Source organism: Cenococcum geophilum, assembly GCF_001692895.1.
Source record: "Cenococcum geophilum 1.58 unplaced genomic scaffold K441scaffold_29, whole genome shotgun sequence".
NCBI lineage: Eukaryota > Fungi > Ascomycota > Dothideomycetes > Gloniales > Gloniaceae > Cenococcum > Cenococcum geophilum.
The window spans coordinates 2048751-2120839 of NW_027137587.1; the positions used below are offsets into that span (position 1 = coordinate 2048751).

A 72089-nucleotide genomic window follows, 5' to 3' on the forward strand; every position below is an offset into this window, starting at 1 on the left:
GAAATAATATTACTATTAATTATAACGAATAAAACTAAATCACTGGCGAAATCCGCTACCCTATCTTCCTATATTGCTATCCTAGTAGTAATAAAGTTATAGCTAAGTCGGGTAGATAGAGGGGCTATAGGTTTTTAAGGCTTTTACTTTAGTGGTGTAATATTTATAAGAGCGCCCTTATACCAGTCTTTAATAAGGATAATTATATATCCGATAATACTATTACATTCGGCAGCCTATCTAAATCGCTGCAGTATTATATTTAGGCTTTTATTAGGATAATAACTATATATAATAGAATAGATAATATCTAGAATATCCGTACTATAGGCTAGGGCATCTAATATAATAAGAATATAGGTAAGTAAGTCTTCTATATAGAAATTTTAATGCTCCTTACTCTTATTATATTTAGATAATATCGCATAATAACTCCGCACTGCTATTTTAGCCTACTTAATAGTATAGCCCTTAGTTATAGGCCACGAATAGATAGTATTTATATACTTATAGATATAGATTTTAGTATAAAGAAAGATAATTATTTAGGAATTAATTTAGGACTTAGAACCTTTCGTCCCTCTAGCTATATAGTACCTCCTACTAGATTTTAGATCTACCCAGCTAATTAATAAATAGAGGTAGTAGATATTTAACTAAAAGATATAAATATCCTATTAGGCGCTATAGGCGTTTAGCTAAATAATATAGATATTTTACTAAACCTTATAAATATCTAATTAAGGATTACGGATGTATAATCCTCCTCTATTACTACCTCCTTAAATACCTCTTTAATAATAAAGAATAGTGCCTTGTAATCGTTCTTATCCCTCCTCTTAATATAGTCCCTAATAATAAATAGGTTAGGCCAATTAATATTTATTTATTTAAGATCCGTTATACTTTAAGAAAACCCTACTAGCTTTATTACCTTTATATACGTCTCCTTATTAAGTATTACAGTATATATAAACTATAGTACTATTAGACTAAGTAGTAACTAGACCTTAAAGAGCTATATATAATAGGGCCGGAAGCTTTTACCCTAGTTAGCAACTAGATAATACTTACTAATTATAACTAAGAAAATATATAAGCGAAAAAAGGGCTAAATAAGGATATAATAATAATAATTCATTGCTTAACGTCCGATTCGGATCCCTACTAGGCCCACGCGGACTACTCCTTATTTACATATGGGGAGAAAACTCTATTTAAGAAAAATAAGAAAACCCCGTAATCTATCTCCCCGCCTTTTAGGACTCGCCTACTTAGCGCCTACGAGTCGCCTATGGTGCTTTACTACCTTACTGTTTAACCTCCTTAGGAACCACTGCTGCCGTAACAAGCCTACGGACGCGCTAGTATTATAAACTTTTACTCTACTACTGTAGAGTTACTAGGGGGCACCTACTGCTCGCCCCCTTGCCTTCTATTACTATTTCCCTTATAACCCGGAACTGATTTAGCATATTTTAACTAATAAGCCACTGGGTAACCGCCTTAAGGCCTTTTTATATTAAGAGCAGTGTATTATAGTTCTCTATGCCAGCTGCTGAGAGCATTATTTCTTAATTGGTGCGTAGGGGGCATAGCAGTATTACGTGTTTTGGTGTCTGTCTTAGCTAGCCATATTCGCATCTTAGGCTACCTACTGGGACACCTACCCAGTAAAGCCAATTTTTTAGTCCTATTATTCCTATTCTTAAGAGTGTTGCTATTATATTTTCTGCCTTTGTTAGGCCTTCTTAGAGCCCTTAGGTATTTACCCCCTATAGCGTTAACTATGCTATAGCTTGGGTTTGTCTTGCCTAAGTTAGCCTCTGTACCTTTAACTCCTATTCGCCTCTTTAGCGTTGGTCCAACCAGTATTGTATTGCGGTAGATGGTTTCCTAGCGTTCTTACATGTTCTACTTTGGCTCCTTTCTCTGTCTTACTATTGTCTTTGCTGACCTCTTACACGTCTCCCTTCCTCCTCTATATAGGCCTGGGCCCTAAAGCGGCACTATTCTTCTTCTGCTTTCTTTACCTGTTTCTCTAATATCTCTTCCCTACTTTGGGGTTATTAGTTTGTTCTCCTATAGGGCACCCTAGGGTCCCTCTATAGTTTACTTAGGCGTGTCTTAATATACTTTATGACATTAGAGTTGCGTTTATTTTGCGTTCTTTATATTACAGCGGCTTTAATATGTAACTGTAGGGGGGGAATATTGGATTCCTTCTTAAGCAGTACTATGGCCGTTCGCTTGTACCCGCCTGTGATACTCTAAAGGCAGGCTGTTTGGACCTTTTGAAGTGGTTTAAGGAGTGATTTTAGGGGGCCCTTCTTAGTTTCTCCAATGGCCTAGATACTGGATCTATATATTATAGTTGGCCGGATAACTGCTGTATATAGTAGGCGTAACCTCTAGAAGCATAGACCCTATATAGAATTGACAATCCTAGATAAAGCGATGAACTATACTTGGCCTTTATAGGCCGCTTACGCCGCATATGCGCTTTACCGGAGCTTGCTGTCTACCCATACTCCTAATACCCTTAGGCCCTAAACTGGTTAACCCCTAAAGCCTTAGATGCGAATTATATGCTAGAGATCTGCAGATTAGTTGCGTTTTCTTATAAAATAGATTAGCTGGTATTTCTCTAGTGAGAATTAGACTCTATAACGTTTTGCCTACTCTATATAAGTGTTATAGGCTTTCTCTAGTGTTCTGCAGTTCTCTGCGGCTATTGGCCCATATATAATTAGGTTTATATTATTAACAAAGCCTATCTCTTAGGTCGCCCCTTCCTTAAAGGAGTTAAGCAGGTTGCTTATAAAGAAAAGGAAGAGTATAGGCGAGAGGGGTGATTCTTATGGTATTCCTATTATAACTGTAATAGGGGGGCTCTGGTATCCGCTAAAGACTAGTAATATTTCTTTCTGGCCTATAAACCCTTGGATAAATTATATAATCTATTCTAGGAAGCCCTTTGCCCTAAAGATATGTAGGAGACGCTTATAGGGTATATTGTTATAGGCACCACTAATATCTAGGCTAAGCATTAATACTACGAAGTCCTTTTGCATCGCCTATGCAGATTTAATAGTGGTAGCGAGTAGCGTAAGTGCTAATAGTGTTAAGCGGTTCTTTCTTACCCCCATTTGGCTTTATAGTAGTAGGGCGTATTCCTCTACCGTATCTGCTATATGTTCCGCTATTACCCTTTCTAAGATCTTACTAAGGGTGTTTTTTAAGGCAATAGGGCGGTAGCTTCCTAGGATTAAGTAATCTGCTTTGCCTTTTTTTCATAAAACAACCATTGTTATAGATCTTCCGAGTCGCGGGTAGTAGCCTATAGTAAAGCATGCTCTAGCTATATCTGCAAGCTAAGGTGCTATAAGTGGCCCATAGATTTTTAGGGCCTTATTTAGAATCCTATCTGGTCCTAGTACTATATTATTTAAAAGGCGGCTAATGGTTCTAGCCATTTCCTCTATTATTATGTCGCTGTTAACCCGCAGGCGAGTCACTAGTGTTTCGCCTATGATATTACTAAGGTCTGCTAGAGCTGGTTAGGGGAAGAACCTTTCTATAAGGATCTTTGCCTTCTTATTATTGTTATTTATGGCCTATAATTCTCCTACTCTTCGTAGGGGTAGTAGGTGTAGGTCTTCTACTAGGCGCCCTGCCTTTTTCTTTACCCATTTCGCTATATCCCAAAGGCCCTTATTATGGGGGAGGCTCGGGTTAGAAGTATACTTATTTATAAACCGTCTCTAGTTATTCCTTACTTCTTTTTTTAGGGTATTCTTTAGCTGGTTTCTTGTATCTTTATATCGTCTCTTATCTTTAGGGTTATAGCTGCTTATATATTTCCTTTTTGCTCATTATTAGCTAGTAACTAGAACTGCGCATTATATAGACTATGCGTATCGCGTATAGGGGCCCGGTTTTAAGATCGGGTAGTACTCTTCCAGCCCATTTTTAATTGCTGCCTAGATCCTTTCTAGTCTTCGGTCGATTTCCTCGGGGGTAGTTAATAGGCCTCGCTTATTTGGTATTGGGTGGATTTCTTCTAGGTCTTAGAGTTGTTGTTTAACTGCATTAAGGAAACTGTCTGTCTTAAGCTTCCTTATTACGTATCTTTTTCTATTTAGTTGCGCTTTAGTATCTAGGTCTAGCTGTATCTAGATAGGGATATAGTCTAGGGTAAGTGCCTATTCTTCTTTAGGGTTGCACCTTTTAAGTCTCTAGTATAGGCCTTCGTCTATAAATGTGAGGTTAATTATACTTCTAGCGGTGCCTTATTGCCATGTAATTGCTCCTAGGGGGGTAGCTAGCTTAAGGCCCCAGATATCTATAGCTCTTAGTAGGCACTCTGACTGTTGGTCTGCAGTAATATAGATACCCCCCCACCGCGGGTGGTAGAGGTTTATATCTCCTAATAGGATAGACTCTATACCTTCGGTTTCTAGTAAGCTTATTACCAATATAATATTCTCTATTTATAGGACCCCTTCGACCCTAGGGTTATATATATTAATAATTTATACCGGTCCCCTATATGTTTGGATTGTTATAACTATAATGTCTAGGTTAACTGCCTGCTATAACTATAAGGATAGGCTAATAGCCTTACTAATTATAAAGCACATATATATGGCTGCTTTTAGTTTATATAGGAGCTGGAATCCTTGGGGGCAGTATATTAATTATATAAAGGTATTATAATACGGCTCTTGTATAGTAAGGATATAATATTTCTCTAGGTCTAGACTATCTAGTAGGGGCCTTACGAGGTAGTGGTTTGTATTGCCGTAGTTATACTGTATAATGGATAGGTGGCGGACCCCTAGCGAGGGTCCTTCGACTCTCCTTTATTCCTTGCTTCTTCTATTTCCACTTTTTTTAGGATATTTAGAGCTTCTGTCTCTTATATCTACACCCTAGTTACTACTTATTTTGTATAGAGCTTTCTATTTCCGTGTCTTGTGTTCCTGTTAGCGCTTCTATATTTAAATCTATTATTATTACCGGTTTTTCCCCTGTTCTTACTGGTCGGCTATATACCCTTTATGGGTCGGCTGCGAATATTATATTTGCCGTATTAAGTCTAATTCTTAATTATCCTGGTCTTAAGCCTGCTGTTGCTGTCTATAGGGGTCTTCCTACGGGGCGTCCTCTCCCTTGTGTCCCCTGTGACCCTTATATTTCTAATTAGTCTGGTAATATTGCGCGGCATCGCTTCTGGCCCGTTAAGGCTTAGGATGGCTAGCCTAGCCCTCTAGTGTTAAAGGTAGGAAACGCTAGGAAAGCACCTGCGTCCCCCTAGCTTATCGCCTGTTATTTCTATTTATATAACCTAGCGTGTAGTTATTCCCGTAGCTGTTAAGCCCTTACCTTCCGTCTCCTGTATTTAATGCAGTCTTCTCTCTCCTACGCCTTATATATGCTTTGGTGGCAGTTCGCGCATTTTGTTTAGTCTTAATTTAAGCAATATCTCGTATTATAGGGGCCTGCACAGTGGCCGTAGCACACCTGTGCTGCGCATATAGATTGGGTGTGTCCCCATTGTATATAGCGATAGCATCGTTCTAGGCGTAGTCTGTGGTTGTAGAGCCTTGTGTTGTATATAAGGCCATTTATAATTATTCCTTTTTAGATAAGGAGTTTTTGCATTTCTGGTGTATGTGTGCTGACAATAAGGGAGCTATACGTTCGTCTAGCATCTCCCTAGCGAGTCTCCGGCAACCCTTGTGTCCTCTTATTGTTCTTATTATATACTTAGTTTGCATTTTCCTATTAAAGCCATTAGATTTAGGTGATTTTGAGTCCTAGTATAAGGCGTTCCGTTTGTCTTACTATCTCCTATATAATTGCTGTGTTATCCACCTAGCGTCCCTTTTCTACCCTAAGGCTTATAGGAACCGCTGGGACTTCAACTAGGTAATCCTCGCGGAGTACTTTTATACTAATACGTTCTCTTAGCCTATCCCCTACCCTTACGGCTTGTTCCTTTACCTGTTAGTCCTTTAGGGTGACTCTAATATCTCCGCTCTTAAGGTGTCGGACTATAACAGCGTCGTGGACCTCTTTACGTATCTCTATAAGGACTTCTATTTTTAATTATCCCCTAAGCCCCTCTGCTTATTCTATATTTGGTTATATTATAATTATATACCCGGTTATTAACTTAAGAGAAGTAGGTTCCCTATGCTATAAAAGCGCAGCTACGGCGGCCTAGGTGCGGTTCGCTGGTAAGGGGGAGTTATGCTTATTTTTAATTTTGCTTAGCCGTTAGAGGATTTAATTAAGGGTTTACTGGAGGGGCGCCTAAGGTTTGCTGGACTGGCGGAGCCATTCTACTAGCTGCATTAATTTATTATAGCTAACGGTTACTCCCCCGCAATTCTGGATACTAAACGCGTCTAATAGGCTTTATATTTTATTAGATGCCTTCTTAATAGAGGTATTTCCGCTTTATGGTGTGGTATTCGCCCGTCTTTGTTGTGGAGGGCCATTGCTAGGCGTAGTTCTAGCGGTCGCGCGCAAGTGCGAGCCACCGTCGTTTGACGTGTGCCTCCCCTGTAATGCATGCATCTCAGGGGGATTCTCTAGGTGTTTTTTAGGGTTCTTTTAGTTAGTTTTAGTCTTTTTAGGCCGGGTGCAGCAAGAGCTCCAGTTCCGTTTAAATAAGGATATAGTAGAACCGTTTACTTAATAGTAACTCTAGTAATACTAAAATATGCGTAAACTAACCCGCCTTAATATATTTTAGGATATCTATATACGCTTTTATTACCTCTATATATATAAATACGGGATTTACTTCTAAAATTACCTATATCTTTAATAGCTGCTCCTCTCTAATTATGTTTAAAGATAATATAATAATAATAATAATAATAAAAGCTTAAATTAGTAATGGAATTGCCTATATTATTATACTCTTATTCTATAATGTCTTTACTACTAGGAATAAGTCCCTCTACCTATATATTACCCGTCTTAATACTTTAATTTAACTGGGTTGTCTGCTATATAGATATAGAAGCTTAATAGCTCTATCTATTAATGTTCGTACTAATTTAATAGCACGAGTGAGTTAGATCTAGGGGCATGAAATATATATAGTATCGTATGCTCTTTTAGATAATGGTAACTATTAATTATATAAAGCAGACTACGTAGTCTATATACTAATACACCTCCCCCCTAATTAGTTAGTGCTTTATAAGTGCACTAGACATGTAAGTAAGTGGTTAGTATACTAAACGCGTAAACGCGTACCTGGTGTACCGAATGTATAAGCACGCAGTTAGTATAACAGGTGCTATAATTATACACTAGCAGTACTTAAAAAATGAAACTACCTATATACAGCCTCCGTAATTGCTTTAATAAAACTATAAAATACAAAGGAAAATATATAGAAAATCTCCCCTAAGGTGCCGTTTAGGCTACCTTTTAAACGGTGCCCTAAGCTAGCCGTAAGTTCTACTTACGGTCTATAAAATAAACCGTATAGCCTTTTAATAGGCAGTAAATAAGCTATAAGTCAGATCTTAAGGGCTGCTAAGGCGCTAGTGCTAAGCAAGCTAATAGCAATTTTCTGTACCTGGCATAGAAAATTATAATTAGTGGATTTAACTACCGTGGCAGAATATAGCAGAATTTAGTAGGTTATGTAAGTCCACTAAGTTCTATTATAGCTCTCCACCATTTTTTACCTAATAGCTTACGGTCTGTAGAATAGGCCGTATAATAAGCTATACGGCCTTTTAATAGGCTATAGGCGTACTATAGGTACTCTATTAGTCCCATTCTACCCATTTTATAACTTTTAGGTTAAGCCTATTTATATTAATTAGGGTTTTAAGGGCTTAACACGGCTTTGCCTTAGTTATAGCGTCTACTAAATTATTTCCGCCGCTAATTTATTTAACCTTTATAATTTCACGTTATTTATAGGCCTAATATAAGCATATTAGGTTAATTATAAGCCTCTTCTCTTATATTATACCTAGTTTAACTAGGCAGTTATAGAGGGACTTTAAATTAATATATAAAACTAGGGGTAACTACTTTAATTATAGAATCTTCTAGACCGTTAATTTAATTGCGGCTGCTATATTAAAGCTATAAGCTAGTATATATAGTTTGGAAGCTAGCACGCTGCGGGTTACTTATTTGCATTTAATTAAGGACTAATATAGTATATTTACGTCCTAATTATAGTCCGTAAGTACAATTATAAAGCTAATTTATAATAATAGGTCTTTATTATTAGCAAAGAAGGCGTCCGTAAATGCTAGTAAGCTAAGAGAACTTAGGTCTAGTGGTACAAAAGTAAGTCCCCTTGCTGTATTATCAATTTGCCACTAAATACGCTTATTAAGCTGCTTAATATTTTCTTCTTATAGATCTACTGCCTAGGCCGTAAAGGATAAATTATAGGTAGATTTAGGTTAACAGACTATAGCAATATAGGCACCTCTTACACGCTATGCAACGTATTAGTCCTTTATATTTATAGTTTTATAGGTCTCTTCGCGGGAGCTAGTAAGGTCCGTAAGCTTTGCTATAATAGGCTTTAGGTTTTAAGCTTAGCGTTCCTAAGTCAGCTTAATTAGGTTGCCCTTTTATTAAACTTAATTAGATTCTACTTAGTTAACTACTCTTACGGCTTTACTAAGAACTTAGCCTTTTATAGTTTAGTTTCTTTAGCGTCTATAAAGGTCTAGTCTATTAGGAATAGGGTATTATCTATTTAAAGTCTAATAATACTAAAGCCGTTTAATGGGCTATATAGGAGGTAGGGGTTATAGGTCAACTGTTCTATTTTAAGTTTACTAATATAGTGCTAGTGGTATATCTTAAACCAATAGTTTTTAGCTTTTAGTACTCTATAAAGAGGTTTTATAACCTATAAAATTATTCCTAGTTATAAGTTAAGCTCGTAGAGTAGTTATATAAAAATATCTCTGCTTAGGTAGGTATTAGACTATATATAGGCTTACGAGATATCCCGTAAGTAGAGGGCTATAGGCTTAGTTTACTACAGTTTAGGCGTAAGTATAAGTATAATCCGTTAACTAACCCGTTAAGTTATAGGTAATTATATAAGGACTAAGTCCTTTCCCTTATTATTATAAGCTTATACAACAAGCCTTAATTTCTTAAAGGCTTTGTTAGTACTAGGATGCTTAATTTCGTTAATAAAGCGTAAGTTAAATATACGGACGCCTTACGGAACGTCTCTCTCCGTTATAACCGTAAAGACGCCCTTCTTAAGTAGTCTGTTAATCTCTTTACGTTATAAGTCCGTAAAAGGGGTTTCCTATCCTAAAACTACACCCATTATAATGCAATCGCCCGCTAAAGAAACTTGTAATACAAGCCCAATAGAGCTCCCACGAGCTCCAGAGGACTATAGAAACCCTTTCTATTAAAACCATACACCCTAATTCGGCGTTAGTGGAGGTATATGTGGTGTTTTCTAATATATAGCCCCTAAAACCGGATTATAATAAACAAATAAACCCCCAACCCTAACCCTAACCACCCTAACCACCCTAATTAAATAGCGCGCCTTTTAAGAACGCGTTCTATAGACTATATAAACCGTAGAACAAACCTAGTAGGCACTATAGAAACGATCTCTTAATGCAGACGAGGAGCGCTCCACTATGCTCTCCTTCCTTACCACCGCGATCACAACCCTCCGGATAGCCTTCGCCACGTTAGCGGAGCTTATCTGGACCCAAGGAACCCAGGAGCAATATGCCTAAGATATAAAGGCAATCCGGACAGATATTGGCGCCCTTAGGAAGGCCGTAACGATGGCTACAAAGAGCGGACCGACGTTTATAGGCCCGCTATTATACGCACACATTGCTACTACCACACCTATAATGCCCTAAGCTATAAGATAAATTACCTATAAACCTATAGAAGTATATAAGATCACAATCCGCATAGGCGACGCCGCCAATTATAAGGAAACCTTAAAGTAGAATAGCTAAGCCCTAGTATATAAACTCTAGGCCGTAGGACCCCTAGACACCCATAGAATATAGGCCGTAAAGAAGTTACAAAGCGGTAACGTTAGGGCGTATGTTACGGATAAAGACGTAAAAGATAGGTTGCTATAAGAAATAGAGTGGATAAAGGTCCTTGGACGCTCTGCTATACTAGCTGTTCCGCTAGTACTAGTAGAGGTTTATACAGTATTTACGAGCCTCGTTATCTAAGGCCTGGAGGCTAAGTAGACAATAGAAGATATAATAAAGTAGAACTATACTATAGCGGGGCTTACAGTAGAAAGGCTGGCGTGGAAAAGATTAGGAAAAGTCCAAACGGGACAAAAGGTTAAATTGTTACTTATTATAGGCATATAGTTAAAAGAGTTAGTAAATACGCTATTTAATTGGGGCCTCTTTTTAGAAGGAGACTACTACCTAGTTATAAGGCATAAGACAACGTTTCTAGTAACGTAGTGCTTTAAATGCTAAGGTTTTAACTATATAGCTAAGAGTTATAGGAGAGAAGCTAGATGTGGACGCTGCGCTAGGTAATATAATACTAGCGAATGTATAGGAGACCTATCTAAAAAGTGTATTAACTATAAAGTAGACTATAAGGTATGGAACGGGGCGTGTAGTATTAAGCGGATACAGTAGGAGAAGGCTGCAGCAATTAGGGCCTATATGCTAATATACTATATAGGCACCTATAAGGCACCTATAAGCGGACAGCAATTATAATTATAGTACGAGATTACTATTAAGGAGGTCTTATAACGAGCTAAGAAAAGGAAGCTAAAGGAGATAGTTATGTAAGAGAGCTCTATATAGGCAGAGGAAGCCCCCTAGAAGGTTAGCCGGCCGCAAACTTTTAACTATTTTAGGAAGGAAATGGGCTAGAGGACCCTTTAATTAACACTCTAAATAGCACTATATAGTAGTATACACGCCCTAATTTAAATCCTAGTAACCTAAGAGCCTCTACTAAATATAGAGTTTAATATAGAGGTGGAAGCAAAAGCCTAGATCCGGAGAGAGGCATCTAGAGGCTCTAAAACTACGTTATAAGGAAGTAAACGGACGCTAAAGGGTACTGACTTAGCTAACTTAGAGGCCAGTATAGACCTCTTATATTAGGACACTGGAAAACACTTATAATTATATAGTATAATACTAATAATAGTAGGAACGGTGTACTACTCTATTTTCTACAAGAGGTAGAGTAGGCGGACCCCTAGCTAGATATATTAGCCATCTAAGAGCTATGGCAGAGGGATTAAGGAAATACAATATATACTATAAAATCCTACTACCTGGTATACGCGGGAGTAGGCAATATAAGGGTCTGCTTTTATATAAATAAGGCTATTAATATAAATAAGTAGGCGCCTATATACCACTTAGCGGACGTATATATAACTAAGCTAGAGGGCTGTGAGAGGACTATCTAGATTTATAATATTTATAACCCCTAATAGATAAATAATAGTATCTATATGCTACTGGAGCTGCTAAGGGCCGAAGGAGAATATATACTGTTAGGTGATTTTAATCTACACCACCCCTTCTAGGGGGGTATAACAGTAATATGCGTAGACAACGTAATGGACAACCTTATCCGCGCTATAGAGGTAGCCGGCCTAAGTCTAGCTATTAAGGCGGGCATAAAGATATAGGTAAAGGGCATATTAAGGAGCACGCTAGACCTAGTGTTTACCTCCCCCTAAATTACTAATAGGCTGCTATAGAGTTAAAGACAAGACCGCTGGTATATAGGGTCTAACCACTTTCCTATTATTACGGAGGTAGACGTAGAGATGTTAGAGGGGCCCTTTTTACCTAGGAGACCGCTATAGAAGAAGGCTAATTAGAAGGTAGTGTAGAACGAGCTAGAGGGTCGACTTTAGCCCCTATATAGACTCCCGTGCGATATAAGAGATAAACTAGATATATTAGTAGAGGCTATATACTAAGCGATTAAGAACACTATAGCAAAAATAGTACCTAACGCGTGGCCCTCGCCGTAAGCCTCTAAAGTATAGTTAGAGGAATATATAGAAGTGGTAAAGGAAACCCAACAGGCCTTCTAGGCGTGGAAAGTCTCTTAGTTAATACCTAACTAGATTAACTATAGAGTTGTATAGAATAAGAAGAAAAGGGCAATCTAATAAGAGGCTAATAAGCTATAGAGGTAGACTGTTAAAAAGCTAATAAATAACCCTAAAGGGATATAGAGGATAGTAAAATAGGCGCGTATAGCGGACGGGAAGCCTAAGGCCCTACTATAGTTTCCTCCTATTAGCAGACTAGGAGAGGAGACCCTATACTATAATAATAAGGAAAAGGCCACTATCCTTATAGAGTAGTTCTTCTTACTGCTGGTAGAGGTGGACCTTAATAATATACTAGGGTTTATATACCTGGAGCCGCGAATAGTAAAGGAAGTAGTTAAGAAGGAGGATATTATTACGGCCCTAAAGGGGCTTGCCCCTAATAAGGCTTTAGGTCTAAAGAAGATTACTAACTAATTCCTTAAGATGTGCGGAGAGTAGCTAGCCCTAGTGCTGGCTAAACTCTTTAGCAGCTATATAGTAATTAGATATTACCTAAAACCGTTTAAAGACTTTATTATAGTAGTCCTTTAGAAACTATAAAAGCTATCCTATACCACGGCAAAGGCCTACCGGCCGATCGCGCTGCTTAATACCATTGGGAAGCTACTTAAGAGAATAGTAGCCAGCTAATTATCTAAAATTATAGAGGAGACGGGTATACTACTAGCTAGTTAAATAGGAGCAAGGCCGGGGCGCTTAATGTAAATAGCACTAGAGCTACTAATCTAATAGGTATATATAGTGTGGAGGAGTAACCTAAACCTAGTAGCCTTATTACTTAGCCTTAATATTTCCAGGGCCTTCGACCAAGTCTTCTATAAAAGAATAATCTATAATATAAAGGCCTAAGCCATACCCTACTGGATAGTACAGTTTATAAAGTCCTTCCTTAAGGATTAAATAATAAGGCTCTTAATTAGAGGATATATAGTATAAATAATATAAACGAACACCGGTATACCCTAAGGCTTAGCGCTATCGCCAATCCTATTCCTCTTTTTTGCCTATATACTCCTACTAGAGCTATAAGGGGGAACCACTATAGTATTTAGATTTGTTAATAACTCTAATATACTAATATATAGCAAGACTACGGAGGAAAACTATAGAACTATAGAAAGGGCGTATAAGGTATATATGGCATAGGCACGCCGGTATAGGGTAGTGTTTACCCCTAAAAAGTACCACCTTATTTATTTTATAAGGAGCCATAAGAAGTTTAATATAAAGGCTATAGCTAACATATATGGCTTTATAGAAGGCCTAGTTAGTAACCTATATATATTAGGGGTATAAGTTAACTTAAAGCTTAAATAGGGACCATACGTTAATATCGTTAAGACGAAGGCGATTACCTAAATAGCTATACTAACCCGGCTTACGGCCTCTATATAGGGCGCTTCTTTCTAAAAGGCACAGATAATATACTCCGCCGTAATCCGGCTGGTAATTTTATATATATATAGTATCTAGTACTTGCTACCAGAGTGGATAAAGCCTAAAAAGATAAGTAAAACTAAGCTGTGCTAGCTAGGCGTAGTATAGAACCTATACCTTTATACTATTACGGGGGCGTATAAATTAACGCTAATAGTAGTACTAGAGTATAAGACGGGGTTTCCGCCGCTTTAGATATACCTTAAAGAGCTAGCTATAGCCTACGCAAAAAGGACACGGGAAGGACTGGTAAGAGAGTATATTAAGAGGGAGTGCAATACTATATAGGCCACGATAGCCTACTAACTCTAGCCTAGAATAAAGCTACTAATACGGCCCACTAGATGGGATAAGCTTAAGAGGATAGCGGTTGCTATTTTAGGGATAGATATACGGCTAATAAACCTATCTAAAGCGCAGTATAAGAGAAGTAGAAGGGCTAGGGTATAAGAGGCGTTTAAAAAGCGGTAAAAAAGGGAATAGGAAAAGTATTAGAGTATATTTACCTACTATATAACGGCCTAGGCCGAGCTATAAAACAAGGAAGTTTTTAAACGCCACGTAAGGCTTATAAAGGTAAAGAGTATAATTAATATGCTGCTTAGAACTAAGTATATAGGGCTTAATAGATACCTCTATTACTAAAAAGTACTAGGGCACCTAACCCTAACCTACCTATGCGGCTACAAAAGCTTCACCACACATGCAACCTTACCAAAAGGTAGCGCCACACTCCAAAACTTACGCATACCCATCTTACCATCAAAAACAATCGATTTTCTAACTTTTAAGACCTAATTCCTACTGCCTAGCGAGCTAGAGGTGGATTTATTTGTCGTTTTACCCCCTTTCTCCTAACAAAAAAATTTCTTTAAAGGTGGCCCTAGCTTATAAGCGAGGTACGGACAGGAACACCAAAACTACTACCACTACTACCAATACTACTAATACCAAAACTACAAAATAGGGGCTAGTTTCCCTACTACCTCTTAGCCTAATCTCCTCAGAAATCTTCTAGTAGGATTAGTAAGGAGAAAGGGTATAAGGATAGTAAAAACTAGGAAAACCCCCCTATAAGAGACACAATGCCAAGGCCCGGTAGGCCTAAAAAGAAACCTCCTATAGAAATAAGTNATAATNAGTNTATATCTANATTNACNTTTTCTNGCCCTTCTCCTTCTCCTNGCCTATTTNGGACAGGAGAAAAAAGNGGACATCCTCAGTCTTCTACTAAAAAAGAAAACTAAAAACCTGCAAAAAAGACAACCAAACTNATNACTTTNACGGCTGGTATACCTAGTATATCTTTCTCTCCCCTTTCTCCAAAACAACACCTATAAAAGGCTCTAGATAGCCTAATCCAGGCCTATAAAGGGCTAGAAGAAGAAGAAGAAGAAGACAAAAAGGAACAAGTTAAACAGCTAGAGGACTATACACGTAGTATCCTAGTAGGAGAAAATCCCTTTATAAAAGGAAAAGAAAAGACAAAAGATGTCCTAAAAGGACTAGTTGAAGAAGTAAGAGCTCTCCGTAAGGAGGTAGCCCCTACTAAAGAAACCTACGCAGAGAGAGGCTAAAAAAGGACCTCCCTACTTCGTCCTCTCTACCCTCCTCGTTACTACTCCATTTCCTACTCCTTCTACTTCTACTAGAAGTAAGAAAAAGCAGCTATAAGAAAGAAAGCTAGTCCTAATTATAGACCAAAAGGACCAACCTCTAGATACCTTCTCTATACGAAACAAAGTCAATTAACTATTTGCATTAAAACTGCAAGTAGAAAAACCGGTTTTAGCATCTATAGCCAGAACTAAAGGAAAACAAAATATTCTCCTTACGACTACGGAAGAGTATAATGCAGATTTCCTAGTCAAATATAAGGAAATCTGGCATAACTGCTTTACCTTTCAAAGAGAACAAAAATTAGAACCATGGGTTCAAATTATAGCCCATAGGGTTCCTACCCTACCTTTCTTAGGAGAAGGAGGCTCTAAGCTTCTAAAAGAAGAAATAGAGACTTTTAATCCTATAAGGATATAAGGACTACCTAGATGGATCTCATCTAGTGTAAAAAGACACGATCTATAGACTAGATTTGGCTCTATAGTTTTTACTATAGAGAACGAAGAAAAAAGACAAGAAATCCTCAAGCAAAAAGAGATATCAATTGCAGGTACAGCTACTAAGGTAGTAAAATACCTCNAAGTCTCTCCTACTACGCAGTGTAATAGCTGCCAAAAATTTGGCNATATAGGAGACAGATGCTCTACTAGGGCCTGTAGATATTATGCGGCTGCATATCTATCTAAAGACCACTGCTNTNCTACCTGCTTAATAAGCGGNAGGCCTTNCAAGCATACCACCCCTCTTTGCATTAATTGTAAAGAAAAACACTTTGCTAATAGNANAGACTGNGAGAATCTTAGAGCNGCTAAACTAGTANATAGTACTNGNGTAGAAGATTCTATGGAAGAATAAAATTAATAGGAGTTTAGAAGGAGGTAACTCCTACTAGGCTTTTAGGTTAAAAGATAGTAGAGAGCAAAAGTAGTGATGGCAATAACTATATAACCATAATCAGCCCCATGATTCCGATTATTATATAATCAAAGAAAGTGATTCTGATTTGGTTATATAGTTACATTGATTACATCTTTTAGGCACGGGCTTCCACGTGATATTATCTACACGTGAAAACTCACGTGTAGATAACACACTTGCCTAGAGCTTACCTAGAGCTCTCCCCCAAAGCTCTACCTCTCCCTCTTTTTATTTCCGCTATTTCCGCGGTTGATTATATAGTTATATCTACGTAATATAATCAGCAGGTGCGATTATGATTAGGTTAGTTATGTTCCTATATAATATAACATAATCGTAACTAACTAACTAATTATTGCCATCACTGAGCAAAAGGACAGGGACGGGGGTTAGGATTTCTTACAGTTTTTCTCACCATTTTCTCATTCCCTAGTAGTTGTAGTATTTTAGTATTTTTACTAAGAAACTATAAACTCCTAATTTAGGGGTTTATAAACTACTAGGACATAGCTACTAGTACATATTAAGCTGCCTAGAAAGGATTTATGTATATAGAACTATAGCGCCATAGCCCAGAGGCTGCATGCGCAGTATTGTACGTAGTATAATACAACGGATATAAAAAAAAATAAAAAAATAAAAAAAACCTATGCGGCTATAGCTAATAATTAATAATGTATATAGTGGTATTCTGCCCTAGATACGCTACTAGCTAGACGGAAATATATTACTATACTAGAATATCCTTATATAAAGAGCTCCTAACTAAGCTAAAGGCTACTAAAGTAGTTATGGACTGGTTTATGCAAACAAACCTCTTACTACACCTTTTATTTGCTAGAGAGCTAGCTAGGGTAAAAAAAAGAGGCTAGGAAGTGCTTTAAGAGGCGGAGGATAAATACTATAGGGATAGTAAAATATAGTAGAATTTTGCAAATAGCAACCTAGTAGAAGTTGGCAGAACTCTAGTAACCTAGTAGAATTTGGTAAAACTTATTAACCTAGCAGAATTTAGTAGAATTTGGCAACCTAATAGAAGTTAGCAGAATTTTAGCAACCTAATAGAATTTAGCAGAGTTCTAGCAACCTAATAGAATTTGGTAGAATCTTAGCAACCTAGCAGAATCTAATAACCTAATAGAAGTTAGTAGAACTTTAGCAACCTAATAAAATTTAATAGAATCTAGTAACCTGGTAGAATTTAGTAGAGGTTAATATCTTAATAGAACCTAATAAAACTTAGTAAGGTATAGAGCTGCGTATATTAATGCAGATATAAATAACGGAACCTTCTATACTACTACTAGCCTTATAGGCTACCGGTTTATACCTTACCTAGATAACTAGAGTAGCTAGGAACGGAACCTAGGCCCTAGCTATATACCCCACTAGATAAACCTAGGAGTACGTATTAAGATGGCTTTTCTATAGCGCCTTAAAGAGACGTTTACTTGTACTTAGTAGTTACTAATTAGAAGAGAGGCTATATAGGCCATATAATAAGCCATATAGGCCGTATAACAAGAGAAGGAGAGGTTTTATCCGGCCCTAGCGGTACGGTTCCCCTCTTATATATATATATATATATACCTATATAGACCCGCTGCATGGACCTTAACGGGAGCCGCAATAGCGTAATTAAATATTATAATTATAATTATATACTAAAACTAATATATTTATAGGCGGAGATTGCTTTATAGATATGCCTATAGAGGTTAAGTAATTCTCTATTACGGGGTTCTTACGGGGGCGTCCTTAGCCACGCTTTATGGTAGGTTTAGTAGGTTTAGTAGGTTTTTAGAGAACCTCTAGGGTAGGCAAGGGTGCTTTTAGTTTATTTAATTCGGCAGGTACTTCTAGTTTATCTAGCTCGACATTATAAGTGTTTTTAGATTAAAAGTAGGGTTTTATAAACGTACTTCTAAAGCTAGTTAGCCTACTAAAAAGCTATATATAGCATATCTCGTTTTCTACGGCTAGTAGACAATAAGGTCCAGTCTAGTTGCCGCTCTTACGCTATATAAGGACTTTAGAATTAAGTAGGAGGTTATAAACTAAGGTTGTGTTAGGTCCGTTACGGTAGTATAGGGCGTTATTAGTAGTTTGTTTGGGCCGTAATTTAACTATTTCGGCTATTACCTTCTATATTATAGCTGCTCGGTCTATAATAAACGGGGTAAGAGGGTTTAGTTTACTTATTCTTAGATAGGCTTTATAAACCAAGAGGGTAGGTACTAATCCGTTAAGGCTAGCGGTATTATTAACGGCTTTTACGGCCATCTGTAAAGCTAGTTCCTTTTAGATATCCTTATACTTATCTATAATAATCTAGTAAGCTCTCCATAGAGCTAGGTAAGCTTACTTAATAAGCCTAATAAACTAGTACGCCTTAACTAGAATAGCTTTTGTTAAAATAGCTATGGCCATAGCATACTATTAGAATTCCTTACTAATAAAGTTCCTACTAGCATTATAGGTAATATACTTAGGAGGTCTAAGGTATATATTAATCTAGTAGGTCCGTAAAATATCCTAAGTATATTTTATAGATATATTTTACAACTAATAGGCGGCTTAGTAGCGGGTTACCTTATTAATTATATATAATACTAGGCTGCCGTTAATATATATAATATCTACGTATACTAAGTGGTTAAAATTAAGATCCTTATAAAGGGTAAACTTAAATCGGCCTAGGGAACGTCCGTATTTCTAGTAAAAGGAGCAGTATTTAGTTAGGTGGTTAATTATTTTCCTATTAACGTCATTATATCTAGAGTGTTTAAGGACTCTCTATATTTTTTTAGCTAACAGGTGGCCGAAACAGCGGTATAGGTAGTAGATTTCCGTACTAGTAAGGTAGTATAGGTTATAGTCAAAAGATTCCTAAATATAGGTCTATAAAGTCTCTCCCTATATAAGGAACGGGTATCTAAATTGTTATATAATTAGTAAGGTAATATACTTGCTTCCTAGGGTAGTTATAGGGCTAATTAGGGTGTCCGTAACATTATTATAATATACCTATAACCTATCCATATCTATAAGATAGAGTAGGAAGGGGGTGTCCGCTTTTACTACGTAGAAGTTAACTAGGCTAATTAGAGTTTTAACTTTAACTAATCTAATTAATACGGTTAAGCTGATGCCGAATTAGACGTTTACGGCCCTAGTTTACGTAATATTAATATCCGTATTGTTATTTATAGTGGTCCTATATATAAGGTATTATCTATAGCCTATAGTAGACTTCTTAAAGGCACCTATATCGATTATAACACTGTAAAATTCCTTAGGGGTATAGCGTTTTATAGTAATATATATAAATAGGTCCTACTTATAATCTATAACGTCTATAATAGGGGTACTTACAAAATAGTTTTTAGGCGTAATTAAGTGTATAAAGGAACAGTTAGCTAATATAGTCGTAATATTAAAGGCTTAGCTGTCCGTAAAAGGTCCAAAAGTAGTTAAAAATATCTTTAAGGTCTCTTATTCCTAAGCGTTTAAGTTAAAGTCAATTATAAGGGCTTCTATTAACTTATTAGGGGGCTCTTCTACTTCCTTTCCTTTATATTCTAAAATAAACTAGTTAATATAGCTATTAAGTCTTTTCCTAAACTTATTACGTTTTTTCTAGGTATGCCTTATAGACCAATATCCTTCTTTACCGCATATAAAGCACTTCTGGCTAGTTTGTCTATAGGGGTATATTTTCATATAGGGGTTGCTATAGGGGTTACAGGTAGGACTTAGTTGGTATAGGTGCTACTAGCGGTAGCGGCGGTCTATAAAGTAGACGTCTAAGTCTATTTACGGATATTAAATATCCATAATAAAGGCTTAAGTACTGCCTAGTGGGTTTAAGACTTTATACATTATAATAGAGGAGCGTAGATTATTAATAAGGCTAGCTAAGATATCTATAGGCTTATAGTAGGCGTACTTATAGGGCTCTACTTCTTAGTAGGCCATAATAAGTTTATTATACAGAAAGTCGTCTATTTAAAGCTTAGCGTTAAGGCCGTACTATAGGTGCCGGAGGTCTTTAATAAGAATTTACAGGCACTCTATAGTCGATTTTTTAATATTCTTATTAATTATAGTCCATAGCTTAGTCGCATTCTATTAGGTAAGGATATTACGCTTATATTTTAGTTCTTTAAAGTAGTTACGGGTAGCTTCGCATAGCTTATTAAAGGGAACACTAAGGGGGTTACTCTTAAGGTTAGTGTAGTAGTAGTTAAGTACTAGGCCGCGTAGTATAGTAGAGTAGGCTTAGCTAAACTCCTATTTAGGAATATTAGCCTTCTAACAGAGGTCTATAAAGATGGTTAGTTTAAAGTTAAAGTTATTATTTTTACCACTATACTTAGATTTATTAGTATAGAACTTAGCTAGGTTAGCTAGCTCCTTACTATAGGTCTTTACTTAGGTGGGTTGCAGATCTATAACTTATAGATCTATAGCTTGCGGATATATAGCTTATAGATATATAGTTTGCGGATATATGGCTTGCGGATCTATAACTTAAATAATAGAAGTAATTTGGTCCGTATTTTGGTTTACGGGGGTATTATAGTCCGTAACTTAAGTACTAGGTATACTTTAGCCTATAAGATTAATTCTAAAACTACTTAGGTTTATAGGACGAATTTAGTTAAGTAGGTTAGGTATAAGGCTAGCAATTATATTAAGTTTAGAAGAAGTAAAGAGTTCCTTAGTTTCTTAGAACTGGTCTAGGATTTCCTCTTTAGTCTATTCCGTTTAGTCCTTTTTATATATTATGTTATATAAGGATTATATAACAGTAACTTATTTATTCCTTTTAACCTATANACCTTAGTTACGTAAGAGGGTCCGTAGGTTACGGATAGTAGTAGGGTTATATACTTTAAAGATAGCTTCCGTAAAGTCCGCGAAGTCTTCCTAGTATTACTCCTATAGGTTAACATTTATAAGCTTAAAATATTTATATTTAAGAACTTTAAATTTAATATAGTTATTAACGTTAGGTATAGACATAAGGTTAACTCCCTACCTCTACTTTTCCTAACCTTTATTAACTTGCTTTCTTAGGTCTACTATACTATATTATATAGTATAATACATAGTAGGTAAAAGAGGTCTTATAGTAGTCTATAAAGGCGGTTAGTAAGTCCATAATAGTTCGCAGAAGAGTAAAAGGTTTTATAACAGTCTATAAAGGTAATTAACGGGTCCGTAACGGTTTATAAAAGGGTAAAGGGTCTCTATAAGGGGTCTAAAAAGAGGTTAAGAGAGGTATAGTAGGAATAGGGGTTTAAGGTTTAAGGGTAGGGGTTCTATATAGGTCTATATTCGCGTTTATTATACTTTTAGTAAACTATATTAAGACTTAAATAAGTATATAGAGTTAGAGATAAGTCTATAATCCCTAACTTCTAACCTTCTAGTAAGTCGTACTAGGAGTCTAAACGGGTGGTCGCTATTAAGTATCGCTTAGGGGGAGGTATTAAGTAATTACTAATCTATACGCGCTTACTAATCAGTATTCGTACTAATTTAATAGCATAAGTGAGTTAAATCTAGGGGCACGAAATACGTATAGTATCGTATACTCTTTTAGATAATAGTAACTGTCGATTATATAAAGCAGACTACGTAGTCTATATACTAATACACCTCCCCCCTAATTAGTTAGTGCTTTATAAGTGCACTAGACGCGTAAGCGAGTAGTTAGTACACTAAACGCGTAAACGCGTACCTGGTATACCAAACGCGTAAGCACGCGGTTAGTATAATAGGTGCTATAATTATACAATTAAGCTTAACTGTTTATTTTTACTTGCCTCCTATAAGGCTAGAAGCTTATTTTATATATCCTATAACTACCTCTCTACTAGGGATATAAAATTCTCCTATATACAATTATCTAGCTTCTATAAACTCTATAAGACCTACTAGTATTCCTATTTAACTATAGTCTTCTAATTTTAATAACTAGTGCTTTTCTTCTAAGCTATAGTAGGTTTTTTATATAGATATAGCGTCAAGTAGTAGTAGAGGCACTTTAGGCTAAGAAAGGATATTTTTAAGGAAGGACCTAACTATAGTATTTACTAGGTATTGCAATAACTTTAAGTAGTAGATATTTATAGATCTATATAGTTTTATCTATATTAGTAGACTATTTAATAAAATATAATATATGCTTATAATTTTAATAATGCGTTTTTTAACTTTAACGAAATTAATATTAGGACTAAGTAATAGCCGTATAATAACATTTATACTATTTCAAAGCCCTAAGTCTTAAAAAAAAAAATAACTACGTGTGGTAATAATAACGCGTTACATAAATTAATGAATTAGATATCCGCAATATCCGCTTACATCACTATAGCAGGAAAGGGTGTATAGTAAAATATCTTTAGTACGATACCGTTTGTTCGGCCGAGCGTATCGTAATACTAATGGTATTGTTATATCAGGAGTTACGTGTTGGGTAAATAAGCAGGAAAAAGAAGAGCTTAATGCCTAAAAAGGCTTAGGATGTCTACCTCGCGGGCTAAATAGGGCCCCTTCCCATACAAATTCTCTACTGATTATACCGATATTGGTGGTAGGTGCCTAACGATATTGTCAAAAGTCAGATTATCGTAACATTACACCAAAAAAGGCTTGATTAAGGGGTGCAGGTCGTAATACAGAAGATATCGTTATATACCCCATATCGTACTAAGGAGGTTTTACTGTAGTACGTGGTTAGGTCTTGAATCACGGCCTACCTCGAATTCGGAGCTCTAAGCTCAATTCGAAGCTATTCTAAACTCCTCTCCCTTACCAAAAGTCGTAGTATTATAAAGCCTCTTTCTCCTATCAATATAAGCTTCAAACGCGGGCACATACACTCATACTGGCGCCGGCTATAAGAAGGATTTTAAATAAAGGCGTACTGCTAGTCACCCAGATTTGGAGCCATATTAAGGAAGGCAACGGGGTAAAACACCAAGATCCAGAGGTGATATTACAATTTGGTAGGGGAGAGGAGTTCAGAATAGCTTCAAAATCGAGCTCAGAGCTCCGAATTCGAGGTGGGCCGTGGTTCAAGCCCTAACCACGTACTACACCCCTTCCTGAGAGCTCTACATACTAATTTAGGCGAAGCTCAAGCGAAATTGGATGCCACCGCTGCTGCGCGCCCCAGGGGGGGACACCGAACCTCCCGGACCCTGTAGACAATTCAATCGTACAGGCTTGTATGCGTCCTTCCTGCCGTGCTCGTGCCTCGATTGACTGAGTTGCTAACACACCATCCGCGTACACGAGCCGGTCCAGACCTTTATACATTAATCAATCATGCCTTCTAATCCTCCATCCAATGATATAGATTTTGTCCCATCGACTTTGAGTGCTCACCAAATACGGCTCGTAAAGCTCGTAGTAGTAAGAGTTAGAGGAGGCGACATAGAGCTCCAAGAACTCTATTTGGCTGCCCCGTCTACCACATACCGTTCTATAGAAAAGATGAGTGTTGGCTTCCTTATTTGGAGCAACTTAACTCCAAAGATTAAGTGTATATAGCAATTATACATGGAAATTGACAGCTTCTTCGACCTGATATTTTTCATCACGGAGCCTTGATCCAATTGATTCTATTAGCCAACTCTTATCGATAACGGTAGGACCAAAAGTGCCAAATATCTCAACTAATGTACGGTCCATCGAGACTTCAAATGTTCGATTGAAAGTACCGAGAAGAAACCCAGCGTCTACTCAATCTGTAAGCAGTGTCTCATCAGTAGTCATTATTCACAAGGAAACGTAATATTCATGATAATTAGGTACAGAGCCAAATTCGATTGGTATTAAGTTCTCTGTATCTTAGAGGCTAGACTTCGTATGCTTGAAGGGAAATCGGCATCGAGACAGGTAATGGTCAATGGGTGTTCGCGCTTGATAAGAAAGAGGCAATTATGCTCATCGTGATCTTGTGTCTTTCTAGAAAACCATGTGAGGTTGTTTATACGAATTAGTGCGCCAATAAGGGGGTGATGCCTCACTCGTCCAACATGTGTTTTCAATATGGCGAATACCAAAAAGGCCGCGTAAAATATCATGTGAAAATATGAGTTTGTTAACGAAACTGCAGGACAGCATGTTTTTGGTCTCGTGGATTTTAGCCATTAACGACCTTTCACAATGGCGTGGTTCAATTTTACAAAAGTAAGCTAAGCCGGTATTTACAATCCCTTCCTTTGTTGATTTCCAAGCCCCATGTTATCCCTCCTCCTTTGACCTACTTTGTCCTAATAATCTTCAGCTTCTTCGGGCTGTGCACGAAGTTATTCGCATAGACCTTAGGGATAAACTTTCTTTCATTCGGCTCCTGCACGAAATACTCGTATCCCTGCTTGTTGGCGAAGTTGATTGCGTCTTCCTTTGATTTGAAGTTCAAGTTATAGCCTTGCATGAAATCAGCCGAAGACTGCCAGCCCATGAGCGGGTTTTCCCATCGATGTCCTTTGGGGAGAGGGTCCCAGTCCATGACCCAATGGTGCGAGTGCCAGTCTCCGGATTGTGTGGCTGTTTTAGTAGGGCGGTAGATTCTATAAGGTTATTAGAATCAGACTCCTCAAGACTTCGTTACAAAGTGAGAGAGAGTAGTATCGGCTGTGATTCGAGTGCAATGCTAGGGTTCCATTTAGGTGGCTCACCTGACGGTTCGTGCCTGGAGGTCCACCGGCGCACCTGAGAGCACTGCTGCAGCAACAGAATCACCAGGTTCACTGCCGTCCATAACGCGTTTTGGGATAGGGGAGAAGTTCCTTAATAGTATGTATTAGCGCTGTCATTACATGCTTAAGGTTGGCCATGTTTTCCAGTCCACTCACGATGTCCGGTAGTCGATAGCAACATTATAATCCGGCTGATGTCTTGGCTGACCCCCTGCTACGCCCTTCTGTCGAATCATCGCTGAGTCGCCTGGTTTTGCTACAGGAGCATCCTTGGGGCTGGCTTTTAGTGAGGGTTCATTGGCGTAATACCGATGTTTGGGGACAGCTGCCAACCTCGCTGTTGGTCGTGATGCAGTTAGGAGTAGCCGGGAGCGAATTGATCTCTGAAACATTGTGGATGAAGTTGAGAGGTGTAGACGCTGCGGTAACCTAAGTCTGACGATGGGCGTCGCCGGGTGGTATTTCGGGAGGCCTAACCGCATTTGCCGGCCTCTGAAGAACCTCTGCACTCCAACCTTGCATCTATTCATCCTCATTTAATCACCAATCGAAGCCCCCTCTCTTCCCAGCCCAGGTATTTCCCACTCGTTTTAGTTTACGTATGAGATGAAGGTTCTGTGGCTAATTGGACGCAGTAGTCGCAATGAGCTACTTACAAAAGCGCGGTCTCTCGACCCTCATTCCGCCCAAGGTATTTAGAACAAATTTCATCTTACCTGTTCAGAAAGGTACTAAAGCGAGCCTCTAGATTGCTTCCCCGAGTGTGAGTGCCGACAATAGTGCTATTTGATAGTCTCTGAACCTGAATTCTCGTACCATCCGGTTGAGCGCAAACCCTCCGCGGAGCTACAGCCTCCCATCCGTTACACCATGCATGCCTCAGCACAGAATATATCAAAAGCTAACTCGGATTTGAAGGCCATAGGAGCTGCTCAGGATGCCGTCCGTATGCAACGAGTTGTGGGCTTTTATGAGAAGCTTCCCCGAGGTCCTGCCCCGGAGCCGAAGCCAAGAGGCCTTCTTCAAAGATACCAGGCGCGATACATGGGCAAAAATGCGTCGGCAATGCGTAAGGCTTCAATACCAGTCCAATTTACTGAAAAAAAGTGTTTAAAATGGGGTGCAAAAACTTTTGACTAATAACTACGGTTCACAGCACTCGTTCATGTCATCGGCGCTCTCATGATTATTGGCTATGCGCAGAATTACTACTTCCATTTGCGTACGCCATCAAAGCGAGATTGGAGAGATTGAACACTGGCTAATTACTAATAGGTCACCACAAGAACAACGCTCACTAGATATTAAGCAAAGGCGACTTGGTGGCTAGAAGTTAGGAGGCAGGATGTGGGTGTACATATGCTTGTGAACAGCATTCAATGGAGAGCCTAACTTATTGAAACCGGCCATTTTTCATTAATATGCTGCTCATCGTCGCGGCGGTCTGTTTGATAGTATCTGCTTCTTTGAGGTTTAGTGTGTGATCTTTGACATTTGTGACTCATAACACAAAAGATTTCATCCAATTGTATAGCCGCTGGCTTCAATTCGTCGCGAAGAGACTTGTGACCGGATTTGTTGGTCATTTGGAGAGTGACCTCAGCCTTCTTTGAGGCGTTCCCGGGCTTGGCGGATCCAACCAGCGTGCCCGAAACATCAACTTCAAAGCAGCGAGGTGTCACGTCCGCATCTCCTAATCATCATCACCACAACTGGCCATTAGGTGTCGGCCCTTTTCTCCCTTCATCCCTCCTCCGACAGAGGTCCATTAGCCCTTTCACCTCATCACCACCTTTTCGAGCCGCTTCCAACACCTTAGGAACACCCCCGAGCCACTTTTCTCCCGCATCTCCACATACGCCGCGCGAGCTTTCCAGGCCAGCAGTCGACGTTTCTGCGGAAGCGCCAACTACTCCCTCGTGGCGACTTGTAGGCTCTGACGATAGGTAGATATATTCATTTTTGCTTGCCTTTCCACTACATAGACCCTTGGCCTCCTCAGGCCGACTCCTTGACTTGCTATGTTCATCAACCTAGATAAATACGAAGATTCTGACAAAGACCGTTCGACTGCCCGCACAGTTACGCAAATTGTTATGGCAGAGCAGATCATCCAAGATGTGGTAAAGGAAGCACAGTCGATGGGTGACGCTTCTCCCATCGACGCTACTGCGACAACTACCAACAACTCCGCCGGCGACGGCGAGGCGCTATCGGAATCTATGACCGCCATTCTAAAACCCTCAAAAGTTCTTTTAAGTTCGTCCCTAAACAATTCGAGCACGAGCGAACCTGAAATTGGCGTTACACCCTCATCTACTAACAAGGCGAACGATGCCTTGACTGTGAGTGGTTGCAAAGATACTCACCTACTATCAGGAAACTGACCGTGGACAGTCTGCAATTACAGATGCTGAAGAACTGCGAGATAACGCATCACGACCGAAGATTCTTGAGGAGCCGCTTGCCAACGGCGACACTGGAGAGCGTTCCGCTGCAGAGGATGTGGTTGGGCAAGCAGCACTTGCGGAGATTAGTGGTGGCTCAGATACAGATATTAGTAGACCTGGAAGTGTAGACCAGGCAAAGGAAAGACCAGGGCGACATATACGATCGAATTCGGTCAAGAAACCGGCGTCTTTCAAAGCCGTGTCGGTAACAAAAAATTTCCTGGCCAAATCCGCAGTGTCGACTCCCTCTGTGCGGCCAGGAGATAAAGGTAATGAACTCCATAAATTAAACTATTCCTTTTGCTAACTGCCTCTTGTATGTATAGCGTCTCCCTCCGGGCAAACGAACATTTTTGCGCAGCCAACAGCCAAACCCCGACTTGTGGCTAAATCAGGGAGTGGACTAGGAACCGTTCCTCGCTCTTCATTATCAAAACTTAATGGGGCTGGCTCTGGTCCTGATGCAAGCAAGGTTTGGAATAAGAATCAACGTGAGCATTCCTTTGACAAAAATAAACCACTTTATTCTAGCGCTTGTGCTAATCTTCCTGTGATAGCCATTCCACCGCCTCCGCCAAAGCAGTTCACGGATGAAGAACTCAAACAACAATATGGAATTCACCTGGCGACGCGGTTACAGGCAGACGAGTCTGGAAAGGAAGCAAAATGGGCGGATATAGATGACGATGAGGACGATTGGGCGCCTGAGACGGTGGAATGGATGGATGGTACAAAGTCTACAGTCGCCACAGCAGAAAACCAACAACTTCCTGATGAACCCAAACCTACCGTTGAAAAGGAGACACCTTCAGAGACAGGTAAACCGGTACTGGCATCATCCTCGAGCGTGCAGAGACCAAACTCTACTAGCGGAACGAAGACAATCCTTAAGCCTGGTATTCATACTCTGACAGGCTCATTAAAGACCGGTTTAGTATTGAAGGGCGCGATGGAGAAGCCGACCTTGGTAGCCAAGCCTTCGGCCCCTGCGCCTATCAAATCTCCATGGGCTCCGCTTCCACCTGTGGACAAAGTGTCTCCAGTGCAAATAAATCCCCCTACCCAACCATCTCCACAAACTCGGTTTTCTCAAAGGGATCCCCATGGTTTCGATGCACCGCCAACAGCACCTACTGCTAAGGAATTTGCTCCAGATGACTTCAACAGGTCTTGGCGAGACGATCGTGGAAACAAAGAATTGTTCAATTCACACAATGGCCGATATGAGCCTGTCAACGACATGCGTCGCGGATCTTTTCGGGATAACAGCTTCCGGCAACCGTCAGTCCTTCAGCGGCCATCACAACAAGGCGGGCCTGCAGAACCGTCTGCGGCTTTTCAAACTTCTCGCTCAAGTGCAGCTGAGGGTCCTTCATGGGGTAGACGGCGCAATTCGTCGAACGTTAGTGGTGGTAGTGGTCGGAGAATGTCTTTCGGGCGGCTGCCAGATATACCACCTATGCCACTTGACATGCAGCACCGACGTGGATCGCAGTCTCTCGCTAGCTCCGAGATCGCGACACCAACCGAAACCCCTCGACCAGGACTTCAGCAAAATCGTACCCATTTCCCTGAGCGTGGAATTTCACCAGCTGAGCAGCATCACTCTTGGACACAGAAGTCATCGCCCAATGCTAGTTACGTACAACCAGCTTCCCCCTACGGCTCTGTAGGTTCGTCTGGGGCTGGGGATATAGCTCAAGGAGCGGCAGTTCCAATGGAGGATGCTGTGGAACGCCAGAAGCGGCTTATGCGTGAGAAACTGGAGCGTGCAAAACTTGAGAAACAACGCCAGCAAGAAGAAGAGGCAAGGGAGGAAGCTGCTAAAAAGGAACGCCTTAGGCTGAAGTTGGAAGCGATGGGTCTGGGTGGTGATCACAAGGACAAAGCAAAAGATTCCTCATCACCACTCCCCCTAGAAAAATCTCCCCAAAAGGACAAAGCCATTCCAGCTCCAGTCCAGTCCCTTCCAAAGCCGCCAGTACCAACATCGGAGGGGGAAGTCGCGCAATATGGGCTGATCAAAGTCCATCAACCTCATCCAGCCAGAAAGCTGGGAAATCTTGCGGAGATTCCTTTTTCAGAGACTAAGTTGTCACCGAAGCCCGCAAAAGCTACTCAGGAAGTTGTGCCTAAGCCGATCTCTTCCCCAACCAAGTCAGCAAGTGCCGGAGTACAGCCGAAACCGAGCCCGCTTATTGAGAACCATTCACATATTGTGGACCAGCCACCTCAATTGGACCAATCAAAATTACAACAATCGGAGGCGGAGGTCCGTGCTTCATATAAGTCACTCGACCACTCCTCACAAGCATGGAAGCCTTCTCTCCCACAACAAGAATCATATCCTGCCTGGAGCAGCTCTATTTCCAACAATCAGCCTACTGGCAACGTCTGGGGCCCACCTCAATATAAAGACCGAGCACTTGGAAACGGTACATTTGACGCAAACTACAACAGAGGCCCTACTCGACCAGCCTCACACCAACCTCAACAATCACACACAAGCCAACCTGGTCCAATTGCTCCACCATCTGCGATGAAACTTTCGCCTGCTCAGACTCAAGCTATTCCTAACCATACGCCAGCATTCAGCCACACGCAAATGTTCATGCCATCAGCTGATGTGCGTCAACAGCAATCTGCAGCTCTTGGTGAAATGTCACAGAACACTCTGAACGCTGCAACTGCACCCGACCCGGGCCCCATAGCTCCGCCTGTGAAAGCTGCGAACTCTACCTCAAAAGGTGAATGGGGCAACTTTGGCAATGCCATCCAACGCGATGATGCAATGCGCGCAGCCAAATGGAGAGAGGAGTTAGAGAAGAGCGGCGCTGCAGCGTACATGCCTCAGATCAAAGAGACATTCAGACTGACCAAGCCTGCTGAGGATGGTGTTAGCCGTCGCAAGGTTCTCAAGACTAACAGTGTCGTTCACGTCGCTCAAGGTGGCAATGCCACAGAAGTCAAGTCGAATCATCCGTCCGAAGCTGCGTCACATGTTGATTCCGCTGAATCTCTTCCAAAAGTAGAGGCACCGGCAGCGACTCAGCTAGACTCTCATTCTTCACAGCCGGCGATCCATGGAGACAATCTTGCGCCTCAACAACCGGTTGGTGCGACTGCGAATCTCAATGTTCCCCACCCCCAGGGTGGTCGCTCGTCTCGATTCTTTCCACGCGCTCCCGAAGCTTCCTCTTCACAGGCTTCGACGACGTCACAACAGTCAGATTCACCTCCGCCGCCTGAAACTTATTCGCATCCTGTCTTCGATGGAGATGCGAACCATCCGGTAGTGAATTTGCCGGTGCCGAAAGCTCGTGTCAAGCTTCCTCCAGTTCCGCCATCTCCGCCAGCGCCTGTCATTATGCCTGTTCGGCCTGAGCCATTTATTCGCATCGGCTCGCAGCCTCTTGTTACTCAAAAAGACTGGCAGGCAAGATTCAACGGCCTTTTTGGCAGAACAACACAGCCGCAACAGCAACAGCAACCTCAATCTCAAAATGCCCATTCCGCAGCATCGCCGCCAGCACCGCTTTCGCTAGCTGTTACGTCAGCATCTAAGGCGCCTTTGGATGTGACTACCCAACGCAGCTCGGCTACAGTTTCACTACCAATCACTCCAACGAAGAGAGCTTTTGCAAACTTTAGCATTGATGACAGTGATGATGTTGTGTCTAAGGTTACAGCTGAGGAGGCTCTCCTCGAAGATCGTGAGTTTGGATCATTGCCCACGATTAACTTGCCAAAAAAACCACATCTCGCGGCGAATGAGCTGTCGGTTCCATCTCCATCTAGCCGTCCAAACTCAAAGTTTCAGCGACTCGTTGAAGCCATCAGCGCGACGCCATTTCCCATGACTCCCGTCGATGGTGAAGTCAACATACGTCTTCCAGGTGCAAAAGAGACAATTACGAAGACCATGCCCAAGCCGCGTGCTCGCAAAACGACACCATACAACAACAGCAATAGCAAGAAGCGCAGCTTCAACCCTCGAGAGGGAAACATTAACTCTCCCAACCCCCGATCGAGGAAGCCATCGAGCAACTACCAAGCCCAAGCGGGACCGTCTCAAAACGCCACGCCTCGGCCATCTACAAGTGGAACCGGATCCGGATGGAACAATAACAATGCTAGGACGAATCCACAGCAGAACAACGCATGGAACAAGCGCGCTGCACCTGGTGTCGTGCACTGAGCACCGCACCTCACATGCGATCATCTTTGACCGACACCTTTCCGCTTCCCTTCCCAATTGCTCACGTTTCTTTCGGTCTGTCAGAAGCATTCGCTCAATTGTTCACGAAGCATTTATGGCGTTTGATCGATCGTTATCGGGCATCACTTTACACTTGGATGTCGAGTGAGTTGAATAATCGGATTGTGAGGTTTGATTGTCTCCCGCTCATCCAAATCTGAGGGTTTTCTTTCTTTTCGTGCATCGATCATCTTCTCGTTCCTCTTTGTCGGATGGAGTTGCTGATCGCGATCACGAATTGGCCTTGGTTAGTTACACTTGCCACTCACACTGCATCTTTTCACCTTCCAAATTTTCCTGTACCCAATTAGTACCGATACACATTTTCACTGCTATTGACTTGCTGGGGGAATAGCAAGTCCGGATACGGCATGCATGTCTTGAAGGAAAGTTCGTTGGAGTTTTGGCTAGCCTGATTCTCACTGCTACTGCCACTGCTAGTTAGATAGCACGGACGAATCGATAGGACGGAGGCTTTTAGCCAGCTTTGATTGAATGCTAAGAGTTTAATTGTTCAATTTGCTACCTTCTTATCTAAGTGACTTGCTTATTATTTACTGCATGGTGTACACGGCGATCTAACAAACTCAATGCTGTGATGCAAACAGGATGGACTGCACTATTCTCAAATTGGAGGAAACAGCAATGGATGCGACTAACTATTCTGAACTAGGATACCTTAAGGGTCGCTACGATCATTGAGTAAATGCGAAAGTCAAGGCTGGAACTGACTGGCGTTACTTTTACTAATTATCATGTGACTGTATTATCCTTCATTGGAAAGTCTAAGCGTTGATGACTCCCTAGCGCTAGCTAACAGGACGAAGAGTTAAGCTTTTCTTCTACTTGGTCAAAAGATGGTAGCTGACCCACTGTCACGAACTCTGTCGCTAGACATATGGAGCTCCTCAAGGTTTCAGAGCGGACATCACGCAGCAAGTGACACGCAGGTGATCTTCTTGCCCAAGAGTATCCTGTCGCTTTTTTTATTCAGAGTCCGAAACATGATCTGCTCACCATGAAGCTATCATTTCATGCCTTGTCGTAAACTCGTTGGCAAATCCCGGGGAAACGCTCGGATAGGAAGGTAGGATGATGGCGCGTGCCGCGGTGCCTCGTGTGGTGTCCTTAATCTAACCACCAGCCACTTTGCACATCGGTCCCCGACAAATCTTCGATCACACTCGGCAGCCTCTATCACAATCGGACCATATGGTATTCGTCCATGACCTGATTAGTTTCTTGGTGTCTGGGTTTTGTTATTGGTCTTGTCTTCACTATCACGACACTGTAGTCTTTTGATTCCTTCGACTAATCTCCTCGCATTGCCATCATGTGATTCGTCGAAGAAGTTGAAACCATAGGTAGGATTTTTGAGTATGGAATAAAATGATAAGGGTAGTGTAATCACGCTCAGCTACTGTGACGCTTCCGACACCTTCTGACTCCTGAGCTACTGCCACTGAGCTCTCCCATCAGTGAAATACAGCAGAAGGGATATGAAGATCATCTCCATATTTTGCTGGTATTCCGTCCCCGGCACCTCCAAATCTAAGGTGCTAAGAGTATGGGGGTAAATGTTATGAGCCTGTTACCCTTTTTCAGCAGCATGGCCGGTTAGTCTTTACGTGACCTTCAGCGGTATAGCATGCCTAGGTTCCAAATTTCCGACCCTGATAAGTCGGTGATCCGGGGTTCGCATACAATGCGCAAATGTTGCAAGCTAGGACAGCATAAAACCTCATGGGCTGTGAAACCATTCATCACAAGTAGGTATCTGCAAGGGAGGCCAATTTAGCTCCATGCTAATATGTATGATACCCTGGTTTCTCCAGCAAAAGATACTACTCTGAAGTCGCAGCTGCAAATGGAACGTTACTCTTTGCACTACCAGGTGATTTACCTGCACACCCACTCAATTTCTCTCAAAAATTTCGAATATAAGCCCATAGCAGCCTGGAAGTTTTGATATTCAACTAAGATGTGCAGATTATATTTCAGTTCCTTTTTAAAAGTCATTCTCTCACAAGTGGATTTCGATTTTTCAACTTGTTCGTCATGCGTTCCGCACATCAGGTAATATCATGGTCATTTCTTATGGCATCCATCAATGGTGTCATCGCTGGCTTTGACGCAAACACTAAAAGCAATATTGCGATTTACTGGGGTACGTTAAGTTAATGGAAATTACATCTCTGTAGGCTCGACTGAGGCTGGTATCATTGACAGGCCAAAATTCGTATGGGCAAGGGTCAGGAGATCTTGCGCAGCAAAGGTTGTCTTATTACTGTGCTAGTGAGTTCCTCTTGGTTACTGGTATGGTCAGACAGTATAATAAATGCTCTTTTGCGTAGACACAGACATAGACGTAAGGTTTCTTCTAGATATTTCTCACCTCCACCACAGTTAACAGTATGTATAACCAAACCAGGTAATCCCTCTCGCCTTTTTGACTGTCATCAATGGCGTGGGTGGGCAACCAGAGATCAATTTCGCCAACCAAGGCAATGGTTGCTCCACGTTTAATGGTACGGCGCTCCTAGACTGTCCGAATATCGCGTAAGCTCCATGTAACGTCACGTCGGCATTCGCTGGAAGTACTGATTGATATTGTTCCATCAGAGAGGATATAGCCACCTGCCAAAACACCTATTCCAAAACGGTACTTCTCTCCGTAGGTGGTGCCACTTATAGTGAAGGAGGATTTACGTCGTCCAGTGCCGCTATTGCCGCTGCCGACTTGATCTGGGCCACATTTGGTCCGCAGCAGTCCGATTCCAATGCCTTCCGCCCCTTCGGTTCCTCATCTGTCGACGGTTTCGACTTTGACTTTGAAGCCGGGGTATCTAACATGGTTCCCTTTGCAAACCAGTTAAGATCACTTATGGATGCTGCTACGGCTTCCTCGGGGAAAATGTACCTGCTCACTGCTGCGCCGCAGTGCCCTTACCCAGACTACGCAGACAACGACATGCTGAACGGGGCTGTATCCTTCGATGCCATATTCGTCCAGTTCTATAATAATTATTGTGGTGTCTCATCCTACGTTGCGGGCTCCTCTACTCAGAATAATTTCAATTTTGACACCTGGGATAACTGGGCCAAGACTGTTTCCAAAAACACCAATGTCAAAGTCCTCTTAGGGGTTCCCGCTAATACCGGTGCTGGTGCTGGATACGTATCAGCCAACACCTTAAACAGTGTTATCAGCTACTGCACTCAATTCTCGAGCTTTGGTGGCGTCATGATGTGGGACGCGAGCCAGGCATGGGCAAACTCTGGATTTGTGGGTGGTGTTTCTGGTGATCTTTCTGCTGCTACGAAGAGGGCTATGCGGAGGGGTTGGAGGAGTGTCACGGCATTGGTGTAAATTATGGATTTTGATACTTGAGTATTTCTATATAGGATTATAATGTTCTCCGATTCTTGTATATACTTGCCTCTCTTTGCCTCTCTTAAGCCTACGAGAGTCCTCGTACAGTCATGTTTCTCAGTCATATATTACTACCGTAAATTTCAATTATCTGTACATAATTAGTGTATGCCGCGATTTTTCCCTCAGCTAGGCAGTGATGCAACTGGTTTGGATCGGTTGCCAAAATCAGCCTCGAACCAATCCAAAAATTAAATAAAAGCTTCAAACCGGTTACATAACCGGTTTAACTAGATTAACCAGATTAAATAGTATATATTTAAGTGAATTGTAGTATATAATATAGTAGGATTATTTAAGGTAGGAAACAGTAAACTAGAGCCCTATATAGCTTAAGAGATATAAATAGCTGGTTTAGTAATTAATAAGTTAATTAGAAGCACGGACTTACTATCGCGAGTCTTAGCATAGTGTTAAGAGATATACTAGTTATTAATTACGGTGTATTTAATCTTATCGTCCTTATTATTAGAGTTATTTTTATTTTCCTTATTATCCTCCTAATCTTCCTTCTTATGCTCCAGCCCGCTAGCTTCTTATTAATTTACCTCCGTATTACCCATCGCATCGCCCATTATATTACCCGTTAAGTCGCCTACCGCATTACCTACTGTGTTAGTTTCTAATTTAGCGGCAGCCTTAGCGGCAGCTTTAGCAGCCTCTTTCTCCTTATACTGCTTATTAATATTAGAATTAACGCCTTTTTTAAAAGCCTTTACTTAAGGGCGCCCGAACTAGAACTTTAGGCACTTATTAGCTTTAATAATATCGGCTTTAAGGCAGTTTTAGGGGTTAGTAAAGAGGTGCTTAGCGGAGCTAAACACGCGTTTATATTTAGTGCTTATTAACGGTATAGCTAGTATATTAAGAGTAAATTAAGCGAGGTCTAGTTATAAATAATACTTACTATTCTAGTAAGCCAGAGAATCGTTAGCAGCTTTTTAGTCGGTTTAGATATAGGTTAAATAGGCGTTAGTTCTAGTAAGAGGTATAGCTTTAATCTATTTGTGATTTAAAAGCCTATTAAATATCTCGCCGCGTATAAAGCGTATTAGTTATAGTGGCTGCTTAATAGCAACGGGAGTACTATACCTACCCTTATACTCCTCTAGCTAAAGGTCCTCTACTAAGCCTTTAATACCACAATTAGTTAGATCTTTAGGATTACCATAAAGCCAGGTTTTCTCATTCTTATCTTAATTAAATTCCTATTAAAACTATAACTATTTCTTGCTTAGTATAAGTATATGCGCAGCGTAGTAAGCGGCACTATTATCTGCGCGTTTATAGTACTCCTTGCACTTCTCCTATAAGGCGTAGGCTATGGCTTCTAAATAGGTATATTCCTTACTATTACTATATTTAATATGGAGTTCTTAAAAATCAACCTAGGCGTTATAGGTGCAGTTAAAAAGCCAATCTATTATAGTAAACCAGTGGTAAAGTATATGCTTATAGCCTTAGCTATATATAGTAGCTTTATAGAACGGCTAGAGGACAAAGAAAAGCTTTTTAAGAAGGAACTAGTAGTGCGTAGTAAGACAATTAGTTTTAATGCCTTCGCCTTATTTAGGTATATAGGAGTCGCAGAACCGTATAATTCGTTGCCTATAATTAATAGCTCGTATAATAAAGCTAAAATATAAATTCTATTAAGTCGCGTTACTTTAAATAAGCTACTTAATTAGTTAGTAGTAATAAGAAATTAAATATTACGATCGTAATATTATAACTATACGCCGGATAATATAAAATCCAGTATTAGTAGGTAGCAAATATCACTAAATAGCTTTAATACTTACCTTAAGTATATTAAATTCTAACTACTCCCTCCCTACTATAATCCTCCAAAACTCCTTATAACGTTATAGCGACATCTAAATATACTATATAATATTATATAGGCGTTTAAGAGCGCCCTACTTCCTCTAGATCTTTGCGATTAAGTTAAAGTTATGCCTACTATAAGCTAGCTCTAATTCCTCTAGTATAGTATCTACCTTTTTACCTAGTAAGAACGCCTATGTAGCTAAGTTAACTATATAGCTAAGACACCATAGCTAATAACGCTTTCGTTGCTTTTCTAATATCTTTAGATAAAGCGTCTTAAGAATTAAATTAATGGCCGTATTATTACTTAACGCGTTATTAAGCATAAAATATCTAACCCTTTTATTAATCTTATATTCGCCAATTATATCCAGGATAATTTAAGCTTAATTAGCGCCACTATATTCGCCCTTAAGGCACTATAAAGTAAGAACTTTTGTCTGCTAGAGGCCGTTTTTATTAATATAGTAGGCAATAATCGCGATAATAGCGTAGTAGTTCGGCGACGTCTAAAGATTAAAGGATAGGTATATATTTAATCGAGCCTCTTATAAGTTGTCTTATAGTTGCCTCTTCTACTTCCTAAACTTACTTATTACCTATCTGCGTATAGTTATATTAGGAAATTTTTTTTGGGGCTGGTTGTTGCGGTTTGCGGCAAATTGCGGCAAATTGCGGCAAACTGTACGATCGCGGTGGTCGTATATGGTCGTTAGCGATTTGCGCGTTTCGCAATAAAATTGCAGCATCCGATAGCAAATTGCGGCAAATTGCGGCAAAACGCTTAACTTCCAAACTAATGCTAGCATTTTGCTACCCTATAAATAAATAGCGCGCAAACTGTATAAACTGTACGAACTATACGAATTGTATAAACTGTACGAACTATACGAATTGTATAAACTGTACGAACTGTATGAATTGTATAAACTGTACGAACTGTACGAATTGTATAAACTGTATAAACTGTACGAACTGTACAAACTGTACGAACTGTACGAATTGTATAAACTGTATAAACTGTACGAATTATATAAACTGTACGAACTATACGAATTGTATAAACTATATAAACTATACGAACTGTATAAACTGTACGAACTGTATAAATTATATATATTTCTCTAAATTATAATATACTGCTATAGATTGCCATAGATTGCTATAATATGCCTTTAAAAATATATTTATATTATAATCACTATATAAAATAGCTACTCCTCTAAACCTATTATAGACTATAAAGCATTTGCCTTGCCTAGCCCCTTCTTTACCCTTGTTCTAAAGATATCTAGATCCTTATTATTAAATAGTATAGACTTAACCCCCTTTCTAATAGTATACCAAAGACTTGTATTAGGTTTAGCCCTAAGCATCTTTCTAAATGGCTTAACTGTAACCATTAACTGTTCGTAATTCTAGTGATATGGTATATTAATGGTACGTTTCCGATTCCGCAATTTTATACCTTTAAAGACAAGCTTATAGGTATTATTTCTAAAATTATTGCTGGCGCCACTATCCTTATCTATATCTTCTCCACTATTTACGCTAGTATTATTGCCTATGTCCACTCTATTATATTTATTACCCCCCTTTCTTGCACCATTCTAATCATCTATATTTCTACCTAGAGCTATATCCGTTCTATTATCCGCATCGCCATCTTTATCTATATTAACTCCACTATATTCGTTACAACACTTATTTATATTAATCCCGCTATCTATACCGCTATTAGGGTTGCTAATATCGTTAGGCCTACCGCCTTAGTAATTAGTACTGTGGTTGGTCTAATTAGGCGACATGTTATAGGATGTATTAGGCTGAGTAACAGTGCCGGAAAGGCGGGAGGTATCTAAGTTTAAGGAAAGGGACGCGTTAAGTACCTAGATATAAGTATTAGTCCAGAACTGTTATTATAAGTAGTCGTATACCGGTAGAAGTATATTAAAGCGCTGCTTATTGAATCCTGCGTTATAATTAGAGTCTAGGTTAGAAAGATTATTAAGACTATATTTAAATAGATTTGGAATTACTTATGCAGTAGGGTCGTTGTGTATAGTTACTTAAAGTCTTTTTAAGATGCCCTGTTATAGAAGCCCTAAAATCTGGTTCTGGCGCTCTGTTGACTAATCTGCCTATATAGCCTTTATCCGTTCCTATGTGGCTAATATTAGAGTTAGTTATAGCGTAGCCTAGGTAGTTAGAATAAGGGTAGAGAAAGAATAAATTACTGTTAAGATTGGCACCTGCTTTAAACTTTTGTTGGGTAAAACTACTACTTTTCCATTTATTAATAATGTGGCGGATTATTATATAAATTAGTATAACAGCCCCGGAGCTAATTAGGCGCAGAAAGTGCTGCGTATCTATACCGAACCTAAATTGCTACTTTCCTTTAAAGAATAACTTAGATAGACTGGCTATAATAACCGGTGCTATAAAGCGGGATTGCTTGCCCTGTAAATAATAAGAAGGGTGCTAAGGTAGTATAGCTATGCGTACTGTCTTAGAGTATTAAAAGTTATCTATATAGAGTAGCTCTTCTACTTTAGTAATTGTTTCCTACTAAGAGAGCTTTCTAAATAAGTACTTAGCTTTTACGCAATCTTGTATGCGTTTTAACAGGTAAGACTGGAACTGGCTAATGCTATTATATATCTATTTTATATTAGTATATATAGAAGCAATAAGAGGTAGCTTACCATGCGATACATTAATGGCGACGGTTTTTGCATAGCCTAGCTAGAACCGTCGCCTTTAGAAACCCTATTATACTCCACTGCTTTATCCTATACTAAGTCTATTGTCTTTTCTAGAGTCTTTATGTTCCCTTCTAGCCATAGTGTAAGAGAAAGACCACTAGGAGCCTTGCCTAATATTATAAATATTAGAAAGAAGCGTATAGCAGCTTTTGATATTAGTTTATCCGTAGGTTTTAATTTGGGTTTACTGCTACGACTTATTTCTTGCTATCTTCTAACTATACTATATTAAGACTTCTGCGGTTTATTACTGCGTATAGGCGCTGTGTAAAACGACTCGGCTGTAGAGTTATCTTTGGCACTAAAGATAAGCTCTTTAGTGGAGGGACGGTGGAATTGGAGCCGCTTATTGGGGTGATTTAGGACTTGTGACCGCTGTTAAAGCGTTAGCGGGTGTAAAGGAATAGAGTCTATGTAATAGATACTATGGTTAAATTCTGTGTGTGTAGATCTAGAGATTCTTTGTCTGAACTCTGCTGGAGTTTTTGACGATGCGCTCTTCCCTGGGGCATTAGGCCTCTATCTTCTTTAGAATCGCTATTTATATCTAACTGACGTTTTAGGATACTATCCCTGGATACTCTATCGCCATATATAGCCGTCTGCTAAAGTTAGCTGCATGCTACCGTGTATGTACTGTTTATAGTACTTTAGCCCGACTGCCGTTCGCGTATACGTTTCTAGATTCTTCTCGCACTAGCATTGCTATTTCTTTTGCCTTTACCTTAGTGGTAGGTATATATTAGTATTTCGAGCAGTTATATGGAGGGTAGTCTATACCTTATTCTTTTTGGAAGCTGTAGTTGTATTTATTTAGGATAGTAGAGGTTAGTAAACCTTCGGCATAACTAACATAGGAGAAGTTAAAAAAGTTAATAAAGATGTAAAGATAAAGTATGATACTTTTAGATTATATATTTGCTAGTATAGATGTAGTTAATGAAATAGAGGAGTAAAGGGGTAGATTTTAATGTTCTACTAGGGAGCTTGGGCCTATTACTAGCCTATTTAGGGCAAATTGCGGCAGATTGCCGTAATATTAAGAATTCCTATTAATAAGCAAGCACTAGAGCTAATCTTTATGGGTAAGAGCGTTATAACTGCCTGTAAAAAATGTAAGAATTTAACCAATTTATATGGATATGGCTAACCTTTTCTGGCGGTTTAGTAGGTTAATACTACCTAAGTAGTAAGTGCTTGACGGTTATTCTTATTCTCCTTCTTTATTAAGACGTACTCTGGAGCTCCCCTTTATACTTAGTTAGCCTATAGATACACCCAAGACGTAGAGTTAGTTTAATCGCGCTATTTCCGCCTTTTTCTACTTAGAATCTCCCTTAAAGCGTATTAGCTTAGGCGATAAGCTAATAAAGTTGTTTTATATTTAAAACTTAAGAAGAGCCTTTATAGAGGAGCAATATAAGGCTATTCTATATATTAAGAAGCGACGGTTATAAAGATTAGCTATTAATTTAGCCCTAAGTGTTAATAGAGTTAATATACTCGATTACGAATAGATAGAAGAAGCTTAGACTATAAAGGTAGAGATTATTACAAAAATGAAGCCTGTTAAAGAAAAACATACGGCAAATTGGAAGAGAAAGCTAGAAGAGGGGGGGCTATTATACTACTCTGCTAATACAAAATCCGTAAAAATACGTTTAGCTAGCCAGCCTCTTACTCTAATAAGCCCCTTTACTACTTAATTTACCTATATATTGGACACGCCGCCTTTACCTTTAAGCTAACCAACGGCTTTTTTAACTTCTTTTTATCTTGCCTTATCTTATAGCTAATTTGCCTAGATTCCTAGGGATTAAATATACCGGATTCCCTATTAATTACGTTAGCCGTTTTCGTTTTCGTTTTAAGACCTCCTATAATTTAATTAGAAGCTTAGTTTTAGATTTTTGTTTCTTTATAAACTTATCTGCGCGTATGCTATTAATCTAAAGAAAATTGTTATTGTAGAATTGATTATATATATCCCAATCTGTATATGAGTTTATTTAGAACGTTCTTCTTTTATCTAGCGAAGTTGGTATTAATTGTATGGGTCTCTCGATATAGGAAATGTTGTATATTTAGTAGCCGTCTAGGTTTCGTCTATTTTGTACTATATTCGTAAGAAATCGTTCTACTTTAATTATCCCATTAAAAGGATCTACCTTGCCTCCGTTGCATGGACGGAATAGCTTAAAAAGTGCTCTATAGTATACTTAGTATCTACCATTCTTATCTATACGCTTTAAGTCCTGTACTAATACTAGCAATTCTAGACAGGCAGCCTATGTTCCCTTCATTCTATCTAGTGCGTTCTTATATTCTTATATAAGAACTTGGTCCCTTTATAGGGCAGTAGTCCGCATCTAGACTGGGTTATAGTATGCCCGTACTTTATATGGTCGATTGAGATTACGGGAGTCTTTACTGCGTTAAATGTGGTATGTTATAGAGTGATGAATACTAATAGGTAAATCTTATGCCTAGGCTGCATCCCTTTTAAGGCGCTTAATGTCCGAATCCGTTACTTATATACTATTAACTTGCTTATAATATTCCCGCATAAATAAAGCTAGTTTTATAATAAATTCATTAATACCTAGCCTAGTCTGAATTTCGCTGGCTTTGCGCTATAAGTTTGGGTTTATTCCGCATATTGAAAATATTTAGTTAGTAGACTAGCAGCAATCCTATCTATACGGCTTGTTTGTTAGCTTAACTATGCCTAATAATAATATAATGTATAAATCTTCTATAGTATTAGCTGCTGGTATTAGCCTTATATTTTCCCATAGCTCTATCTTTTGTATTACTATAGTGTTTATTAATTCTGTATTAAGATAAATTATTTACTCCTTATACCCTTTACGCTTATTTAATCTTTAATAGAAATTCTTCTAAGGAATATGTGCCCTTTCGCCGTGCTTTATTATAGTTCCCATTAGGGCGCTAAATATACAAATTATCTCCGGATAGTGGGAAATTGCATAAAGTTTAGGTATGTTAAAATTGGGTAGGTTTTTATTATTAGGTTAGTACGGTAAGAACGCCTTTTTGGTCTTATCTATTTAATATAATGCAGCTTTAAGATATTTAATTATATCTTTATCGTGTGATTTATATTCGGCTAATAATGTAAAGTTAACTGTAGTATAAATAAATAGTATTGCCCCTTCGTTCCTATATAGTAATGGTGCTATAACTGGTATAATCTAATAAAGAAGGGACTTATATATCTTTCTAGTCCATTGGCTTAACTCTGCGAAGTTATCCCACCTAATTATACCCTAAAAGGGTTTAACCTTGGCGAATCGTGTGGTTAGAAGACGTTCTACCCTATTCTTAGTAGATAATAGGGTTTTTATACTACTCTAATTAGTTATTAGAACCTTCCCTTTCCCTTTCTTAATATTAAGTAGTAGTGCCCGAAGCCAGCTTATTAAATGCTTTGTGACGCCTTTATATAGCTAGTATAGTAAATTAGGGGCTATTATAGCGTGTATATCCGCTATATAATGGGACTAGGTAAAATTTTAAATTGGCCTAATATACTTAGGGTCGCTGCAATCTAGCTGTAAGTTTTGCTATTGTTTAAGTTGCTTAATGGTCGATTTATGCGTCTATTGCGGCTATTTGCTGGATATAGTGCTTAGTAGGTTACCTCGTTTATAAGGCGGTATATAATATATTATATAGTATTACCCTAATTTTACTTCTATTAATATAACCTACTCTTTATAGTCTGCTATAAACCTAGTAAGTATAGGGTAGCATTGCCTAATAAACCTATCTATGTATCGCATTGGTATGCCGCGCCTAGTAGCATGTTTAAGGGCTAGCTTTTATATTAACTTAAGTACCTATATACTGCTAAGGTAAATACTTACGTTTAAATATAATACTTATTACTTAATGGTATACATCCAGCTTGTTTATCCGGTTACTTGGTAAGTCCGTAGGTATATAACCTAGAAGAAGCATTACTGGCCTGCTAGCTGTACGTTAAGTCTTTAATAGGATATTAAGTATTATAATATAAACCGGATGCGCCTTTTTGTCTCCGGATAGTGTAGTTAGCTTAGTTTGGTCGCTACTAGGTATTACCATAATAGCTATCGCACTATTAGGTAATTAATCTTAGATCTTTTATTAACGGTTAGCCGTATATGCCTCGTTATATACTCTATTACCCTTTATATTAAATTAATAAATAGGAGAATAAACTATATTATCTTTAAATGGGAAATAACCGATTAGGAAGGCTACTACGCTAAGTATATTACAGTGGTATATCTTTAGGTTTTTGCCGTATATATTAAGTTCTGTGATTTGCTAGCTCTTATTACTTACACCTTTAGAAATAGAATGTAGTTTTATCTTGACTTTTTTTATATTTTGGTATGATATATATCCGTCCCTTATATTTTTAATACGGGGGTCTTATAGCTACGCGTTTATTTCCTTTGCTAATATGCTATTGCGTACCTACTAGGCAACTTACGCCTATTCTACAGAGCTTACGAAAGGATAAAATATGTTATTGCCTTTATTTATTCTATCCGCTAGCTAGCTAGGCCTTAGTAGGTGGTTGCGATCTGCGGTAGACTACTAATTAGAGTTCCCCTCTAGGTGGCTGAGTAGGGTTCCTGTATCGCGGCTAGTTACTTTATAATAAGTTTGGGTATAATAAATATTTAAGGTAGAGAGGCTTATTACCGCGTGACTATGCGTTTTAGTACTAGTTGGTTATTCTACTGGTGCTATATGGCTTAGCTCCTCTGCTAATATTAAGCCGGTATTTCCTATAATGGTTAATAAAGTATTATTGACAGCGGTGTTAGTTGCTATAAGGTTGTGTACCCATTATTCTATGGTAAATTCGTCGTCTTTACGGGTATCCGCTTAAGCCTAAATTGTAGGATAGACATTATCTAGTTGGTTAAGAGAGTCTGTGCCCACAGCCCTGTAGTACGGCCTATGTCGCGCCAATCTACCTATAGTAGAAATTGTGTGCTTATATTTAGGGCACTAGCGATTTATTAAGCCTATTATAATAGCGATAAATATGGCTCCTTACGTTATTATTAAGATTAGATAGGTGGGTTTGTGCCTAAAAAGGATAGTATATTATATGACTAATTTAATAGCCGTAATCTGTGGTGATCTGCTAGCTATTCTAATAACTAACTATAATGGCTTGCTCCTTTTAAATTATAAGTTAAATATACTAAATAGCATATTATCCTAAGCGCTAATAATATATAAAGCAGTATTATATCCTACAGTACCTATTATAATTAATTTATAACTACTAAACATTTATAAACCTTTAATCCCGCGTCCCTTGCTAACACTATACGCACCTAGTATAGCAATAATATAATTAAATGGTGTGTATACTATAGAGGAGGTATAGTATAAGTCTACCGGTAAAACTCCTAGGAAGGATAAGTAGATTATATCCGGGTTTAGTATTAGTAGCGCTTATTTATATGAGATTAAAGGGGTAGTTAAGGATATTGTGAATAAGAGTAATATAATATTTATACGCTTCCGAGACCGAATAAATTACGTTATTTAAAGTAAGATTATAGCTAAAATCGTTAACTAAATCCTAGAGTCCAGTAATGCTCTGGTTAGGTGGACTAAGGAAGTAGCCTAATATTTCCTTACTTGCACGCAGTTAAATATGTATAAGAAAGCTGGCCAGACTAGTGCTGAATTGGGACTTCGGTATAAAGCTACAAATTCTGCTATAGGGTACCCTTATGCAGAGCCTCAGAACGTATATTAATCTCTTTTATTAAAATATGTTAATAAATATAACGTTTAGGGTTTTATAATCTATATATGTCGAGATTTAAAGAATATACTACGGTCTATAATTTATATAGACTTAGGTGCTAGTCTACTTCGAACTAACTTAGTAGAAGGGTGGACGAGTCTTCTAGATTTCCCTAAATTTCTTAATATTGCCTAGGACGCTAGAGTTAACCTAGAGATGGAGGAGTTATAGGCAGATATACTAATAATTATACTAGTTTGGAATGTGGGACTATTAAAGTATATAATATAACAAACGCTTAAAGCCTCTAAGGATATAATTGTTTTTGTAGTTGCGAATATACGCGGTATATAGTAGCAGTCCTTATAGCTTTAAATCTAATACTATTTAGAGTTTTAATTATTTACTAGGAGCCTTACTTAAAGGGGTGTATTAAAGCGGTCTTAATTAAGCTAAAATATTAATTTTAGGTAGGCAAAACGTCCTAGGCGTATTAACCCTTATTTTTAGGTTATATATTTTAATATACTTTTAACTCCGCCTATTATGCTGGTTATTTATAAAGAATATTTTCTATAACTAGAGGAAGCGTATTTAGCGGCAATCTGCTATAGTAAATTGCCCTTTAATGTACGCGTTATATTCTATTAGCAAGAGCATTTACCTTAGGCTTATTTACTTTACTTTACACTCTTTACCTCTACTACCTTAACCAACTCTCGCACGGCACCTCTATGCGATATTAATTAGTTAATTAATTAGTTTAACCACTAATTGCTACTTTAAGCTGCGACTTACTCTTTAAAACTATGGTAATCTGCCTAGTAGATTAACTCTTATAATTGGTTTATCTCACTTACCTACTTTAGACTTATACCTTTACCAAATACTAACTAGATTCTTCTACTTTTATATAGTAACGCTCCACTCCTTCTTTATTCCATCTTAGTATCTTTATATATTATAATAAAGAACTTAAGATATCACGAAGGGATGGGATATTAATACTTGTTGCCTTAAGGAAATTAAGAGATATAATCCTAGATAATATATAAGAGGCTGGGCTTAAAAAATCTATATTTTATACTGCCAAAGATAAAGTGCCGCGCGATTAGTTTATTTAGAAGATTCTTAGTAACTTACCTAAGAAGGAACGTGCTTTAAATAGCTAGTCTAGATAGGCTATTATTCCTTTTATATTATCTTAGAGAACCAATGCTATTAAATGGTAAAATAATATAAAGTCGGAACCTAAAAGTTAGAGTTAAACCTAATTTAAACCTATAATAACGCTGGTATGTATATTTACTTTTAAGCCAATCTCTAAATTATATGGTTTTATATTACTAAATAAGCCGTTTTTATTTAAAAATATAACCTTCTAGTTTTAAAGAATAAACCTAATTACCTAAAGCATAGTAGAGCTTTATAAAGTCTATAAATTTTAAAAGGCAATATAGAAACACTAATAGTTAAAGAAATTAGTTTCTTGCTATTTTAAGAGGTTGTAGTATTAGTAGGTTTTATTTTAAATAAGGATAAAATTACCTAGCTTAACGTGGTTACTAATAAGGAGGTTTATATTACCTGGCGAGGGCCACTATAAGCTATATTTTAGTAGTGTATGCTATATAATAGGAGTAGAGTGGAATTTCTACTTAAGAGTACGGATTGTAAGTCCCTTTAATAACATCTAGCTAGCTATATACTAATAATTATAGTTAAGCATTTAATTATAAAAGTACCGTACTAATTACTAAATAAGTGGGGTATAAACCCTCTTAGAATTGCTAATACTTTAATTTACCAGTATTTACGCATTAAGGCCGCACTTAAGAAACGGTAGAAGATTATGCCTAAGCCGATCCGCAAGCACTTAGATATTAAGTTTATTAATAAAGATAGCGAGAATAAGAGTAATGCTTTATCCATCTTATTAACACATAGTGGTATTCTAAGTTTATTAAGTCCGAAGAAACGTAATTATAAAAGGGAGCAACCTACTAGAGGTATCTATGGGCAAACTACGGCAAACTGTGGTAAGCTACGGCAAGCTGCTAGGAACAGCCGCAATAATCTAGTTATCTAGCCTATGGATAATCCTAACGATATAGAGCACGGTAAAAATAATTGCGATACTCCTAAGAGCAAAACTACTTTATATCCCTAATTAGCTTAGACTCTATATAATAATTAAACTTTATACCCATAAAAGCTTTCCTTAGTAAAACTATAGAAATTAATGCGATTAAAGATACCTTAGGTAAAAATGCGCTTAAGGATAATATAACTTAAGCTAAGGAGATATAGGCTATAATGCCTATTGCGTAAAGGTATAAGCATATAGTTATATGGAGTATATCTTGAATTAGACTAATATTAGCTCTTTTTAGATTTTAAGAGGCCGCTATAGCCAAAGCAGGAGGTAAGGTTTAATAAATAGAGTAATAGATGTATAAATGTTTGGCTAAGCTATACAGAGTTTCTAAAAAGGCCGTCTTAGCGAAGAACCTGGTCCCCATTTTTAGTAAATGGGGTCTAAATCTAAGGTTTAAATTATTCCCATACTAGCTGTATAGCGTATCTAAGATATTCTACTAGGAGCGCACTAACTAAACGGTAGGGTTTTTGCTAATAGTGTAGGAACCGGAAAAATTATAACCGCGTACTTAACTATTGTCCTTAGTTATTACTCTGCTATAAACCTAGACGAAGTGGCTGCTAATTAAGTAGCTGGGAATACGAATTAGTATCTATAGGAGAATAACTAGGCTAAAGATACCGAGTATCCTAGCTAGGACAAGATGCCTTTTTTATACTTATATATAAACTAAAACGCTATATCTATAATATAAAGATAGCATAGTGTAAATCTAGTCATTATAATTCTAAGTGTGATTACTGGCTAGAGAGATAATTATATCTTATTATTTAAGGACTCTACGCTTATAATAAAAGAGTAGACGCTACTACGGTTTGCAATGTCCTATAAGATAGAAGGTGTGTATAAAGAAATGGCGCGACTAAACCCTTAGGAATGGCTTTAAATGGGGACTTTAGGGGACTAGTTAGATTACGATGTAATGAATAATAGTTAGACTCTTATAGGTAAAAAGAAAACGCCCTGCTTATAGTTCTTTAACGGCCCCCTATAGAGGTATATAGACCGTTGTAACTACGCTCTTTAGCAGAATCTTATAGGATAAGTTTTATAATAAAAAAAAATTAAGAAATTTATATTAACTAATTCCTTCGCTCTTAAAAAAAAATGGGGGTACCTCTATACCTAAGATTCTTTGCCTAAGCTCTAGCACAGTAATAGAGAATGGTGTTATAGATATATGCTAATTTATTATAAGCGCCCTTAAAGATATAGATTGGGCAACCGCTTAAGCTAACCCTAGCATTTTTAGAAAATGCACGTCCGTGGAAGTTAATAAAATAGCTAAACTATGGACCTAATTTTTAAAGCAGGGAAGGAGTAACCCTAAAAGTGCCTCGCAGTCTACGACATATAAAGAATTGGTTAAGGTTAGTGGCCTAATTCTTATGAATTTTCTTATTCGCCGTAACTGGGATACTATTGGCTTTAATGACCAAAAACTAAAAGTTGTTCTAGGCGAGCTCCAAATTTAATATATAAAGTGTAATTATAAAACTAAAGAACTTAAATTTCTATATAGTATAGAAGGTGCAATAGTGTTAGAAATAGAAGAGGTATTTTAGTAAAAAATGGTTGAATGGAGAGAAGATAGTTCTTCTACTGGGAAAAAACTAGTATAAATAGCTAGCAGCTCCTTAAGCAGCTACTTTATATGCTATAATATAGTAATGACGCCTGGGTTACTTTTATAGAAGGATAGATTTAATAAGGATCTTCCGGATAATAAAAAAAAATAAATGTCTAGTCTAATACCACACTAATATAGTTAAAAATCCTATTAGAAGTATCTTGGATTAGAATAAGGAGGAAATTCTTTATAACAACGCGAAGTTTTAAGACGCTTTTAGCTATCTATAAAGAAGTTATAGCAGCTATAGCAGCGCTATATATTAAAGGCTATTGTAGTAAATTTATTATTAGTACTAATTTTTTAATTATTAGGGCAGTATATATAGCAGTAAGTGGCAAAATACTCTATCTTTTTACCTCTTAATAGCAGTATACTTAACTGGAACTCTAAGCTAACACTTATTTTAGGCCTTAGTTGCTAAATATAGTAAGGATGCCGTTATATACCTCCTTGGAGGAATACTACTGAAGCAAAAAGACTATATAATTTATAACTTGTGGAAGCAGCTAAGCGGGCTATAAATTCTCTTATTATTTCTAACGGCTATTGCGGAGGGTGTTACTATTAATGGCTTCCTGTATTAAAAGTGGAATTCTAGATAAGCTTAAGTTTAAGAAAAACGCTGCTAATAAGAGACTAGACGTAGACACGAATAAGCTGGAAAATTTAAAGAAGTAGCTAATGTAAATGTTATAGATTATAGTAGCGATAAAGTTTTAATCCTTTTAGCGCGGAATTGGGTAATATGCTAGGTAGTTTGCTGTAAATTCTTCTCTAGCGGAAGAAGTATAACAGACTATTATTTTTAGAATTAGGTAATATAGTAGGCAGTATTCCGCAGTCTTATAGTTAGTAAAAGATAAATGCTAGATTGTTTTTTTTTATAGAATTAAGTAATATACTTGGTGATATGCCGTAGTCTTACGGTTAATAGAAGGCATATGCTAAGTTTTTTTTTGTGGAACTGGGCGATATGTCGGCAATATGCCGTAATTCTTTTATTAATAAGAAAAGGTACTATTTTGCTATTTAAGGAGGGCAATGCGCGAGTAATATATCGTAGTGCTCTGTTAATAAAAGAAGCCGCTAGCTTGCGACGCGGGAACCAGGCAATATGCGAGCCAATATTTGGAATACTCTGCTTATAAGAGGAGCCTATTAACTTATGATATAGGAACCGGGTAACGCACGATCGGATATATTATAATGCTTTACTAATAAGAGACGCCTACTGGCTTACTATTTAAGGACCCAAGTAATGCGCTAGGCGATGTGTTGTGGTGTTCTGTTAATATGGTAAGTCTACTAGCTTGCGACATAGGAACCGGACAATATGCGAGCTAATGTGTTAGAATACTCTGCTAATGGGCGACGCCTGCTAGCTTGTAATTTAAAGAATTGGGTAATGTGCCTAGTAATATACGGCAACTTTGTACTTAGTGATAGAAGTCTGCTAGCTTACCGCTTAAAGAACTGGGCGGTATGCTAGGCAATGTATGGCAATTTCGCGCTCAGTAATGGAAGTCTGCTAGCTTGCCGCTTAAAGAATTGGGCAATGTGCCAGGTAATGTGCGGCAATTTCTTGCTTACTGATGGAAGTTTGCTAGCCTGCCGCTTAAGGAACTGGGCGTGTGCTAGACAATATGCGGCAATTTCGCGCTTAGTGATTAAAGTCTACTGGCTTGCTCTTTAAGGCAGTAATCTTGTTAGATTAGAGCTCCTAGCCGGAGTTATAATTAATGTAGACTTTAGATCTAACTATTTAATTAGTGGAGCGGAGTAAATGTGAAGTTAATATAGCTCTTAGAGCTCTAGATCTATACCTAATTTAAAATACGGCTGAGAAAGAATAGATTCTTTATAACTCCGTGCTTAATATAAGGCTAATTAGTAACTCCTGGAGCTTTGTTACTAACTTGGTGCCTATTAAGGGGCGCATTAGCTATAAAATCTAGAACCCCCGCTTATTTTGCTGCTGTTCTCTTTATACTGGTATATAGCTCGTTTTAGATTATAGTAGTTAAAATGAGGTTCTTGGCACTATTTTAATATATAGCTTTAAGCTCTTATTCTATATTCCATTTTAATCTAGAGCTCTTATATACGCGCTAAAGTAACGACTTCTTATAATATGGCGACTCTATATGCCTCAATTGCGATACTATAGTCGCATTTGCATGCCTTATATAATATTATTATCTTAACCTTTGTAATCGCGATGAGCTTATTTTTGGGGGGTGCTTGTATAGGAGGTGGGTAAAGATATAGGAAACGCCGATTATAGAGAGGACGTTGGCCGAGGAGGAGGCTCTATTACTATACTAAAGTAGGGAGTTGCGATAGAGGCCTGGTGGTAGAGAGGGGCTTATTTGAATCGCTTACCGACGTTAGTTAATTACGTATTAATATACGAAGTTAAATCTGGAGCCTTATTCTAGAGCCTTACTAAACAATTAACTCTATTACAGATTTAAATAAGCTATAGTAGCCGCCACTAATTATAAAACGGGTGACACTAAAAGGCGTATAGATTAAATAGTTATAATAGAGGCGATTTGCAACCGAATAGTCCCTTTAGGTTTAAATAAGGAGCTTTAAGCTCTATATCCCTTTGTCTGGTAAAAGAGACTTTTTATATTAGGCGCTTTGGGCGCTCCTATTTAGGTTAGCATACTACGGGCACCCTAGCTAGTGTGATTTTATTAGTAAGCCTTATTAAAACGCGTTAATATTGCGATGCCGATAAAATGCTGTAGAAGGCTACTACCTATATATATATAGATATATTTAAGGAAGTTGGGTAAAAAGTCGTAATATATAATATTATAACTATAGGTTTCTACCCTTCCTCTATTAACCAGCTGCCGATTATATAAGAAAATCCTCTATTGGAGTCCTCGCCCGAATTACTACTACCTATCCGCTTTATACGCGTTCTTAACGTTAATAAGGATAAGCTTCCCTCTTAGATCTTACTGCTAAACACTATCTATCTATTTATTACCTACTCTCTGCATTAGAACCAATTTCCCCTTAACTTAACCTATTTTTAAAGTGAACGTCGCAATAGTATATATGCTAGTGAGTAGTTATAGATATCTTACGCTGATTGGTTATTACAGATAAATGAAAACCCTAGGTATGTAGCCACCCTAGCTAAGCGCACTAAGCGTCCCTATATTAAAAAGGCGTTACTAAAGAACGGAGATGGGACTACTAAGCTAGGTCTAAAGCCGCGAAAGAAGAAGGCGGCGGATAGTTGCTAAAAGGAGATTGGAGGATTTCTAATTAAGTAGGAGAAGAATAGTAAGGTAGTTGAAGCTATAAAGATAGCCCAGCCACCTGTTAAGAAGCCTCCGCTAACCTATTCTGTCCTATTAGTCGCTAGAAATGCCGCCGTATATAGTCTAGAGAGAACCAAGTTAAATAAAAATAGCGCCGCGGAGACGGCTGTTATAGAAACTAGAAGACTATAAAAGAGGAATTTCTCTAATATTGCAAGTTAGACAATTAGTAGTATAAAGGAGGGGTAGGATGCTTTGTAGACTGCGTTAGCTGCTAATTGCTAGAATATTAAGAGTTTAAAGATGGAAATTAAGGAACTTTAAAAAGCTAAGAAGGCTTAAAATATATCTATTGCTAATCTAATCTGGGACGCCTAAGTAATAAAGTAGGACCATCTCTAAGGTTATAAAACTATATTCGCAATTAACCGAAGCGCATAATAATATAAATTAGAGAAAGGTAATGTTTTAAGAGCTTTTAGTAAAGAATTAGCTTAAGGTTATAAGGGAGGACGTACTATATGCTAAATGAGGTGTATTAAGTGCTATAAGTGGTTAAACGGTTTAACTAGCGGCTGTTTAATATAGAGGATTAATTAAGGGCGGTAGAGGGCTTAAAGGAGGCTATAGTAAAGGCTTAATTAGCTATACCTAGTCTCCTATTATAAAATAATTAAAAACAATACGTGCATTCTATACTTAGCTAAGTTATTACCTTTTTATATTAGTAGTCTAGGTAGGATTTATAAAGTTTAATAAACTAATAAGTTAGTTTAGTTTTTAAATCCTAAAGATTATAACTATATAAGACTTATACTACCTAAGGTAATCTACTGCAAAATGCCGCTAGACTTGGCATTCTGCGTATTTACTAGAACTTCTTAATTTACCTTGCCATTAATAAGCATTAGATAGCGGTAATCTTCCTAACTTTGCTATTACTTTGCCTTACACTCTTTACCTTTACTACCTTAACTAACTCTTACACGGTACCTCTACGCGGCATTAATTAGTTAATTAATTAGTTTAACCACTAATTGCTACTTTAAGCTGTAACTTACTCCCCAAAACTGCGGCAATTTGCCTGGTTAATTAACTCTTATAATTGGTTTGTCTTCCCTACCTACTTTAGACTTGTACCTTCACTAAACACTAACTAGATTCTTCCGCTCTTATATAGTAACGCTCTACTCCTTTATTCCATCTTAGTATCTTTACGCGTTACTATAAAGGACTTGGATATTATAAAGGGATAGGATATTAATACTCATCGCCTTAAGGAAATTAAGAATATACTCTTAGATGGTATAATAAAGGCTGGGCTTAATAAAGTTATGTTTCGTACTACCGGAGATAAACTGCTACGCGATAAGTTTATTTAAAAGATTCTTAGTAGCTTGCCTAAGGTAGAAGGTGTTTTAGATAGCTAGTCTAAAGATGCTATTATTGCTTTAATAACATCCTAGAGAACTAATGCTATAAAATAGTAAAAAAAGGCAAAGTCTAAACCTAGAAGTTAGACTCCCACCTAATTGGAACCTATAGTAACGCTAGTACTTATATTTGCTCCTAAGTAAATCTTAAAATCACTAGGTCCTATACTATTAGGTAAGCCGCTTTTGCTTAAAAATATAACCTTCTAATTTTAATAGATTAATTTAACCACTTAAAACACTATAGAGCTTTATATAATCTATAATATTATAGAAGCCAATATAGAAACTCCTATAGTTAAAGAAATCCGTTTCTTGCTATTTTAAGAGGTTATAGCATTAGTAGGCTTTAACTTAAATAAAGGTTAAATTATATGGGTTAATATTAAATCTAAAGAGGAAGCTTATATTGCCTGGCAAGGAGTATTATAAGCCGTATTTTAGCGATGTATACTATACTATAAAAGTAAAGTGGAATTTCTACTTAAGAGTACCGATTGTAAGTTTTATTAATAATATCTGGCTATTTATATACTAACAATTGTAGCTGAGCATTTAATTGCAGAAATACCGTATTAAATACCGCGCAAGCAGAGTATAAACCCTCCTAGCATTACCGATACACTAATTCGCTAGTCTTTGCGCGGTAAGCCCATATATAAGAAACGGCGGAAGACTGCGTCTAAGCAGACCCGTAAGCACTTAGAGTACTTAGATAATGAGTTTGTTAATAAAGACGCCGAAAGTAAGAGTAATGCTTTATTAACCTTATTAGCGTATAGCAGCATTCTAAGTCTATTAGGTTAGAAGAAACGTAGTTATAAAAGGGAGTAACCTGCTAGAGCATCTAAAGGTAAATTGCGGTAAGCTACCGAGGACGGCCGCGGTGGTCTAGCTATCTAGCCTGTAGGGGGTCCTAATAGTATAAAGGAGAACGAAGATAATTATAATACTCTTTAAAGCGCAACCGCTCTAGATTCTAAACCAGCCTAACTACGGAGTGTAATCGTAGACGATCTGGTTAGTAATACTATATAGGTTTCTGCAGAAGATAACAACCTAAAAGAAGAGGCCCTTAAAAATATAATAAACGAAGCTAATAGGGAGGTAGAGGCTGCTAATTGTATTAAGGAAAGGTATGGATATATAAGTATATGGAGTATATCTTAAATTAGACTAACGTTAACTTTTTTTAGATTTTAAGAAGCCGCTATAGTAAAAGTAGGCGGTAAGGTTAAGAGAATAGAGTAGTAGATGTATAAACGCTTAGCTAAGCTATGGGGGGTTTCTAAAGGGGCCCTCCTAGGAAATAATATGGTCCCTATTCCCCGTAAATAGGGTCTAAATCTGAAGTTTAGGGCGTTCCTATACTAGCTATATAGTGTATCTAAGATATTCTACTAGGAACGCATAGAGCTAAATAGTAGGGTTTTTATAAATGGTATAGGGACCGGCAAGACAGTAACCGCATACTTAACTATTATTCTTAATTACTACTATGCTATAAACCTGGATAAAGTGGCTACTAATTAAGCGGCTGGAAATGCTACTTAATATCTACTGGAGGGCCACTAGACTAGTAACGCTGAGTGTCCTAGCTAAGATAAAATACCTCTACTATGCTTGTGCGTAAATTGCAACCCTATATCTAAGATACGTAAATAGTATAGTGCTAGCCTAGTTGTTATAGTTCCACATATTATTACTGCCTAGAGAGATAATTATAACTTATTATTTAAAGACTTACTACTTATAACGTAAGCGCAGGCACCGCTAAGAGTTGCAATGTGCTATTTAACGGCGGATATTTCTCCGGGCATAGAGCGACCGACTTAGGACAAGTGGCTAGAAATAGGAATGTTAGGAAACTAGACCGCCTATAATACTTTAAATGCTAGTTAGACTCTTATAGATAAAGTAAAGACTCCTTACCTATGGTTCTCTAACAGTGTCCTACTACCTAGAAAGGGTAATTCTTTAGTTAGTACCCCAGCTGCCTTGGTAATAAGATTTGTTATAATTATAATATCTAAATGCCTAAAACAGCGTGTTATTGACAACTTTATAATTACTAGACGTGTCTATTGCTTCTTATTTAGCGGTAAGTAGGAAGATAAAGGTCAGCAGTTAGTTAAGACCACGTTTTTTAGTAGGATTTTATAGGATAAGTTTTATAACGAGAAGAATAAAGAGACTATAGTTAACTAATTTCTTCGTTTCTATAAAAGTACTGTACCGAAATACCTTAGATTCTTTGCCTAGGCTATATTAGGGACTCTAATGGAGAATAGTGTTATAAATATATGTTGGTATATTATAAGTGGCCTTATAGATCTAGATTGGGTAAACGCTAAAGATAATAGCATTTTTAAAAAATGCACGCCTGTCGAAGTCGAAAAAATGGCAAAGCTATAGAGTTATTTTTTAAAATAAGGAAAGAGCAACCCTAAAGGGGTCTTGTAGTCTACGGTATATAAAGAATCGGTTTAGGTTGGTGGAGAAATACTTATGCACTTTAAAATTCGCCGTACCTCGAATACTATCGGCTTTGACGGAAAAAAATTAAAAGTTATTTTGGGCGAGCTCCGCATTTACTACCTAAACTATAAGTATAGAACTAAAGAAATTGAATTGCTATAGGCTATAGAAGGTGCAATAGTATTAGAAATAGAAGAAGTATTTCTATAGAAAATGGTCGAATGGAAAGAAGATGGTTCTCCTAAGGGGAAATAACCAGTACGTATAGCTAGCAGCTCCTTAAGCACCTACTTTACGTGCTATATTACAGCGATAATGCCCGGGTTACTTTTATAGAGGGATAAATATAATAAGGATCTAGTAGATATTAACAAAATCGACATATAAGCAAAATTTCACGCAAAATTAATTAAATCTCCTATTAGAAGCATCTTAGATAAAAATAAGGAGGAAATTNTTTACGGNNANNNAAAGTTTNAGGCGCTTTTAGNTATCTNTNAAGAAGTTATATAATTAAAAAACGTCGGGGGGTATTATAGCAAGGTTGTTATTGGCACTAATTTCCTAACTATTAGGGCGGTATATATGGCAGTAAGTGATAAAACACTCTATATTTACCTCTTAATAGCAGCTTGCTTAACTAGAACTCTAAGCTAATACTTGTTTTAGGCCTTGGTTGCTAAATATAGCGAGGATGCCGTTGTATACCTTCCTAGAGGAACACTACTAAAGCAAAAGAACAGCATAATTAATAACTTGTGGAGGCAGCTAAGCGGGCTATGGATTCTTTTTTTATCCCTAAAGGCTATTGCGGAGGGTATTACTCTTAATGAGGTATACTTTATTGTGCTTATAGAGCTTAATCCGTCCTTTAGTAAATAGTAATAGTTTATATACCGCATCTACCAAATTGGCTAAGAAAATCCTCTTATAATAGTATATATTCTGTGTAATACGGCTTCCTATATTAAGATTGGAATTCTAAATAAGTATAAGTTTAAGAAGACCGCCGCGGATAAGATACTAAACGTAGATATAAATAAGCCGGGGAGTTTAAAGGAGTAGCTAGTGGAAGTGCTCTAGATTGTAGTAGCGAGGTATTTTTAAGATTTCTAGCGCAGAATTAGGTAATATGCTAGGCAATTTGCCGCAAAGTCTTGTCTAGTGGAAGAAGTATACTAGGCTATTGTTTTGAGAATTAGGTAATATAGTGGGTAATATACCGCAGTATTATGGCTAATGGAAGGAATATACTGGTGTTTTTTTAGTGGAATTGTAGTAAGTAATGTTCTTGGCGATATACTACAGTCTTACGGTTAATGGAAGGTATATACTGGACTTTTTTTTGTGGAATAGGGTAGTGTGTCGGCAATATGCCGCAATTATTTTATTAATGAGAGAAGTTTACTGTTTTGCTATTTAAAGAACCGGGTAATGCGCAAGCTAATATATTATAGTGCTTTATTAATAAGCGATGCCTACTGGCTTACGATATAGGAACTAGGTAACAAGCAACTGGATATATTACAGTGCTCTATTAATAAGCGACACCTATTAACTTAATGTAATAAGTCTGCTAGCTTGTAATGGAGGAACCGGGTAATATGCGAACTAATATATTAGAATGCTCTACTAATGGGCAACGCCTGCTAGCTTGTAATTTAAAGAATTAGGTAATATACCTAGCAATATACGGTAATTTTATGCTTAGTGATGGAAGTCCGCTAGCTTGCCGCTTAAGGAACTAGGCGATATGCTAGGTAATATATGGCAATTTCGCACTTAGTGATGGAAGTTTGCTGGCTTGCTGCTTAAGGAACTAGGTAATATGCTAGGCAATATACGGCAATCTTTTACTTAGTAATGGAAGTCTATTAGCTTGCCGTTTAAGGAACTGGGCGATATGCTAGGCAATATATGGCAATTTCGTGCTTAATAACGAAGTCTGCTAACTTGCCGCTTAAAGAACTAGGTAGTATGCCTAGTAATATGCGGTAATTTTATATTTAATAAGAGAGGTTTACTAGCCTAACCCTACGGTTATACTTCCTATATATTAGTTATTGACCCGAGTTTATAAGTGGTCTCTAGATTTTTAAACTTTGCTAAGGATTCTAATTGGCTTAAAAAAACTTGCGTATAGTAAGTTATAGTAGAATCTATATAACGAACCTAAAAATATTTTAATATTACACCGTTCCTTTTTATTAATATTTCTATTAATACTATTATATATATTGTAAACGTGGCGGAACCTACTATAATTAAATATAGTAAGTGTTATATATGCAAGCCCCGCCTTAATATTGTTAAAGACGGCCCTTTAAAGAAGCTTTTAAAGCTCTACCAGTTGTGTCGGTTAAAGGCGCGTTTTCCCTATATATTATTCTACTTCTATTTACTCTTCTAGGCCTCTAAATATGATTTAAATAAGTGGAAAGCTTAGGCGGAGCTAGGTTCTACTACTAAGACTTATTCTGCGAAGCGCTAGCGAAACGCTCCACCTAAAACTAATACTAAGAATACCTTCTTACCTTGCGGCTAGAATAGTTAAGATACCCCTAAAATAGCTCGGCGGTAGAAGGTAATTAGGGTAATATAATAGGGGCACCGTATTCTTAATTAGCAGGATAAAGCTCACTTGCCGACTCCTCCGCTATATATAGATAAAGCTCTATATAGTGGAAGGGGTATTTAAGAGAGCCTAGATGCGTCCTTACTAGAACTAGCTCCAATACCTACTTTAGCGCTAATACCTACTCTAGTACTAGTACCACCTTTTTCGTAGTAAGCTCTGGCACCGGCTATACTACGCCTCGTTTTGGCTGTTAATTAGGAACGAATTAAGAAGTTCAGGAGTACGCTATAGGCTAAATGTATAGAGATATGCAGTTGTTGTAAGGAGCGGTGGTTTTAAATAGGCCTAGCTATAGAGGGTGACAGTATAGGTGTATATAAAGCCTATATTAAGGACGCCAAAGCCTTAAGGATCTAGCACTTCCCTTTCTATTTAGTGAAAGCAACAAGCTCAATCTAGGGCCTGTTCCTAGCTTCTTACCTATACTTACCGCGGTAGAGGAGCTTCTAATAGCGCGCGTACACATTTATCTGTAAGTCGTGCGTGTATGAGGCTAGCAACATCACTATACTAGGTACGTTTTTGCTTTGGTCAGAATATACTAAAGACTTAAAGATAACTACCACAGTTACCTGCTGAACTTAGTATACTAATCGTGAGGCCTGCTTTGGTAGAGGGTAGTAAATACCTAAGTTGGCGGTTCTATAAGCAGTATACCGCAAGGCGCTCTACTATAGAGCAGTGGCTTTACTTTTTAAAAATTAATTATTTGGATTATCGCGACGTTGAAATATATAGTAGCCGGCTTACTAACTTACCTAAAAATAGCTCTATATTGGATTAGCTTCCCCATTTTAATAACTTAGAGTCTAACTTTAGTAACCTAAGGGCTTACCTTCCTCCTAAATCGTAAGCTACTTTAGCTCCTATAGGCAATCCTACTCGTGCTATTAATCCTTAGCCTGTTAGGCTTAGCAATAGTATATTAGATGGCGAATTTAATGACGATATACTAGATACTTTAGTTCCTAATCTAGTGCCTAATCTTAATAAGTTGGACCTTTTAAGTCGCGAAGTTTATTATTAGTAATGCTTATAGGCGGGCTTAGAGGTTCCTATTGTGCGGTAAATACCTCTTGGAGCGATTAGCTAATTATATTATGCGAGGTACCTTTCCTACTTTGTTTCCTTATGGCAGGGCCGATTTTAATACGCTATAAAGCCGTACGGTTACCCTGGCTGCGTACGCTAAGTATATGCTTAAGTATAAGGATGGACAATTTGGCCGCCACTCTTTATTTCACTACTACGTGTTTAATCGGATTATAAAAGAGTAAGGCTTTAGCGCTACCCGCTTCCTTTATAACTAATCTATTAAGAATAATCTATCTTTAGATAAGCTTAGCGATCCGTACTAGAAAATCGCGTTATATAACGACGTCTGGGAACGCGAATTAATACCCACCCTTATACCTATACCACTACTAAATATTCTAGATCTTATACTTGGAGCTCTTCGTAATAGGTGCTCCTGGAAGATCTACCAATTTAAGTCTTTAAAATTGAACGTTATTGACGTTTTACGTAGGGGCTGTTGATTAAACTCCTAAGATAGGATTTTTGAGCTTAACACCACGCAAGTATTACTACTTTCTTGTAACGGCCGAGCAATCCTAAAGTCCTCTTATTCCTCTCCTTCCTCCTAAGCTTAGTGCCGAGCCTTATTACATTATCGCTAAGCCATTACGTTATTACCGAGCTATTGCATTATTGCTAAGCTATTGTATTATTGTTGGGCAATCGCGCTGTCGCCGAGCCTCCCGATTGTCGTCCTTAACCAAATTAACTACCCCGTTCTCACAGCTTTAAAAAATCACAGCTCTACAACGACGTATCGCACGACGTCTGTTCTTGCATTAAAAATTGTTTCCGATCGAGCTCTACGATATTAAAAAAGGTCAATTTTGGTTCCTACGTGATTTGCACTTGTTAGCCTTTATGTCGTCCAAGCTGGGTGATTAACGACGTGGCCAGGACGACGCGTTAGAGACGTTGCTACTATGCCTGCACTACCTCCCCTGGGACACCCCCCCTAGAGGGGAGGCTCTAAGGGGAGGTCTTGGCGTCTATATATGTTTTCTTCCTGCGCGCGTATTATATTGAATTAGGGTAGGGTACTTGCTTTAATTCTACTGCCTTTGATACTACTGCGCCACGGGAACTTGGTTATTAGGTGACCAAATTTTTTTAATATATAATGCTTCTAATTAAAATCATAATTAACTACTCCATTAGATCTTAAGCAGAGGTCTTTATATTAAAGCTCTGCAGTCCAACTATGCACTAAATTCGTGACTAATGTGATCTTTAATTACGAACTATAAAAGCTATTAAAAGCGTTTAACCCAAAAGCCTCTGTATTAAAAGCCTCTACTATTAAGATTTTTTTTTAAGCATGTTGTAGTAGCTGAAAATTAGGGTCTGCTTAACTGGCAATTTTGGCAATTTGTGGCAATTTGTGGCAATTTACAGCAATTTGCACAGGCTACTTATACATTTGTAGCAAATTGCTGCAAATCGCCGCAAATTGCCAAAATCGCGACTTACGCTGGTTTTGCAGACCCCGATTTTCGCTTGCGATAACGTGCCTAAAAAAAAATTTCCTGATGTATACGCGACGGAATTAGCTTTATAAGTCCTTTATATATATACTAAATTATTTTAATAAAGTAGACGTTTTTAATCTAGTAGTATGCAATATAGTAGTATATAAGCTAGCGAATTAGTAAAAGCTTAAAGGCTTTAAACTAAATATTCCAGATATACTCCTACTGCTTAGCATACTACTTAATTATTCCTTTAGGCTTAATCGGATTGCCTTTATTATTAATTTAGTAAGTTTGTTTCTAGTAGCTAAGAATAGTAAAATTGCTGTTAAGCGCTAATTATAATTAGTAAATAGGCAGTATATAGAGTAGAGTTTCTTACTAAGCGGCTTATATATAGTATCCTTCTTCTTGTCTAAGCATTTACAGCAGTAGTAGTATTTAACTCCTATAGTCTTATAAATAATTACAAAGCCTTTTCCGTTACCCTATATATACGATAACTTTTTTTTACTACGCTTTTAGCCAGCGATTTTATTAGTTCTTTAGTACTACTACCTAAAAAGCTTAATTTGTTTTAGCTTATCCGCCAAGCATAATAGTAGAGGCTCTAGCTCGGATTTAGATTTAGATTTGTAATAGGTAAAAGACTCTAGATTAGTTATATTTATAGTTATCTTTAGGCGCTTCCATTTTCTACCATTAGAGGCTTTACTAATGCGCCTTTTAGGAATAGTAGGAGCCTTGCCCGCATAACTGCTACTAGCATAGCTACTACTACCTTTACGCAATAATTGGCTAGTGATATTAATAAAGCTATCTATAGGATTAACAGTATTAAATAAGGAGGGTAGTAATGTAGGTAGCAATAAGGACGACGCGATAAGGGTAGTAATAAGAATAACGCAATAAGGGCAGTAGTAAGGACAACGCGATAAGGGCAGTAATAAGGATGACGCGATGAGGGCAGTAGTAAGGATAACGCGATAAGGGCAGTAATAAGGGTGACGTAATAAGGGCGAGGATTAACCACCACGGATTAATCCGCTTATCTATAAAGCTTTAGCGGATTAATTAGATATTGCTATACTATAAAACGATCCTTAGTATACGGCTTAATAATTATATAGCGAATTATAATGGATTTAATAGGATTAGCTCTCTATAGTGGCGTTTGCCCCTACCTAAATCCTTACTACTAAGGTTCTATATTAATCTAGATCTAGTTTTATTAGTTACTTAGTTACCGCTAAAGCTTTAAAACTAATCTAGATTAAGCCAATTAAAGCTCCGAACCGGTTAAGGATTTAATTATTAGAAAACCGAACTAGACTAAATAATGAACTAAACCAGTTGCATCACTGCAGCTAGGGGATGCGGTACCTGTGTGTTTAGGAATGCGTAATTCTGTGAGTTTTGGAGACAAGTCAGGCCGTTTCCTGTCCAGGGGGGTTGCCCTTGTTCCCCTCGAATCATTAAATCATCCACTTTATCAAATATCGTCCAACTTCTTCAATTTAACGCGTATATATAACGTGAGCGATAGGGTTATGACGGTCGGCATAGTTATGACGGTCGGCTACTACCGCCTTCCTAATTGGGCTTACTGCGAGAATGGTTTGGAACACCAAAATACTGCCCCTTTTAGCGAGTGCACCACCCTTTGGCGAGCGCTCCAAAATTTTAAATTCAGTACGCGCATCTAATCTCACTTAGTCGCCACCAACCGTACATAAGTAATTATAGCAAACAACGAACGTGAGTGATAGGGTTATGACAGTCGGTATAGTTATGGAAGTTCTTAACAAATTTCGTTTGTGCGCAGTTTTGATGTTCCAAACCGTCATAACTATGCCGACCGTCATAACCCTATCGCTCACGTTATCGGGTGATTGAATATATATTATTATTATTATTATTATTATTATTGACTCTTTCAGTGTGTCCAACAGTCAGCTTAGCTGCGAGCTCGAGAAAAATAGCTGACTGACTGCGTCAATTGGATCGCTCGCTGTCCGCTGACTGTTGGATAACGTACGCTGACTGTCAAGCTGTCAACTAGCTGTCCCGATTAGGAAATTAGTATAAACTTTATGGTATTTTATTGCGGTTTTTTAGCAGCACCCCCCTATATATAAATATTAATATTACCTAATTAAATTTTAGCCTTAATTTACCTAATATAGTATTTAAATATAGCTAAATTCATCCTATATACCTATAGGGGCTTAAAAAGATAAGTAAAATAGTTAGTAGTAAAGGCTCCGGAGGCTCTATTTCTATATTAGATTTAATTAAATATAAAGCTCTTTTTAATATATCCTACTAATCCGGCTTTACTGCCTCTATAGTTAGCTTATAGCTAGTAAAATTAATATTTAAGCTTATTAACTAGGGTATAGTTTAAGCTCTACTAGAGTTAATATAGTTAATTAAACTACTGGATTATCCCATTAATAGGAAATATATATATATAGTTTTAACTAGCTAGAGGCTCTTATAGTATAGAATTATCTTAATCGTCTAATTTAGTATTATTATTAATTAAAAAGGGGAGAAAGTAATTAATTTATAAACCCTACGCAGTACCAAAGAAGTTAAGTAATATATAGATTATAAATTTAATAAAAAAGAAGTAGAGAAAAAAACTCTACTACTTAGCTAACGTATAAAATATTTTATATTTTATATAGATAATAAATTAGTAAAAATTTATATAAAAGAATTGGTTTATAGCGCGTAATACAGATATTACGGAAAATACTTTATTTATTCTCACATATATAAGTATTTATATACTAGGAAATATCTTAGTACACGCCCTTATTAAAATTAATAAGTATTACTACTGTAGCTAAAAGTATTAGACACATCGTAAGGGCGGCTAAGGCGCTAGTGGTAAGCGAGCCAATGGCGATTTTCTATGCCGGGTATGGAAAATCGTAATTGGTTAACAGAGGTCACAGGAGAACACGCGACAAGCCTTACCTCTTACGACGCGTAGATCTTAGAGAATTAATCATCTATCTATAACACCGCATAGTACATATTATTATAATATATATATTCTACACATTATAAAAGTTATACTAATACTAATTAGTAAGCGCGTATAGATTAGGAGATATATACTTACTTAGAAGACGTTTACGCTCCACCTTGCAAAGGCCCTATTTTAGTTAAAGAGAATTAAAGTACTCTAGATTTGGAAGATGTCTAACGCTCTACCTTACCCGGAAATACCTTAAATCTACCCTAGATTTAAAAGACGTCTAATGCTCCACCTTAACTAGAGACAGACTACTATACCAGTAGTTAACGTAACCACGTTAAGAACGCGACCACACTAAGAACGTAACCACCCTAACTACTACTTAAACTATCCCTTAAACGACCACTTAAACCATCCCCTAAACTATTCTACGCATCTTCCTTATTTTTTTTAAGATGGCTATACCTATAGACTAAAAGGCAGAAATAGAATAATAGAGGAACGGGATTAATATATAAATGGTAACTAGTAAAGACCTTATAGACTTTATACTATTTAAGTTATAGAAATATAATAAGTATAAGTTAATAGATAATAGACTTTAATCCTCCTTTTAAGACAATTTTAAAACATTTAGTGTTAATATATTTTTAAAAGTAAATATATAGCACCTTTAAAGTATATATATCTTCCTATAACACAGAGGAGTATATATACGCATAAAGGAGAAACGCATAATATATGCGCAACTCTTATTTAAATTAACCTAGGAAGAACGCTAATATTCTTAGACTTAAGAGAACTTAGATAAGGTATATAATAAGCTAAATAAAAATAGGTTTTAGTTAAATAAAATTAATAATATACTTAAGCGCGGTCTTAACTATAAAGTATTATAAGACCTAACAGTTTATATAACCCTATTTTAACTATAACAACTATTAAGTGTCTAGACTATAACCCTACTACTATCTAAAAGAACACTAGTAGGACCTTCACCGTATATAACCCCACGACCCTAAACCGCTCCCCTTCTATAGATGCTAACTATACTAAAATAGGGTAAAGAGATTTCTAACGCAGCAAAGATGTATATAGAGGAACTTAAATATAATAGTATAAATAGCAGCTTTAATTATAAACTTACTATTTTCTATAATATCTATAACCGATTTAATATTCCATAAGGGGCTTACAATAAAGCTTTACTAATTATATTAATAGGTCTAGCCTTAAACTAGTACTTTAACAGTAGACTTAGTAATTTCTTATTTAAAGACGCTTATAGGTACCTTTGCAATTTCTTTAAAGGCCCTGGCTTAGAATATAAGAACCTTAGTAAATAGAATATAATTTTATTAAGGATGATAATAGATAAGAATATAGACAAATTAACTAGTGATTGCCTCCAAATATTAATTAATATACTTTCCTAACTATAGTATAGCCTTACCCTAGAACTATAAACAACACTATTCCTAACTAATAAACTTATTACGTCTTACTAGGGAATTTACGTATACTAATTCGCTGTATTAGACCCACCTTAAGAACTAGGCCCCCTTATTAATAAACTATAGTCCTTAATTACGGCTTATAAAAAACAGAACCTAAAGTAAGCTTAAACTTAAGCTTACTATATAGATCGTTAGGCCGTCGAAATCGGACCCTGCACCTATACGTGGTGACGGCTACGAACCTGGTCTTCGAAGTTCAGATCCAGAGCCAACGCAGAGACGTCGCATAGCGTGCGGACAGGACCTGTGGTGGTTGTAGGCGTTGAGGGCGGTGGTGAAAAATTTTCAGATGGTGAGATCTTGAAAACCACTACTGTTGGCTCTCTACAGTACGACGACTACTACATTCTCCTATCCAGGGCACCTGTACGATCCAACATGGATGCACAGTATTTGATATTACCCCCTGTCCCCCAGTAGAAAGCATCAATAACCTCATATTAATGAATAAGTAAACGTAAACGAACAAACGAACGAGCAAATATACGGCCCCTCTTAACCCCTAGGGCGATCGCCCGCGGAGCATGCGGTCACTTGCCGTACTGCTATAATACTACTAAAAGCGGCAGCTGGATAACCCCGTACGGTTTTCCTTATCTCCTCTTAACGGAGTGGTGCCCTTAGAGAGGGCCTAGTGACTGGGGCCTAGGCATAAAAGATACCCAGATACATATATATACATCCCACTTTTGTCTTTTAGTTTTAGGATAGTAGAACGGATGAATCCCCCTTACGCCTTCGATAGGCCTTAGGGGGGGGGAAGGTATGGCGTATATGGTAATAGTTAATAAGAGATAGTATATAGGGGTGGTTAAGATATGGGGCATAACTATAAGCACACAGTAATTGATCGGCAAGGCCTAGCTAGGACGTAGTGAACCCTAGCTTTAAATAAGCTAGAGAAGAAAGTAGTGGTTCCTAAGGAGTTCGAAATATCTAAGGAGGAGGACGAGCTGTAGGCCCGCAGGGCTGCTGCTTATGTAGGCATGGTAATTTGGGGTTTTTCATCCTACTGAGGTGGCTTATAGGGTTTTTCCTCCCCCCTAATAGCAAGGGGTTTTTTCTGTTAATATTACTTTCCCCTTATGTACGGAGTAGTCTGTGTGGGCCTAGATAGGATCCGTATTAGACGTTAATTAAAGAATCTACTACTACTACTATATAGATCGTTAGTACTTTAGAAGGGAGAATAACTATAATTAGTATTAAAACTATAACTAATATTAAAACCNAACTTANNANNNAAACTATAACCGNGACCNCACCCGCCCNTATTTCTCTCTATATTATAAACTACGTTGCTTTATATATAATAAGGAAGGCTGCTAATTATAGAACTATACCTAAGAAGAATAAGAAGAGTCTAAAGCTAAGTTTAGAACCGCTAATAGAGATAAGTTTAGTAAATTCGACAACTAATTTAATAAACGACTTAATTAATATATTATGGACTACAAAGATAACGATATTAACTTAGAAGAAGAGCTTAAGGAAGCTTTTTAAGCACTAACTATTAACACAAATTATAAGGCAACTGATAAGAACTCTTAACTAGACATTAACCACTTCTATACCTCTTTTAGCCAAATAGAATAGCATAAAGTAACTTCTATAGCTACTACCCTAGCTAATAAAGCCTTTAGCTATTTAGTTATAACTATAGATAATATAATACCTCTTATAACTAACTAGGACCCCTTTACCTACAATATAACCATATTTACGTCCCGCTATACTATAAACTACTTTATAGGTATAATAATTGATATAGGAGTATCTAAATAATTTATAGTAGGATATAGTTAATTCCTAGCATTCTAAAGACTTAATACTGGTATATAACTTAATACCACTATATAAGGTATAGTTAATGTATAATTCGGTATCGGATTAACCTTATTAATTAGATTAACTAAAGTAACTACCCTAATTGGCACAATCAAGTTTTATATTATTAAAGTTAATACTCTATTTTTGCTTTACCTGGTAGATATAGATTAACTATAAGTGTACTTTAATAACCTAAAAAATATACTAATTACCCCTTAGAGNGAAGTACNAGTTATANNTNNCTTTAGCTATNNATTNCTCCTTTANAANANATNCCTNTNNAACTACTTAACTATATTATTTAATTAAAACCCTTACTACTTAACTAACATTAAATTAAGACGACTACATCGTCGCTTCGGCCACCCTTTAGTTAAGCGTCTTGCACGAATACTTAAACGCTTAGGGCATAACATTAATAGTAAGACTTTAGACTATCTTACACGTTACTACCACTATTATTAAAAACATAGAAAGTCGCCTAGTAGATTTAGATTTACCTTACATAATAATATTAATTTTAACTACTTAATTATGGTTAATATTATATATATTAATGGCACACCTCTACTATATATTATTAATAAAGGAATATAATTTTAAGCCGGTAGATAGCTGTAAAGCATTAGCGCTAAGTATATATAAAATGTACTATAAATGTGCTAGATTAACACATACCTAGGACCCCCTAATATTATTATATATAATATAAGCAAGAACTTTATAAGCAAAAAATTTAAACAATACGCTATAATACTCGGAATAGTTATAAAAGGCGTACCTATTAAAGCCCATAATTTAGTTAGAATAGTAAAACATTACTATAACCCCCTCCATTATATATACCATATTATTATTACGGAACTACCGGATATTAATAAAGATATAGCTTTATAAATAGCTTTTAAAGCAATTAACGACTCTATAGGCCCTAATGGTCTTATACCTACCTTATTAGTATTTAGAGCTTACCTATATATAGTGGAATCCAACGTACCTAATCCTATAGTTATAAAACGAGTAGTAGCTCTTAAAAAGGCTATAGAAGAAGTTAAGAAGCTTAGAGTTAAGCGCTAAGTAGTAGATGCCCTTAATATACGTAACGGACCTAAAATAACCGCGATTTATAACCTACCGCTTAACTTACCTATATTAGTATAGAGAGAAGGACCTACGGGCCAACCTAGCTACTAGTCTGGTCCGTATAACCTACTTAGTATTAAAAATAAGACCTATACTATATAACTTCCCTACGGACCCACTAACTTCTATAGCACAGTTATTAAACTATATATAGTAAACCCTAAAATTACAGAAGATACGTAACTAGAAGATAATAATATTAAACTACCTTTACCTTAAACCGAGCCTAAACCTTAACCTTAAACTAAGCCTAGACCTTAACCCGTTAAACGCGGAAGAGGTAAACTACGTAAGTACTCTATTAAAGTAAATACCGTGAATATCTTAATTTATCTATAGGATAAGGATAATAATTAACTTATAAATCCTAATTAGTTTACAGTATTACGCTAGAAGGAGATTAAGGGATTGCTTAAGAAAGGAGTTTTTAAATTAGTTAACCCTAAGGATATACCACAAGGCAATAGAGTATTTAACTCTAGATTTATTAATAAGATTAAGAACCCCAGCACTAATAAAGCCTTTAAGAAGTTAAGACTAGTTATATAGGCCTATAACAACCTAAAGAAAGACCTTGTACTAACCTAATTACCTACAATTTAACGAGTTAGCCAACGCCTTATTCTTTACATTACAGCTATAACTTAGAATAATAGTATATATCTCTACTTGCGAGACATTTTATAGGCCTATATACAATTAACTACGAAACTAAACCAAGACTTTTATATTAAAGCACCTCTTAAACTTAGTACAGCACTTAGAGTCTTATAAGGCATAATTTTAAAGGTCGTTAGACCTTTATCCCTTGCAACGTCAATTTGGGTCCTTAGGTTATCGATAAGAACCAACTAATTAGATTGGCTGAATTTGGTGCCCGTACTCAGAAATATTGTGGTGTTTCTGCACGGACCACGTACTCTAAGGACCCTAACGTTGCAAGGGATACGGTATTCCTAAGGCAGGCAATTATTGGTTTAAGACTTACTATAACTACTATATTAAAGAACTAAACATAAGCCAATTCACTTATAACCCCTGCCTACTTTACCTTAATAATACTATAAGTTTTGGAATAGTTGGTTTACAGACTAATAATACCCTCTTACTAGCTAACTTAGTTTTTATAGCTTCAAAACAGGAGAATATTAAAAAAGCTAAGTTCCTAACTAAAAAACGTAAGTAACTTATACCGGAATACCTAATTAAGTTCAACAGAGGTATTGTCTAATAACAGGATTATATAATCACGCTTATATAAGAGCGCTAATGCTAAAACTTAACCCTTATTAATATTAAGGAAGCTACTACAATAACTAGTTCTAGAGGCACTATTTGTATAGTACTTATACCTAAGGACTAATATATCGCCTAACAAGTAAGAGGAGCTTATATTGCGTCCGTATGCTAGCCTAAAACTTCTTTTAATTTATCCTACGCTGCTTAGGTAATTAACCCTAATATGTTACAAACGCTTTAAGTACAATGTTATAACTACTTAGAGAGGAGTTAGAAGAAGCTAGTTAGTTAATATAAGCACGGTCCAGGATAGAACCCGTAGAACCATATAATAAGAAATAGTAAGCAAAGTCACGTAATGTAATCTGTGTAATCTATATAATCTATAAGATCTATAATAGAGCGAATAGAGTAGATAGAGCAGATAGAGCAACGACTTTCTTAGGAGTACGGTTGTGTATTTAAGGACCCTTAGTCCCTACCTAAATAGTTCCTTCCTTATAGTAATTCTTAAAATATAATTAGAGTTAATCTATTAGGCAACTACTCTACTAGTTATTATTACGTTATTAACTTATTTATAATACCTATATACCTAGCCTATTAATAAGTCTACCATAGTTCCTACTATAAGGCTTTGTTATATAATTACTACCATAGTTACGGTTTTAATAAGTTAAATAATATACCACTAAAAGCAGTTACTATAACGCTATTAACGGTGGCAACTACTTTAAGATTAGGTAATAACACTAGTATAGTAAACACTAACTTATAATAACTTATGACAGTAGGATAGTTATAAGAGATAGTTAATTAACTAATAGGGGATAATACGATACTTAAAAATAGGATTAATAGGATAGAAGCAGTAAAGATTAAGCTACTATTAATTAAGAGATTTTTAGAAAAAAATTAAAGTTTAAAGGATTCCTTACGTAAATATACTTTAAGGTTTTATAAAAAGGAGCTAAGCTACTAATACCTATGGATTAAGTAGCGTATATAGGATTATTCTTATTAAAAAGAGTACTTAAATAGTTTAAGTCTTACCTTATAGAGATATAAGTAAATAGAATAACAACTATAAACTAAGAGGTATAGTTTATGTTCTTAAGCTAGGGCGGATTTATAGAGCGACTTATATAAATGTTTAAAGATTTAAAAGTAATAACTATAGTAAAAAGAAAACTCTAAAACATTATATAATAAACTTTAGTAATTAAGATATAACGCAGTTCTAAACGCTAGTAATATAAGTTAAGTGGAATAATAAGGCGCTTATAGCATAGTATAAATAGGGACTTAAGGTTAAAGTCTAGGACGTAATTATCCTAATAGAAGATATAGATACCCTAAGGGAACTAATAGATTAAGTAATAAAGATTAATAATAGGATCTACCAAGGGGAATAGGTTAAGAAGGGCTAGGATAGAGTTCTATAGTTATATAAGATATAAAGTATATAACAACCTAAGCTAAATTAGAAAATATAGTATAGCGTAGAGCTAATAGACTTAAGTAGTACTAAAGAAACCTATAAAAGATGGAGTAAGAAACTATAGAAACCTAAAAATTAAGAATTAAGTAATTATAGGACTAGGGAGTATAGGCTAAACTAAGGATCTTAGTAGTAGAAGATATTTAAGCGGACTCTATAATAAAAGCAATAGTTTAAAAATAGAGCTTATATAAATTGCGGAAAATAGGGTTGTTTTATTAGAGACTATAGAGGTAGTTAGAATTATTATGTAGTAAAGGGAACTAGACTAGTAGTATATAATATATATATATAGAGGGATAATAGTATACTATAAGGAACAAAAGAGTATTTAATTAGAAG

At 37.2% G+C, this 72089-nt stretch overlaps 4 protein-coding genes across 4 annotated transcripts; 3 read left to right on the top strand and 1 right to left on the bottom strand.

Annotated features, from left to right (window-relative positions):
- Positions 1-24208: 24208 nt before the first annotated feature.
- On the bottom strand, positions 24209-25248 carry K441DRAFT_662304 (uncharacterized protein). Its single transcript, XM_067649014.1, has 3 exons — positions 24982-25248; positions 24805-24915; positions 24209-24696 (listed from the first exon to the last, which is right to left on the bottom strand). Exons 1-3 carry the CDS (start codon positions 25215-25217, stop codon positions 24387-24389), a joined length of 657 nt encoding a protein of 218 aa, XP_067502551.1. The 5' UTR covers positions 25218-25248; the 3' UTR covers positions 24209-24386.
- Positions 25249-25457: 209 nt separating this feature from the next.
- K441DRAFT_639133 (mitochondrial F1F0 ATP synthase subunit) lies at positions 25458-26398 on the top strand. Its single transcript, XM_067646567.1, has 5 exons — positions 25458-25516; positions 25574-25588; positions 25744-25894; positions 25982-26047; positions 26101-26398. Exons 1-5 carry the CDS (start codon positions 25469-25471, stop codon positions 26124-26126), a joined length of 306 nt encoding a protein of 101 aa, XP_067502552.1. The 5' UTR covers positions 25458-25468; the 3' UTR covers positions 26127-26398.
- Positions 26399-26480: 82 nt separating this feature from the next.
- On the top strand, positions 26481-31473 carry K441DRAFT_613812 (uncharacterized protein; the record flags this gene model as incomplete). Its single annotated transcript, XM_067645654.1, has 6 exons — positions 26481-26771; positions 26908-27170; positions 27223-27544; positions 27602-27766; positions 27833-30169; positions 30266-31473. The coding sequence occupies exons 2-6, from the start codon at positions 26922-26924 to the stop codon at positions 31471-31473; spliced, it is 4281 nt and encodes a 1426-aa protein (XP_067502553.1). The 5' UTR covers positions 26481-26771; positions 26908-26921.
- Positions 31474-33518: 2045 nt separating this feature from the next.
- Positions 33519-35082, top strand: K441DRAFT_662308 (glycoside hydrolase family 18 protein). The gene is made up of 5 exons (XM_067649015.1): positions 33519-33700; positions 33763-33828; positions 33888-33901; positions 33965-34092; positions 34156-35082. The coding sequence occupies exons 1-5, from the start codon at positions 33631-33633 to the stop codon at positions 34901-34903; spliced, it is 1026 nt and encodes a 341-aa protein (XP_067502554.1). The 5' UTR covers positions 33519-33630; the 3' UTR covers positions 34904-35082.
- The last annotated feature ends 37007 nt before the right edge of the window (positions 35083-72089 follow it).

Coding starts and splice junctions, on each gene's coding strand:
- K441DRAFT_639133 (XM_067646567.1), top strand. CDS start 25,469: ATGAGCTACTTACAAAAGCGCGGTCTCTCGACCCTCATTCCGCCCAAG. Junction 25,895..25,981: donor CAAAAATGCGTCGGCAATGC/GTAAGGCTTCAA, acceptor TACGGTTCACAG/CACTCGTTCATGTCATCGGC. Junction 26,048..26,100: donor GAATTACTACTTCCATTTGC/GTACGCCATCAA, acceptor AATTACTAATAG/GTCACCACAAGAACAACGCT.
- K441DRAFT_662308 (XM_067649015.1), top strand. CDS start 33,631: ATGGCATCCATCAATGGTGTCATCGCTGGCTTTGACGCAAACACTAAA. Junction 33,701..33,762: donor CAATATTGCGATTTACTGGG/GTACGTTAAGTT, acceptor TATCATTGACAG/GCCAAAATTCGTATGGGCAA. Junction 34,093..34,155: donor CTAGACTGTCCGAATATCGC/GTAAGCTCCATG, acceptor TTGTTCCATCAG/AGAGGATATAGCCACCTGCC.
- K441DRAFT_662304 (XM_067649014.1), bottom strand. CDS start 25,217: ATGTTTCAGAGATCAATTCGCTCCCGGCTACTCCTAACTGCATCACGA. Junction 24,916..24,981: donor GCTATCGACTACCGGACATC/GTGAGTGGACTG, acceptor CATACTATTAAG/GAACTTCTCCCCTATCCCAA. Junction 24,697..24,804: donor CTCCAGGCACGAACCGTCAG/GTGAGCCACCTA, acceptor ATAACCTTATAG/AATCTACCGCCCTACTAAAA.